Source organism: Carex rostrata, chromosome 33 (genome assembly GCF_964058835.1).
Source record: "Carex rostrata chromosome 33, lpCarRost1.2, whole genome shotgun sequence".
NCBI lineage: Eukaryota > Viridiplantae > Streptophyta > Magnoliopsida > Poales > Cyperaceae > Carex > Carex rostrata.
In genome coordinates this window covers 2,573,403-2,645,491 of record NC_135950.1, presented here as the reverse complement: position 1 = coordinate 2,645,491, position 72,089 = coordinate 2,573,403, and the positions used below count along the sequence as shown (strand labels likewise).

The 72,089-nt window shown below is 33.8% G+C and overlaps 4 protein-coding genes across 4 annotated transcripts; all 4 read left to right on the top strand.

The window, feature by feature from the left end:
• The first annotated feature begins 9,777 nt into the window (after positions 1 to 9,777).
• Positions 9,778 to 12,149, top strand: LOC144548615 (glycerol-3-phosphate acyltransferase RAM2-like). The gene is made up of 4 exons (XM_078297328.1): positions 9,778 to 10,051; positions 10,390 to 10,770; positions 11,041 to 11,573; positions 11,656 to 12,149. The coding sequence occupies exons 1-4, from the start codon at positions 9,809 to 9,811 to the stop codon at positions 11,990 to 11,992; spliced, it is 1,494 nt and encodes a 497-aa protein (XP_078153454.1). The 5' UTR covers positions 9,778 to 9,808; the 3' UTR covers positions 11,993 to 12,149.
• A 15,483-nt stretch (positions 12,150 to 27,632) lies between these two features.
• Positions 27,633 to 30,302, top strand: LOC144548633 (glycerol-3-phosphate acyltransferase RAM2-like). Its single transcript, XM_078297347.1, has 4 exons — positions 27,633 to 27,900; positions 28,489 to 28,869; positions 29,140 to 29,672; positions 29,770 to 30,302. The coding sequence occupies exons 1-4, from the start codon at positions 27,658 to 27,660 to the stop codon at positions 30,104 to 30,106; spliced, it is 1,494 nt and encodes a 497-aa protein (XP_078153473.1). The 5' UTR covers positions 27,633 to 27,657; the 3' UTR covers positions 30,107 to 30,302.
• Positions 30,303 to 34,223: 3,921 nt separating this feature from the next.
• On the top strand, positions 34,224 to 38,924 carry LOC144548290 (zinc finger CCCH domain-containing protein 9-like). Its single transcript, XM_078296974.1, has 6 exons — positions 34,224 to 34,300; positions 35,117 to 35,433; positions 36,591 to 36,984; positions 37,285 to 37,359; positions 38,635 to 38,642; positions 38,819 to 38,924. The coding sequence occupies exons 2-6, from the start codon at positions 35,153 to 35,155 to the stop codon at positions 38,922 to 38,924; spliced, it is 864 nt and encodes a 287-aa protein (XP_078153100.1). The 5' UTR covers positions 34,224 to 34,300; positions 35,117 to 35,152.
• A 21,540-nt stretch (positions 38,925 to 60,464) lies between these two features.
• Positions 60,465 to 66,897, top strand: LOC144548289 (zinc finger CCCH domain-containing protein 9-like). Its single transcript, XM_078296973.1, has 3 exons — positions 60,465 to 60,745; positions 65,975 to 66,377; positions 66,664 to 66,897. The coding sequence occupies exons 1-2, from the start codon at positions 60,465 to 60,467 to the stop codon at positions 66,126 to 66,128; spliced, it is 435 nt and encodes a 144-aa protein (XP_078153099.1). The 3' UTR covers positions 66,129 to 66,377; positions 66,664 to 66,897.
• The last annotated feature ends 5,192 nt before the right edge of the window (positions 66,898 to 72,089 follow it).

Genomic DNA, 72,089 nt, shown 5'->3' with positions numbered 1-72,089 from the left:
TTACATATATACATGTCAATCAATGATTGGATCAGGTTGCTGTTGTGTGTTTGAAGGGGATATTATATGCATGCATGGAGAGAGAGGCATATTACGAGATGACCCTTAAACAAATTTTTAGGTGCCGTAATTTGTTTAGGAGATGCCATCAGTTTTGTTACGAGATGTTGCGCTTAAACAAATAGGCTTGGATTACGATGTGGCGAGGAACATAAAATTTGGTGCATTACGACTTTACGAGATATATAGACTTAGACCCATCGATGTTGATTTGTGCATGCATCGATATAATTAATTAAGGTGCATATATAATTGTCTACTGTTAACAGAAATTTAAAATATTTTGAGGAACAATTTTTTTTTAAAGTTTAAATAGTCGATATGAACCGTTCAATATTATTTATATAAAAAATATTTACAGACTAAATTTTATAATTTTTAAATTTATTCTATTTTATAAATTTGGTAAAAAAAAAATCAATGCTTTGGAATGGTCTAAAAACATTAGATCAAGTTATACAGTTAGTAAAAAAAATCTAAGAAAAGTGTCAAATTTGATTTACAAGTACATTTTCATATGAAGATTATGTTGAACGGTTCAGATCAATTGTTTGTACTTTAAAAATAGAGATATTTGTTTTTCAAGTGCCTGAGGTTTCATTGTATATCAATTTTGAATAAATATTTCCTTAAAAGCTAAATTAATATTAACATTTAGTTAACTTGATTAGAATTATGGCCCATCTCAAAAGCATAAAAAAAGAGATTATAAACCCAACAAGTTAAGCCCATAATAGCCCATGAGAGATAGCCATTTAAAATGTTTTGTACTCTCTCCGGGGAATCGCATAAAAAAAAGAAATAACAATAAATTATTCTTCACTAAAATATCAACTTCTTTATTAGTTAATTCCGTTTTCTATATTTTTTATTTTCTTGGTGTATTACTCAATTTTAATTCGATATTAAAATAAATAGTCGAGCCTGCTGCTATTCTGTCTCAAATAGCAATCCTGCTATGTAAAACCCTACAAAACTTTTGAGAAAATGATTTGAATGGTCGAATCCCTAAGCTAAGCCAATTAGTAATATATGTTTTTTTTTTCTTTCATTAATTATAACTGCAAAGGAATCTGACATTGTGGGCCCAGTGTCCATTCTCAAATGGGCCTCCCTGATCAGCAATGTGACCCCACACTCGCATTTGACATGCTATACAAATAACGGTTTTACCGTCCATACAGAAGAGAAAAAGATGTTAAGGTTATTATATATTACTTTTGACTTTTAGTCAACCTGTTGATCCAAAGGAATACAAACCAAGAGCGGGAAGAGTGGGTTCCACCTGAGACTAACTGTGCGGTACAATTGAGAAATTCGTGCATGGGCAGATCAGTCATAAGAATCGATCGTAAAATACCTGGTTCGTAACCGCACTTGCAAGTTGGCCATATGGTATTTACCATCTACAACTGTTCTTACAACACCACATATCTGATAGTGATAGGAGCTGCTTATATTAGTCTTGGTGTACGTATTCCACCGAGTCTGAGTAAGAATGTGGTGCTTACAATGCACGACAGTCGTTACCCTGCAAAACGGCCCCTCTAAATGCCACTGGCGGGCTCGTCTCTGATGTTTCGTTGATTATAATTGTTCTCGTACACCAAAGCTGATACATTGATGCTTTTGAGCTCTGGTTCACTTGAACCTGGCGTATTGAATAATTTCTGTAGTTGAATTGAGAGAAACCAAATGTTCTTTCTGCGCCAAGTTGTTTCAACACGGGCCTTTTTTTTTTTCCAACCGCCCTCGAAAATCAGAATTAAATGAATATCATTCGGAAAATCGGAATTCAGATTCCGCCACGTTCGCACCGTGGATCTGCGGACGGATTGCCAATTCGTTCGCAGATCCACGGTGCGAACGGGTCGGTGTGCAGATTCACAGTGCGAACGGGTCACTCGAGCAGGTCATGGCGCGAGCGGGTAAAAGCGAGCGTGTCAGTGCGCGGATCCACGGGTCGGTGCGCAGATCCACGGTGCGAACGGGTCACGAGAGTGGGTCAGGGCGCGAGCGGGTCAGTCCGTAGATCCATTCCGCGAACGGGTTGGCGATCCGTCCGCAGATTTACGGTGCGAACGTAGCGGAATCTGAAATCTGATTATTCGGGTGGTATTCATTTAATTCTCATTTTTGAGGGTGGTAGAAAAAAAAAAAACGGCAACACGGGAGTTGATAGCGTGTAGCGGGTATATATTAGAAATAAATTTTTATTCAACACGGGAGTTGATAGGATATAGACTATCAGAAAACTTGAGTCCTAGTAGGCGAGTGGGGACCACATTCTGTTAGAAGTTTTTTGCTTCGAAAAAAATTTCTTCATTAAAAAAAAAAATAACAAACAAAAATACACTGGCGGTCTCCTTCAAAATGAGCATGCTTCCTCCTCACTTCCCTATAAAACCCCTCATTATTTCTTCCCCATTTCTCGCCTCTTTCTCTCTCTGTTTATCTTGCTCTTTCTCCCTCTCTCTATTTCAATCTCTCTCCTCGGAGCCTTCCTACATTCTGTCTAAGGTGAGCAAACAGTGAATCAGGAACTTACATTAGGCTAATCGGATTTCAATCCAAAGTTTTTAAGGTTTCGCAACTTGATCAGGCTGTGCTGTGTTCATCCTTCAATTTTTTTTCGTAATGAAATGAGATTTTGCGTTTGATCCATTGTTCCTCTGAATTAGAGTTTTTCATGATTGATTTAATCAAGTGCATGATCTTTTGATTCTTTTATAGTTGCTTTGATTAACGATTTTACTATCAAAAGGTTGGGATCGTTTTTTAGGCATAAAGATCGATGAAGACAACTGAGAAAGGTGTGAGAATTGAGCTGGCAACTTCTAGCTTATGTACCAGTACTGGTACAGTGGAGCAGGAACGTTGCCATGCTCTGTCAATGAACAAATGTGCGTGTACTGAGATCTTTGAGCCTAGGGTTTCTTTAGAGGAAGGGTGTTGCTTTAACTGTGAGTTGTAAGTTTTTAGAACATTTGCACTGTAGCCTTGTTAATAATCTTTTCATCAAAAAAAAAAAAAAAATCTCAGTTAGGTTATCCCCCCTTCTTCTGAACTCGAGTCAATCAATGAGCTCATAGCTGGGCATTATACATGCTGATCTTGAAACTGAAGTCATTAATGATGATTTTTTTGTGATTTCCAATATACATGCTGATTTTTTATTTTTTTTCCATCCTTTTCAGAGAGAAAACAGAGAAGAAGCTAGAGCAGAATCGACAATGCAGAACGACTTGATCAGCTCAGCCAATGGCGATCCCTTCAAATCCACCATCGAATCACTGCCATACCCCTATCTGGAGCAAACACCGCTCTCCTCTCTCCATCTCCCATCTAACAGTGGGGATCTGTTCTACTCCTACAATTATTCCCCTTTCTCCCCTTCCACTCTCTCGCTTTCCCCATCTCCAGTCCCCACAAATGGTGGCGTTGATCCTGCTGCCACAGAAAATGGCCTCTACATTGCTCGCCTTGCTCTCCAATACCAGGAGATTGTTGACAGGTAACCCTGATATTCTAATTTTTAGTTCTTTCAAGTTGGAATTTAGTAGGTTTGTTAGCAAGGCTAGCTGTAGTGTTCTTTTATGTATTGCCTTAAAGTATTACAACCATGTTGTGTTCATGTTATGATTGATTTACTTATCTTTTGTTCTATTAATGATTTAACTAAAGGCATGCCGATGCATTTGTTACATTACATAAAAAGAGGAATTGATTAATATAATTATTAAGTTTATGCTCCAATTAAAATCTTTGCATTTACTGCTTTTTTCTGTGAGATTACAATTGAATCTGAAAGTATACCGAAATTATATTGTTGAAATAAAAAGGAAAACAAGTTGATGTGGAGTAATTTTACTTACATTATGATTATTCCTCTTTTCTCTATTGTTTCTACATATATTGATTATTGATGGCAGTCAACATATGATAATTTGGTTTGGGTTGCCTTTGAGTTGAAATCAGCTTGATTTCTTGCCAAGTTTCCTTATTGTCTTAACTATATATCATTTTGCCAAATTATGATCTTAAAATTATTTTTGATAGTCAATCATTTCTTTGTTTAATTATGCATGGTTGACTTTGAAAATGGTGAGATTGATTCAAACGTTAATACAATGCTGAAATGAATTGTAAAGGATTTTGGTAATAATTGATATTAAAGGAACTTCTTCTATTTTCAAAATTTCCCTTATCGGATCTGAACTCAAAATTTCTACTCTCAACCAGATCAATTTTTTGTTGTGTGGTACTGGTTTGCAAGACCTTGTAGCAGTGTTATATATTTTGTTGTTATAAAGCATTTTGGTTTTTTGGTAATTGCTGATACAAACTCCATGAACTGAATTGTTAATTATTTTCAAATTTTAGAATGTCTTATCTTATAAATTTCAAACATGTGGTAAATACTTCCTGTCAGAGGGACTTAAGCACTAGTTTGTATAACTGGCTGTGATGGATTCGGCTGAAATCAAAATTGTAAAATGGGAATATAAATGGTTGGGGTCTACGGGAGTAGTTAGAAAATAAACTAAAAGAAGTATAATTGAAATTATATTTTCAAGTAGATGAGAAAGTTTCCTCGAAATAAGGCTTATACACACTTCTGTGCAAATCAGGTACGAGCATTGCCTCTCACTCCTCCAAGAGACAACAGAGGAAGCAGAGACATTGAGGCATGAAAATGCACGCCTTCGTATGGGGAACAGTGATCTGACAAGCATTCTAGCCATGGCCTCCAACAAGCAGGTCAGTTTATTGGCCAATGAATTCAACCGTTTTGGTATTGGTGCAAAGGCGGTACCAGAGACCAGCCCGACAAGCGTGCTGCCGTTACAGCCTTTAAATGAGAACCAGCTGTTGCGCCATGCGGCTGAGAGGCGTTCCATGCTACCCAAGAGTATATCTATTCCAACAAGTGGATATCTGAAGATGAATCGTCCGGTACCTAAAGTACCAGCATGCCAGCTCAATGACCAGACTCGTGGTACCGGTCCCATCACACCTGGATCAGTGAGTACAAAATTGAGGTTTCACCATTTTACTCTATCTGCTTATTTCCCCTTTCTGTTTGCTCTGATATTACCAACTTACGGGTTGCAGTACCGGGTGTGTAACTATATTACCAACTTACGGGTTGCAGTACCGGGTACTGTTTAATGGATATTTTTTGTTTCTATGACTTGTTATAATTTGAAGTTTTGAAACCTTCACACGGTAACAAAAATAAGTTCACCTATTATCTCTCAGCTGGTATATTCAAGTTTGCTCATAGTTAACAATGGGTGTCCTTTCAATTTAGTGCTAATTATGATAATTCTAACAGTTGTTGTATTGTAGCAGCAGAAGGTACTTGGGGGTCTGAGCGGCAACAAGTCTGGTGAGGAGAAAAAAATAGAAGCTCCAGTGAAGGAGGTTGGCGACATGTCTTATGAATTTTTTTTATTTTGAAATTAACACAGAAATTGTTAATTTGAAGGCCATTTGGGTGTATTTTGAGACGATTTTTGGGCCTTTTGAGCAACCCTATGATTTAAGCTTTACAATTCACCGAGCCTATTCCCAAGCCTTTTGGGCCTTTTGGAACTGTTGATACATATTATGATATTATCTGTTTTTATTTTTATTTTTTTTGGGTAATCAGTATGATATTATCGACTTTATTGGGCCTTAATTACTATAAATAGCTGTATATGAAAAAAAGCCTAATCTTTTTGTATAATGTTTGTATGTATAGTATATGAAAGATTTCTGACAAATAGAGCGTCGAAGAAGTTTAGACTTTCGAAAGGAATAGAAAGACTAAGCAATAATGGTAATAAATAATGACCGAATAATATTAATTTTACTTAAGACACTATGAATGCCCAAGCGAGGATTTAAATTACTGTTAGATTAAAGTTATTTTGCTTATTCAATCTCTTACCGAAATTTAGTTGAGACGCTATTTAAACCATACAGGTTTTAAGAAATTGTTATATTTGGAAGGGCAGAAGCTGAATGCCTTTTCATACCAATCCAAATTATTTGGGGATAGTGTTCTCTTTATGTATCTTAAGACAGTATTCTTGCATGTCAGGTGTTTGAGGAAATACTTCTGTAAGGGTGACGATGGAGAAAACCAACTGCGGAGAAACCAATGATGTCATCGACCGGATTACCACCCTGCCTGATGCTGTTTGAGCTCACATCCTCTCCTTCCTTAGTACTAATTAAAGAAGCTGTGGGGACATGCAAAAGATGGGTGAGCATGCACATATATGGACCTTTTCTAAGCAGGCAAAAACTAATTCATATGAATTAAAATTAAAAAAAAAAATCTTTACAAAATTTTATTTGTGAAAAAAATATTTATAATCTACCTGCCATTTATCCTATGCATATGTCTTTTCTTTAAAACAAAATTCATAAACTCGAAGACTTTTTCTTTCTCTGCTTAACTTTTTATTCCATACACGACCTTTTCTAAGCAGGCAAAAACTAATTCATATATATGACTTGATTACCGGCCGTAAATAAATCAGCTATTTTAACATAAGTTAAAGTTAAATTAACCGGTTATTTGAATAGCATATACTGTAAGCATAATACATTCAATATGTTACTTTGACATTATCATATCATACTTTTCTTTTCCATTTAAAGGTGAGGTTTAAGTCTTGAGTCTTCCAACTTAAATATTCATAAAATAAATTTCAGTTAGAATTTGATTTTGGGACTTTTAACATGAAAGACGCAGTCTAGTGTTACCCAAGGATGGAAATATTAAATCTCTCATGCACTATGTTGCATGAATACAGATACGGGTAATGTATCAGATACAAAACTGATACGGCGATATGATAATTTTCAAAAATTAATTAAAGATACGATACATATTATATGAATTGTTTTTTTTATTATTTTAATTATACTACTAATTCAACACTTATATTATATAAATTAAATATCAAAATTCCAACATAATCAATAGGATAACCCAAGTATATATTAAATATTATAGCTATCAGATTCTACCGAAATTTTTAAATATACCATAATCGGAAAAAAGATAAGCCAAAACGCCACGATTTTGCGGAATTTCGAAAAATAGCATGGCCGCATCCTCTAAATGCGGCCACTTTTCTGAGGGCCGCATCCCCTAGATACGGCCACTTTTTTTTTTCTTTTTTCTTCTCCAAAACGGCAGCCGAAATGTTTGACCATATTGCATGAACCTTATAAGCTAACGATTTTATAAACTGTTCCAATAGTTTGTACCCCTTGGAACCACTATATATTATATAGATAAATCATTAGCAATTAATAATTTGGTGGATTTTTTTAAAACAATTAGTTTATAAAAATTTAACATAACAGGTAGTCTTCTAACAAGTAAACGGCAATTTACTATGAAATTTGCGTAAAATGTTAGATGATTTGTTAATTACTTGGTCAAATCCTCCATTCAAGTCTCAAATACATGCATCTTATTAACAAGTAAATTAGCTAAGTTGTGTGTTCTCTTGAGTGTTAGATTTTGCATAGGTTTATTGAAATATTCTCACAAGGTTGATTAATTGTGATTTAAAACATTCTCAGACTAGAGAAGAGTAGATAAGAGTGATAGAATTAGAGAGAGATAACAAATATAATGACTTTCTATAATCTTGGGTGAATATTTATGCACTGTTCTGCTCTTTATATAGAGGATACATCAGTATACAAATACTGGTATATATACGGTATTGTTTTCTGTTACAATCAATGCTAACTACTTTTCTGTTACAACTAAACTATTGCTAACTGTCTAACAACACTGATTATTGCAGGTACATATATAGGAATATTTTTTGTAATTATTCTCATCAAATCGATTTCAAATAACGAATCCGAATCGTTGGAACCCGCCTATCTTACGTGTGATGCGTCTACATGTGAAATTTTTAAACATTCGAATTAGTTTAGTATAAAGTCAATTGGTCAAAATTAGAAGGTTAATAAATTAATTTTAGTGCATTCATTTTTTGAACGTTTTTTGACCGCTTCACATGTAGACGCATCACACGTAAGGTAGGTGGATTTCAACGGTTCGGATTCGTCATTTAAAATCGATTTGATTGGTTTTAGAGTTAAGCTCACCAAACACTTTGGTGAGCTTAAGAGCACCCTAGTTCTACTCATATATATGTATTGTTGCTAGTTAGGATATAATTCACAAGTACTATAAAAATTGAGACAAATTAAAAGTATCTGTTTAACGCACAAAGGTTCTAATATATATATATTGATTAAATTAAAACATTTTTCAAGAAATATAGACAGATGATTAATTTAACCTAATTTGATACATAATCAGTACTAGCTACTAGCTAGTTAAGTTCAGCTATATTGATGACAATCAGATATTTCTAAAGTTTTAAACATATTGTTAAAAAAGAGTAATCTAATATATGCATAGATATATTTCGGTGTTCCATAGTAATTGCAAATTCTATTTAATTATAAGTAAATCTAAATTACAAAACAAGACATAATTATCATTGATTTTGTTATGTATGCAAATTAATGATCAATGTATATATACGCTATTGTTTTCTGTTACAATCAATGCTAACTACTTTTCTCTATTAATTACAACTAAACTATTGCTAACTGTCTAACAACACTGATTATTGCATGTACCTAGGAATATTTTTTGTACTTATTCTAATCACCGATTTTTTTTATTTATATCCAAAATAAAATATAAATTTAAAAAACTAACCAACTAGCTAATGAAATCGCAAAACTATCCAAACCGGTTAACCATTAACCGGACTCAAATCAAATTTCCGGTTATTGGTTTCCCGGACTCATTGAAATAGTCCGGTTAACCATTAACCAGAAATTTGATTTGAGTCCGGTTAATGGTTAACCAGATTTGTGCATTTTCCTCTTTTTTTTTTTTTTTTTTTGAAAACAGAATTTTTATTTTTATTTTTTGTATTAAAATATTAGAAATGTTGAATATATTTCTTTGAAAATAAATGAAATACAATATAATTTGATTTATTAGAAAGACTGCAACTAATAACCCGGATCAATATTTTCAGGCCGGATTTTTCGCGGTTGTAAGAAAAATTAATATATTTCTTTATGTGCTATTGGAAAAAAAATAAAAAATGCTTAGATTCTGAGTTATTGATCCCGGTTCAAAAGTCACTTCTATGTAATCTAGAAAATATTGTAATCCTTCTAGGACATTTAATTTATAAAAAGTTGTATCTATTTTGAGAATTCTTTTTAAAAAACAATCATTAAATTAAAGTTTTTGTTTTTGTTTTTTTTTCAAAAATAGATACAACTTTTTAAAAATTAAATGTCCTAGAAGGATCACAATATTTTCTAGGATATAATTCACAAGTACTATAAAAATTGAGACAAATTAATTAAAATTAAGTTTCTGTATAACACACAAAGGTTCTAATATATTGATTTGATTATTTTTCAAAAAATATAGACAGATGATTAATTTAACCTAATTTGATATTGTATAACATAAAAATAAAAATAAAAATTATATTTCGTTGTCTTTCATAACTAGAATCGGATGGCAGTTATATATACCATTCTCAAAAAAATAAATGGTAACAGGTTAATTTTAATTCTCTCTCTCATATCCTACTTTGCTTATATATACCCACTACACACCTCTACCAATTTTAGCATACTACTTCAAGCACACTTGGACTTAGTAATTAGAACCTAAGAAGATATGGGTCAAATGGTTGACTATGACCGCTTTCCTACCATCGAAAAATGCTCTTCAAATGGTCGAGAAAATCAGACGGTGGTTGTGAACATGGACGGGACGCTGCTCCGTGACCGTAGTTTGTTTCCGTACTTTGCGCTGGTGGCATTCGAGGCTGGTGGTGTCCTTCGTCTCCTCTTTCTGCTTCTTCTATCTCCAATAGCAGGTTTACTGTACTGCTTCGTCTCTGAGGCTTCCGGTATCCGAGTAGGTCATTATATGTCATTTATAATTTTTCTGATGCATTTGTTTCCATAGACTAAACAGAATTCTCATTGTTCCTTCACTTCATCAAGAAAAGTTTTATATATGGTAAAATTTGCTTAAAACATAACTAATTGTAGATTGTTATGTCTATCATCTTATAAGATTTTCTGGATATTGTGTGAACAAAAGAAAGGAAAGGAGGTGCATTATTCTTCCAATATAACATTAAAAAAAAACCATATAATTAATAAGTTTATCTTATTTTGTATGTGTAATTAATTATTTTTCAAGGAAATTGTAATTAAGGTGTATTTCATTCTACAAAATTAAAAAAAAAGGTGCTCATATTTGCTACGGTTGTCGGTATGCAAGTAACTAAAGTGGAGTCTGTAGCACGAGCCGTGCTTCCAAAATTCTACGCCACAGATATCAACCCAGAGACATGGCATGTGTTCTCAGCCTTTGGCCGGCGTTGTGTGATCACAGTGAACCCTAGAATCATGGTGGAGCCCTTCCTAAAGGAGTACTTAGGGGTAGACACTGTCATAGGTACGGAAATTTGTACGTGGCGAGATCGGGCCACTGGACTTGTTTCTAGGTCAGGAGTGCTTGTCGAAAAGAACAAGGCAGATGCACTGAGGAAATCGTTCGGAGAAAAGATGCCGGATATCGGTTTGGGCAGCCGGGAAACAGATTATCCATTCATGAAGCTGTGTCAGGTTTGCCTCCTTGTGTTCTACCTAGCTATACTTGTGTTTCTTGTTTATTATTGTTGATTCTAATTAATTGAACTGTTCTTGTCACCTTTACAAGTCATAACTTGTAAGCACAAACAACATTTATTATATTCTTCATTCTCTCTAACAATAATTGTACATAATTAATTTATTGGTGAAACCACCGTTCCATAGGAAATTCAAGAAAATTCTAGCAAACACACAATTAAATTTGAATAATATTACTTAATTAATTTATAAAAAAATTTACAGGAAGCGTATATAGTCCCTCAGAAGAATGTGGAACCCCTAAATAGGCAACAGCTTCCAAAACCAATAGTTTTCCATGATGGTCGACTTGTTGCGAAGCCGACACACCTAACTGCACTGCTCATCATCCTCTGGATCCCAGTTGGTTTTATCATAGCATGTTTGCGTGTATCTGCCGCTTCACTTCTTCCCATGCCATGGCTTAGCACTGTCTCGGCGGTCCTTGGAGTGCGTGTAACTGTCAAGGGGACCCCGCCGCCACCAGCTCAGCAGTCGACAAACCAATCTGGTGTTCTCTTCGTTTGCTCTCATCGTACATTGCTTGATCCGATATTCTTGTCTGTAGCATTAGGCCGTCCTATAGCTGCTGTCACTTATTCGTTGTCTCGTTTGTCTGAGTTCCTGTCACCAATCAAGACTGTTAGGTTGACACGTGACTGGTCGAAAGATGCAGCTATGATCAAAGAGTTACTTAGAAAGGGGGATCTCGTGATCTGCCCCGAAGGGACTACATGCCGCGAGCCATTTTTGTTGAGGTATGTTTGCAAAAGTCAAGGTACTATTAATTAGAACTCGTTCACATAAATTAATATTTTTTTCCTTGTTTGTTAAAACAAGATTTTCGTCGTTGTTTGCGGAGCTAACTGACGAGATTGTACCAGTGGCAATGGAGAATCACATGACTATCTTCCATGGTACAACCGCAACAGGATGGAAAGGAATGGACCCGTTCTACTTCTTCATGAACCCGAGCCCCATTTATGAAGTCACCTTCTTGAACAAGTTAACAACAGAGTTGACATGCAGCGGTGGCAAGTCGAGCCATGAAGTGGCGAACTACATTCAAAGAATTATTGCCTCCACCTTATCATATGAGTGCACCACCTTAACAAGAAAGGACAAGTACAGAGCTCTTGCAGGGAATGATGGGGCTGTGGCTTCTAAGCCCAATTAAGGTTGCAAAGAGAAATATATATCATGGGTTGCTAAAATTTCTAGCCATGCCGACACAAGTGTTGCAAAGATGTGAAAACTACTGTAACATATTTCAGAATTTTCTTTACTAGTTTGGGTTCTTCAAAACCTTCTCAACATATTGGATTAATAATAGCCTCCACGGATAAATAAATAAACAAATAAAATAGCTGGATTCAGAAGCTATGTGCTTAATTATGTCATTTTATCCATCAGGTCTTCAAATTATTATTATTATTATTACTGTTGTTGTTATTGTTATTGTTATTGTTATAATAATAATAATAATAATAATAATAATAATTATTATTATTATTATTATTATTTTGAAATAAATAAGAAGAGGCACTTACAATATTTGTAAGTTACAATATGTTGTAAGTTCTTGGCAGGAACTAAAATTATAATATATCAAGCCGGTCATTATTAATTGTGAAATTAATTGCTTTCAGTGGTTCAAATATATAAATATATAGACAATGGCAAATATTTACTGCATGTGGGGCTTTGATGTTTTAGATCAGTAAATATGTGTTGACCAATATTAACATATTATTTTTACTCATGGTAATTATTATAGGGTGCAAATATAAGATAATTTATTGGGTCCGAAACAGGACGCGCGTACTCCTGATCCATCGTGTACGGTTAAGATTAAACCGAATTCATCTCTGATCAAGTCGAAAAAATTATGGTATAAAATACTAAAATTATGTTTCTACAAAACTTTTGAGAAAATGATTTGAATGGTGGAATCACTAAGCTAAGCCAATTAGTCCTTTTTTCTTTCATTAGTTCTTACAGCAAAGGAGTCTGACATTGTGGGCCCCAGTGGCCATCCTCAAATGGGCCTCCCTGATCAGCAATGTGACCCACACTCGCAATTGACATGCTATATATTCTCTCTTTTTTGACAAATTACAGTTTTGCCGTAGAGAGAAAAAGATGTTACGGTTATTGTTATTACTTTTGACTTTTATTCAACCTGTTGACCCAAAGGAATACACCTGAGATTTTGTTACCCGGTGAGTGGGTTCCACCTGAGACTAACTGTGCGGTACAATTGAGAAATTCGTGCATGGGCAGATCAGTCATAAGACTCGTAACCTACCTGGTTCGTAACCGCACTTGCAAGTTGGCCTTATGGATATACCATCTACAACTGTTCTTGCAACACCACATATCTGATAGTGTTAGAAGCTGCTTATATTAGTGTTGGTGTACGTATTCCACCGAGTCTAAGAATGTGGTGCTTAAAATGCACGACAGTCGTTACGTACCCTGCAAAACGGCCCCTCGAAATGGTTCTAGTACACCAAAGCTGATACGTCGATGCTTTTGAGCTTTGGTTCACTTGAACCTGGCGTATTGAATTATTTCTGTAGCTGAACTAAGGGAAACCAAATGTTCTTTCTCCGCCAAGTTGTTTCAACACGGGAGTTGAGAGCGTGTAGCGGGTATCTATTTAAAAGAAATTCGTATTCAATATAATAATTGCTTTGTAGATAAGGATATACACGATCAGAAAAACTCCAGTCGTAGTAGGCGAGGAGTGCGTATCCTCTGAGATATCTCAACTTTTGCGTGACCGACGTGTCCGGTGCCTATTCGGGGTGATGTAGGGGGTCAGTATTATGTGTGCTTTGAGATTCGTGCAGAACTTATTTAAACGGTTGAGATTTTCCATAAAGTCACGCAAAGTTTGAGATATCTCAGAGGAAACCAATTCGTAAGCGAGTGGGGACCACATCCTGTTAGAAGTTTTTTGGTTAGAAAATTTTTTTTCATTAAAAAAAATAACAAAGAAAAATACACTGGCGGTCTCCTTCAAAATGAGCATGCTTCCTCCTCACTTCCCTGTAAAAACCCTCATTATTTCTTCCCCATTTCTCGCCTCTCTTTCTCTCTCTCCTCGGAGCCTTGGTACATTCTGTCTAAGGTGAGCGAACAGTGAATCAGGAATTTACATTAGGATAATCAGATTTCAATTCATAGTTTTTAAGGTTTCACAATTTGATCAGGCTGTGCTGTGTTCATCCTTCAATTTGTTTTCGTAATCAAATGAGATTTTGCGCTTGATCCATAGTTCCTCTGAATTAGAGTTTTTGATGATTGATTTAATCAAGTGCATGATCTTTTGATTCTTTTATAGTTGCTTTGATTAACGATTTTACTATCAAAAGGTTGGGATCGTTTTTTAGGCATAAAGATCGATGAAGACAACTGAGAAAGGTGTGAGACTTGAGCTGGCAACTTCTAGCTTATGTACCATTACTGGTACAGTGGAGCAGGAACGTTGCCATGCTCTGTCAATGAACAAATGTGCGTGTACTGAGATCTTTGAGCCTAGGGTTTCTTTAGAGGAAGGGTGTTGCTTTAACTGTGAGTTGTAAGTTTTTAGAACATTTGCACTGTAGCCTTGTTAATAATCTTTTCATCAAAAAAAAAAAAAAAAAAATCTCAGTTAGGTTATCCCCCCTTCTTCTGAACTCGAGTCAATCAATGAGCTCATAGCTGGGCATTATACATGCTGATCTTGAAACTGAAGTCATTAATGATGATTTTTTTGTGATTTCCAATATACATGCTGATTTTTTATTTTTTTTTCCATCCTTTTCAGAGAGAAAACAGAGAAGAAGCTAGAGCAGAATCGACAATGCAGAATGACTTGATCAGCTCAGCCAATGGCGATCCCTTCAAATCCACCATCGAATCACTGCCATACCCCTATCTGGAGCAAACACCGCTCTCCTCTCTCCATCTCCCATCTAACAGTGGGGATCTGTTCTACTCCTACAATTATTCCCCTTTCTCCCCTTCCACTCTCTCGCTTTCCCCATCTCCAGTCCCCACAAATGGTGGCGTTGATCCTGCTGCCACAGAAAATGGCCTCTACATTGCTCGCCTTGCTCTCCAATACCAGGAGATTGTTGACAGGTAACACTGATATTCTAATTTTTAGTTCTTTCAAGTTGGACTTTAGTAGGTTTGTTAGCAAGGCTAGCTGTAGTGTTCTTTTATGTATTGCCTTAAAGTATTACAACCATGTTGTGTTCATGTGATATGATTGAATTATTTATCTTTTGTTCTATTAATGATTTAACTAAAGGCATGTCGATGCATTTGTTACATTACATAAAAGGAGGAATTGATTAATATAATTATTAAGTTTATGCTCCAATTAAAATCTTTGCATTTACTGCTTTTTGGATTGCTACAGTAACTTGTTCTATTTTCAAAATTGTACAGGATTTTGGTAATAATTGATATTAAAGGAACTTCTTCTATTTTCAAAATTTCCCTTATCGGATCTGAACTCAAAATTTCTACTCTCAACCACATCAATATTTTGTTGTGTGGTACTGGTTTGCAAGACCTTGTAGCAGTGTTATATATTTTGTTGTTATAAAACATTTTGGTCTTTTGGTAATTGCTGATACAAACTCCATGAACTGAATTGTGAATTATTTTCGAATTTTCGAATGTCTTATCTTATAAATTTCAAACATGTTGTAAATACTTCCTGTTAGAGGGACTTAAGCACTAGTTTGTATAACTGGCTGTGATGGATTCGGCTGAAATCAAAATTGTAAAATGGGAATATAAATGGTTGGGGTCTATGGGAGTAGTTAGAAAATAAACTAAAAGAAGTATAATTGAAATTATATTTTCAAGTAGATGAGAAAGTTTCCTTGAAATAAGGCTTATACACACTTCTGTGCAAATCAGGTATGAGCATTGCCTCTCACTCCTCCAAGAGACAACAGAGGAAGCAGAGACAGTGAGGCATGAAAATGCACGCCTTCGTATGGTGAACAGTGATCTGACAAGCATTCTAGCCATGGCCTCCAACAAGCAGGTCAGTTTATTGGCCAATGAATTCAACCGTTTTGGTATTGGTGCAAAGGCGGTGCCAGAGACTAGCCCGACAAGCGTGCTGCCGTTACAGCCTTTAAATGAGAACCAGCTGTTGCGCCATGCGGCTGAGAGGCATTCCATGCTGCCCAAGAGTATATCTATTCCATCAAGTGGATATCTGAAGATGAATCGTCCGGTACCTAAAGTACCAGCAAGCCAGCTCAATGACCAGACTCGTGGTACTGGTCCCTCACACCTGGATCAGTGAGTACAAAATTGAGGTTTCACCATTTTACTTTATCTGCTTATTTCCCCTTTCTGTTTGCTCTGATATTACCAACTTACGGGTTGCAGTACCGGGTGTGTAACTATATTACCAACTTACGGGTTGCAGTACCGGGTACTGTTTAATGGATATTTTTTGTTTCTATGACTTGTTATAATTTGAAGTTTTGAAACCTTCACACGGTAACAAAAATAAGTTCACCTATTATCTCTCAGCTGGTATATTCAAGTTTGCTCATAGTTAACAATGGGTGTCCTTTCAATTTAGTGCTAATTATGATAATTCTAACAGTTGTTGTATTGTAGCAGCAGAAGGTACTTGGGGGTCTGAGCGGCAACAAGTCTGGTGAGGAGAAAAAAATAGAAGCTCCAGTGAAGGAGGTTGGCGACATGTCTTATGAATTTTTTTTATTTTGAAATTAACACAGAAATTGTTAATTTGAAGGCCATTTGGGTGTATTTTGAGACAATTTTTGGGCCTTTTGAGCAACCCTATGATTTAAGCTTTACAATTCACCGAGCCTATTCCCAAGCCTTTTGGGCCTTTTGGAACTGTTGATACATATTATGATATTATCTGTTTTTATTTTTATTTTTTTTTGGGTAATCAGTATGATATTATCGACTTTATTGGGCCTTAATTACTATAAATAGCTGTATATGAAAAAAAGCCTAATCTTTTTGTATAATGTTTGTATGTATAGTATATGAAAGATTTCTGACAAATAGAGCGTCGAAGAAGTTTAGACTTTCGAAAGGAATAGAAAGACTAAGCAATAATGGTAATAAATAATGACCGAATAATATTAATTTTACTTAAGACACTATGAATGCCCAAGCGAGGATTTAAATTACTGTTAGATTAAAGTTATTTTGCTTATTCAATCTCTTACCGAAATTTAGTTGAGACGCTATTTAAACCATACAGGTTTTAAGAAATTGTTATATTTGGAAGGGCAGAAGCTGAATGCCTTTTCATACCAATCCAAATTATTTGGGGATAGTGTTCTCTTTATGTATCTTAAGACAGTATTCTTGCATGTCAGGTGTTTGAGGAAATACTTCTGTAAGGGTGACGATGGAGAAAACCAACTGCGGAGAAACCAATGATGTCATCGACCGGATTACCACCCTGCCTGATGCTGTTTGAGCTCACATCCTCTCCTTCCTAAGTACTAAAGAAGCTGTGGGAACATGCAAAAGATGGGTGAGCTTGCACATATATGGACCTTTTCTAAGCAGGCAAAAACTAATTCATATGAATTAAAATTAAAAAAAATTTCTTTACAAAATTTTATTTGTGAAAAAAATATTTATAATCTACCTGCCATTTATCCTATGCATATATATTTTCCTTATAAAAACAAAATTTATAAATTCTAAGACTTTTTCCTTCTCTGCTTAACTTTTTATTCCATACACGACCTTTCTAAGCAGACAAAAACAAATTCATATGACTTGACTACCGGCCGTAAATAAATCAGCTATTTTAACATAAGTTAAAGTTAAATTAACCGGTTATTTGAATAGCATATACTGTAAGCATATTACATTCAATATGTTACTTTGACATTATCATATCATACTTTTCTTTTCCATTTAAAGGTGAGGTTTAAGTCTTGAGTCTTCCAACTTAAATATTCATAAAATAAATTTCAGTTACAATAGTGTAAAAACTGGAATCAGGATCGGCCTATTTGGATCGGTTATATGAGCCAACCGATCCTAAAAGGTATTTGAATCGGTTTTCTTAAAAAAATCGATCTTAAAAACTATTCAGATCGGATTTTATTGTCAACCAATCATGATTTATGAACTATCAGGATCGGTTTTTTGTTAGAACTGATCCTGATACTATCAGGATCAGTTATTCTAAATAACCGATCTTAATAATTCAACTATCAGGGTCGGTTGTTTATAAAACCCGATCCTGATAGTATCAGGATCGGTTCTAACAAAAAACCGATCCTGATAATTGAAATATCTCAAATAAATCTTATTAATTGAAATATATCAGAAAATAGCATCTGGATCGGGTCTATACATAATAACCGATCCAGATAACTTAAATACATCTAACAAATTAAAATATATCAGAAAATAGCATCTGGATCGGTTCTGTACATAATAACCGATCCTGATAGTATCTGGATCGGTTTTATTGCTAAAAACCGATCCTGATACTTTTTTTTTTTTTTTTTGCAGAACCAAGTTTGAAAAAAAATAGTATTAGAATCTGTTATTTCAAATAACCAATTCTAATACTATTTTTTTTTGCAGAACCAACTTTGTGTGGTGCGCTGTATGTAGTCTAAAATGCTCTGTTCGGATTGAAAGCAAATTGGCACAGTGACAGCTTCAAAATTGAGATAGCAAATTTCATTTTATAATTAGTTTTTTTTCAATATTTTAAAATATTTATGTTTGTAATTTTAATATTGAGAAGTATATGTAATTAGGCATTTGTGTTATATGTAATTAGTGTGGTGATTAATAGAATATATATATGGCTGTTGTATATGGCATATGGTTCAATTATAAATTTTTTTTGATGAAAATTAATGTAATTTATATTATTAAAATTTATGTGATAATATAATTAAGAGAAAAGGTTTCTGTCCACTGGGTTTTGTCCACCATCTGTCCACAACCTTATCCAACTTCCATTCTAACTGTCGGTCCCCAACTTTCTTCTAACGAGCTCTCTTTCCGATCTCTCTTTCTCTCTTCTTTCTCTCTTTCTCATCTCTCTTTCTCTCTTTCTGATCTCTCTCTTTCTCTCTTCTTTCTCTCTTTCTCATCTCTTTCTCTCTCCTTTCTCTCTTTCTGATCTCTCTTTCTCTCTTCTTTCTCTCTTTCTCATCTCTCTTTCTCTCTTCTTTCTCTCTTTCTCTCTTCTCTCTTTCTCTCTTCTTTCAATTGAATATCTCTTTCTCTCTTTCTGATCTCTCTTTCCGATCTCTCATTCCCCTTATTCGATCCAGATCTACACGACACCGCCTATGACAAGATGAAGAAGGCGCTGGTGTTGAAGTCCATTAGCGACAAAGGAAGGGATGGGAATAAGACTTCCATCAATAAAGCGGCTACCAGTATCATTGGGAGCACATAGATATCCACATATTCAAGGTTACACTTATTCTTATAATTTTCTGTAGATTTATGATATTTTGACAAATTTCTTTCTGAAATATTACGATTTTGTGATTTTCCAGTTTAGATTTGCGATTTTGATATTTTAAAAATGTGAAGTACATTTTTTGTAGGATTTGTTATTTAAGTTACAGCATTGAATGATGAATTTTACAGTATTGGTGCATATTGAAAGTTTCTGGATGTTTGAAAATTTGAATAACATTTTTTATAAGATTTGTTATTTAAGTTACAGCATTGAATGATGAATTTTACAGTATTGGTGCATATTGAAAGTTTCTGGATGTTTGAAAATTTGAATGACATTTTTTATAAGATTTGTTATTTAAGTTACAGCATTGAATGATGAATTTTACAAGATTGGTGCAAGTGAAATGACACTTTTTCTTTATGTTTTAAAAATTGTTATTATATTATTTTAAGCAATGTCCTAACAGCAAGGTCCTAACACTGATCCTTTTCAAGCAAGGTCCTAACAGCGCCAAACGGGTGGCAGCGACGGAGTACGAGCATACGACAGGTGGGGGTAGAGACTGGATTTGCTCTTGCTACTGGTACTAATACTTACAAGAGGGAAGTTAGGGCTGAAACTGGAGGGTTGCTTTTCGGGGCAAGAAAGGAGGTAGAATTGATCTACACGGCTTTGATTTTGCCGTTAAAGATCAAATCGCGGTCTGAATCCGAATCCGGATTTGATCTACACGTCCTTTGATAGATTTATATATGTCTCAAGGTAATTAAATGCAGTTCTTTTCTCTTTTGATCAAACCGATTTTGAATTTTGATTTTCCTAATTAATGCATAGGTGACAAACGAAGAGGAACAGCAGCCTCAATCATTGATTTCCCTTCATCAATTTGTTGTTTGTTTTACCTTTGCTCTTCACGAATTTTTGAGTTCAATGGGATTGGAGATCTATTTTTAATCGTGTCTGGTAAATTTACTACAAATTTCGAAAGATTTTCAAGTTTGATTACATTGCACAATCGTCTCTGGTAATTTTCAAGTAGTAGCAGCTCAATTGTCTATGGTAATTTTACATGATACATGGAGTAATTTGATACATGAAGTAATTTGATATATTAAGTAATTTTACTAGATATATGAAGTAATTTTACTAGATATATGAAGTAATTTTGCAGGATACATTAAGTAATTTGATATATGAAGTAATTTTACTGGATATATAAGTAATTTTACAGGATATATGAATCAATTTTACCTTACTGGATACATGAAGTAATTTTACAGTATACAGGAAGTAATTTGATATATGAAGTAATTTTACTGGATATATGAAGTAATTTTACTTTACTTGATACATCATTGATTTTGATTTGAATGTTTTTGATAGTTTGTTTTGTAGTTGGTTGAAATGGTTCTGAGTGTCATGCAATTTGAGACACCTGTCAAGGATAAATGGTTCTTCATTAATCCTTATTTGTCTGTAAGTATCTTTTTATTTTTGCTGTTGAAATACTTGAGTACTCTTTAATGCGTTTTATTTTGTATGATACAGGTTTGTATGCATGATTACACTGCATATTCTTTTCAGTTAGGTAAATAACTTGTAAGATTATTTTGTAATTCTTATTTGTTATAAATCGAATTTGTTTCATTGTTTATTTTATTATTATGCAGAATGACATCTCAAAAGAACGTGTTGTTCTTGTGATGAGGCTTCTTATTCATCCGAACAATGAACACATGAGGTTTTTAATGTAAAAGTTATTTGTCCATAGTTTTTTTTGTTGCTATTATGCTATTTTGAATGTTGCAGTGAATATTTTTATCTTGTGTTGAACAGATGTTGTTTGTGGTGAACAGATTTTGTGTGATGATGGATGTATGTATAGATTTAGCAATTTTATAGTATACATGGTATTATTTTATGGTTTATATTTTGCAATTTTACAGTATACATGATTGTTTGCAGGTTGTAGTTTAAACTGAAATGTAGCATTTTTTACATTTTTTACATTTTACAGTATAGACAATTCAATTGAAAATTTACAGTGTTATTTGAAAATTTTACAGTATACAAGATTCAATTTTACAATATACAAGATTCAATTGTAAATTTTACTATGTAGAAGATTCAATTTTACAGTATACAAGATTCAATTGAAAATTTTACTGTATACAAGATTCAATTTTACAGTATACAAGATTCAATTTTACAGTATACAAAATTCAATTTTACAGTATACAAGATTCAACCCAGTGCAGACGCTAATAACTCTAACTGCCAATAACCGCTAATAACTAACTCTAACTGCCAATAACTTCCTATAACTGCAATTTTCGAAAGTACAGTTTGAAAGTACATTTATTTTGTCATATTGTGCAAGTTGGAATCTTTTTCTAACTATCATGAGACCACTTCAAATAGTTGTTCGATGTTTTGTGATTAACTGATATTTTTTATGTGATATATTGTATAATTATACAGCATGTAGAAGTAATTTTACAGTATTCGCGCAAGTCAAAGCTGTGGACAAATGGTGGACAAAAGGCTGTGGACAATTAGACGCTTCCTATAATTAATTATTTGACATTGAAATTTCATTTTGAAGTCATTTTGACTATTGAATTTTTTTATACAATCATGCATGATGCATCAATGACTTGTGCCGTATAATAATATACATAGGACTTGAACCCTTGTTGTGTGGGGTTGTGAAGGAACGAATAGGAATATTAGCATTTGGTCGATCGGAACCGTTAAAATGAAAGAATGTCATATTAATTTCACCATTATAAAATTTGATACAATTCGGGATTCGTGTACTAGTTCATCAAAGCAAAACAATATAGCAACATCGCACGGCCGTAAATAATTTACGTTGGATCAAAACTTACAGTTGTCGGGCCTTCGGGCACTTTTACGTTATTAATGTTCCATGTTATATCTTGATCATTTTAAAAATTATTACATGTCATTTAATTACAGACCCACCGTTGGATGATCATGCAGAAATGAACAGTCTGCATTCCATTTAACAATTTGATGCCATTAATAATAATAAAATTGTACAAAATTGATCATAGTAGAGTTGATTTGGCCATACAAATACAAATAAATAATTTTTATATTTTTCACATTTTTCTTAATATTTATCTGTGTACATGCATTACCAAACAGAAAAGAAAATAAATGGTAGCCGTTTGATGGTTGATAGACCATCAATATGAGTGGGGTTTACCTCAGTGATCTTTGTTATATATAGTATCAGGGTCGGTTTTTTATAAAAAACCGATCTTGATACTATTTTTTTTTCAAAGTTGGTTCTGCAAAAAAAAAAAAAAAAAAAATAGTATCAAGATCGGTTTTTTATAAAAAACCGATCCTGATACTATTTTTTTCAAAGTTGGTTCTGCCAAAAAAAATAGTAGCAGGATTGGTTTTTTATAAAAAACCGATCCTGATACTATTAGGATCGGTTTTTTATAAACAACCGATCCTAATACTATTTACTCCCTATATAACCTGCTTAGGGTTCTTCTTATTTTCATTTCGCGCCTCTCATTTTCAACTTAGCGTCTCTCTCTCTGTGTCTCCGTATCTCCCTCTCAAATCCTCAGTACTCTTTGTGTCTCTCTCTCTCTGTCTCCGTCTCTCCCTCTCCTCCGTGTCTCTCTCTCTTTCTCTCCGTCTCTTCCTCTCAAAGCCGAGCCTCTCGCACCTCCGGCTCAATTGTGTCAGTTTTTAATTTTTTTTATTGTTTCAAAAATTAATTAATGGTGTTTGTATATTGTTTTACAGTCTTGAGGACATCTCGCTCAAGTTACTTAATCATCCGGCCGATCAACTATCACGGTATTAGCTTTATCTAATTTTCTCATTATTATACTTTAAAAACACATTTTTTTTGTATTTTTTATTGTAAAATGTTTTTCCATCTAATTGTTACCTTTGTTTTTATTTTTAGGATCTTTTTTAATCTCAAGTGATGTGATTGCAAAAGAGGTAATTATTGATTTTTTTATTGTTGTGCTTTACATTAATTGTATAAATGTGTGTTAATTGAAGAAATAGCTCAATTAGTCACTTGTATGTTTGTTAATTAATTTTTTTTGGATTTAAATTTCTTGTTATAATATGTAATGCTTCACAAAACTTTGTATGAACATGAATTTTTTGTAATAATTTAAGATGTGTATGATATTTAATTTAGGATGTGTATATGATATTTGATTATTGTTTCTTACTGTGCAAAAAAAAATATTTAGGATGCTGGCCAGCAAAATATATATGGAAGCTGGTCAAATAAATAAAAATATTTTTTTTAGCTTCAATAAAACATCAGGATCGGTTATTTTAAACAACCGATCCAGATTACTACTATTAGGATCGGTTATTTTAAACAACCGATCCAGATTACTACTATTAGGATCGGTTATTTTTTAATAACCGATCCTAAAAGTTTTTTTTTTCAGATCCTCATTACAAAAAAAAAAGTATCAGGATCGGTTTTTTATAAACAACCGATCCTAATACTATTTATTTTCAAAGTTGGTTCTGCAAAAAAAAAAAATAGTATCAGGATCGGTTGTTTATAAAAAACCGATCCTAATACTATTAGGATCGGTTTTTTTTATAAACAATCGATCCTAATACTATTTATTTTCAAAGTTGGTTCTGCAAAAAAAAAATAGTATCAGGATCGGTTTTTTATAAACAACCGATCCTAATACTATTTATTTTCAAAGTTGGTAAAAAAATAGTATTGGTTAACCTAAGGAACCGATCCTAATAGGTATTAATTTGGATCGGTTATTTTAAAGAACCGATTCAGAATATAACTATTAGGATCGGTTCGTTAAGAAAAACTGATCCAGATAACTGCTATTAAGATCGGTTATAATAAACAACCGATCCTAATAGTTGCTATTTGGATCGGTTCTTTAAAAAATAAAAAACCGATCCTGATAGTATCAGTATTGCCTTCATCAGGATCGGTTGTATTCCGATACTGATATGCGTATATAACCGATCCTGATTCCATATTTTCCACTAGTGCTAGAATTTGATTTTGGGACTTTTAACATGAAAGACGCAGTCTAGTGTTACCCAAGGATGGAAATATTAAATCTCTCATGCACTATGTTGCATGAATACAGATACGGGTAATGTATCAGATACAAAACTGATACGGCGATATGACAATTTTCAAAAATTAATTAAAGATACGATACGCATATTATATGAATTGTTTTTTTTATTATTTTAATTATAATACTAATTCAACACTTATATTATATAAATTAAATATCAAAATTCCAACATAATCAATAGCATAACCCAAGTATATATTAAATATTATAGCTATCAGATTCTACCGAAATTTTTAAATATACCATAATCGGAAAAAAGATAAACCAAAACGCAACGATTTTGCGAAATTTCGAAAAATAGCATGGCCGCATCCTCTAAATGCGGTCACTTTTCTGAGGGCCGCATCCCCTAGATACGGCCACTTTTTTTTTCTTTTTTCTCCTCCAAAACGGCAGCCGAAATGTTTGACCATGAACCTTATAAGCTAACGATTTTATAAACTGTTCCAATAGTTTGTACCCCTTGGAACCACTATATATTATATAGATAAATCATTAGCAATTAATTTTTTTTTTGAAAAAGTGGGTTTTTCCCACCGATTTCATTAGAAATCAAATTGTCTTACTATAACCAGGTCCAAAAAACTGGAACTAACACAGCTACAAAAACGAAAACAAACCAGGACACAAACTGAAAGCAGTACCACAAAGCCTCAGTTGAACCAAACCATAACGTACTGGTACACATAACAAACCAGCCAAAAATCAATCACTAAAAGACCAAACAGATACTAAGCATGCAAAACCAAAAATCCAACAGATAATAAGCAAGCTAAACAACCATCAGCTACCATTAGCTCAATCGCCTAATTGGGATCTCTGACCCAAGCATAGGGGTTATATCTTCTATCAAATCCATCTCGATGGTATCCACCTTGATGGTATCCTCCTCTAATGAAACCACCTCTTCCACTAATGGGAATATGTCCTGACAGGGAATGTCATTAGTATTTAATGGCAAAATTAAAGATAGAAGTAATAAAAAATCATCATACAATATTTTACACCAAAAGGTAGCTAAAGAGATAATTTTAGAACCCACCACATGCAAAGATGGAATAGAACCATTTTGAAAACAGATTTTATTTCGCTCAATCCATATACACCATAGTACGACCCCTCTAACAAGCTCTACTAAAGGCTTGTTCTTGAGAGGGATAACTGCATTAATAAACCAAACATCGTCCATTGTAGAACCATTAAAAATAAAGTTATTATGTGCTGAAATCCATCTCCAAATTTGAATGGTGAAAGGGCAATGAACAAAAAGATGGTCAGTAGATTCAAAAGCCCCACAGAAAACACACGAGGTATCCCCATTCCACCCTTTTGAGATAAGATTTTCCTTAGTTAAAATTCTATTCCGTTTTAATAAATAAAGGAAAATCTTAATTTTTAGGGGGATTTTAGAAGACCAGATAGCTGTAAATTCAGTATTAACCAACCCACCATACTCAAGCCAAAGATAATAGGAATGCACAGTGAATGTCCCTTGAGAGGACCATCTCCATAACAGTGAATCTGCTAAGTTAGGATTAGGAGTGCAATCATGTAATAAAGAAGATAATGTATGCCAATCAGTAAGTAACACACCTGTGAGCTGTCTAGTAAAAGAAAGGTGTAAGGAGCCTTGTGAAAAGACTTCAATAACAAGCAAGTCAGGATCAACTGAAATATTAAATAAATTAGGAAATAAACTAGCAAGATTAAGTTCAGAAATCCACCTATCATGCCAAAAATGGATAGTTGATCCATTACCCAATTTCCTAGAAAAGCCAACCTCGACAACAGATGAGCCCTTAAGAATACCCTTCCAAAAGGAAGAACATGTGGAAGAAAATCCAGAAGAACCATATTTAACCAGAATAATAGACTTCCATTTGCCAACGACATGGGGATCCTGAAATCGAACCCATCACTTGGCCAATAAGGCTTGATTAAGTCTTTTTAAATCTAAAAGACCTAAACCGCCTTGACTTTTACTTTTAAAACAATTAATAATTTGGTGGATTTTTTTAAAACAATTAGTTTATAAAAATTTAACATAACAGGTAGTCTTCTAACAAGTAAACGGCAATTTACCATGAAATGCGTAAAATGTTAGATGATTTGTTAATTACTTGGTCAAATCCTCCATTCAAGTCTCAAATACATGCATCTTATTAACAAGTAAATTAGCTATGTTGTGTTATCTTGAGTGTTAGATTTTGCATAGGTTTATTGAAATATTCTTACAAGGTTGATTAATTGTGATTTAAAACATTCTCAGATTAGAGAAGAGTAGATAAGAGTGATATAATTAGAGAGAGATAACAAATATAATGACTTTCTATAATCTTGGGTGAATCTTTACGCACTGTTCTGCTCTTTGTATAGAGGATACATCAGTATACAAATACTGGTATATATACGCTATTGTTTTCTGTTACAATCAATGCTAACTACTTTTCTGTTACAACTAAACTATTGCTAACTGTCTAACAACACTGATTATTGCATGTACCTAGGAATATTTTTTGTACTTATTCTTATCAACAGTACTTAATTAATTAAGACGCGTTGTTCAAATAAATGCTTGTGAGACTGTACAATATTTTGAAGCTCATTAATTAATTGTGACAAAAACCACTTATTCAAGGAAGATGTTTCCGTACGGTATAATGACTATTTCCCTATACCATTTTCATTAAGCTTTCAAGTAAAATTTCATTATTTTTTTTTATTTGTTCCAAACAATTATTAGAAGTATGGTAACATATATGTATTGTTGCTAGGATATAATTCACAAGTACTATAAAAATTGAGACAAATTAATTAAAATTAAGTATCTGTATAACACACAAAGGTTCTAATATATTGATTTGATTATTTTTCAAAAAATATAGACAGATGATTAATTTAACCTAATTTGATACATAAGAAGTAATTCATTCCTATAAAATTTAAAGCCAAAAATCAATAACTATTGTAAATGAATTTGTATCATTGATTTTATATCATCATTTGATATTATATATATAAAATAAAAATAAAAATTATATTTCGTTGTCTTTCATAACTAGAATCGGATGGCAGTTATATATACCATTCTCAAAAAAAATAAATGGTAACAGGTTAATTTTAATTCTCTCTCTCATATCCTACTTTGCTTATATATACCCACACACCTCTACCAATTTTAGCATACTACTCCAAGCACACTTGGACTTAGTAATTAGAACCTAAGAAGATATGGGTCAAATGGTTGACTATGACTGCTTTCCTACCATCGAAAAATGCTCTTCAAATGGTCGAGAAAATCAGACGGTGGTTGCGAACATGAACGAGACGCTGCTCCGTGATCGTAGTTTATTTCCGTACTTTGCGCTGGTGGCATTCGAGGCTGGTGGTGTCCTTCGTCTCCTCTTTCTGCTTCTTCTATCTCCAATAGCAGGTTTACTGTACTGCTTCGTCTCTGAGGCTTCCGGTATCCGAGTAGGTCATTACATGTCATTTATAATTTTTCTGATGCATTTGTTTCCATAGACTAAACAGAATTCTCATTGTTCCTTCACTTCATCAAGAAAAGTTTTATATATGGTAAAATTTGCTTAAAACATAACTAATTGTAGATTGTTATGTCTATCATCTTATAAGATTTTCTGGATATTGTGTGAACAAAAGAAAGGAAAGGAGGTGCATTATTCTTCCAATATAACATTAAAAAAAAACCATATAATTAATAAGTTTATCTGATTACTAGTCTCCTATGATGTGACTACTTTTTGAGACTTTTATTTTGCTTAGTATTCATTTTGTTTCCAGTTTAGCTTTTGATGTAGTACTATCTCTCCTTGTATGCTTTTATGTTTGTTGATGATGACTTGATGTATGACTTTTCATATTTGATTTTGGTACCTATTTTAGGTACCATATCAGGTATGCTTTGATTTCTATGAAATCGGTGGTAATACCACTATTTTTCAAAAAAAATAAGTTTATCTTATTTTGTATGTGTAATTAATTATTTTTCAAGGAAATTGTAATTAAGGTGTATTTCATTCTACAAAATTTTTAAAAAAGGTGCTCATATTTGCTACGGTTGTCGGTATGCGAGTAACTAAAGTGGAGTCTGTAGCACGAGCCGTGCTTCCAAAATTCTACGCCACAGATATCAACCCAGAGACATGGCATGTGTTCTCAGCCTTTGGCCGGCGTTGTGTGATCACAGTGAACCCTAGAATCATGGTGGAGCCCTTCCTAAAGGAGTACTTAGGGGTAGACACTGTCATAGGTACGGAAATTTGTACGTGGCGAGATCGGGCCACTGGACTTGTTTCTAGGTCAGGAGTGCTTGTCGAAAAGAACAAGGCAGATGCACTGAGGAAATCGTTCGGAGAAAAGATGCCGGATATCGGTTTGGGCAGCCGGGAAACAGATTATCCATTCATGAAGCTGTGTCAGGTTTGCCTCCTTGTGTTCTACCTAGCTATACTTGTGTTTCTTGTTTATTATTGTTGATTCTAATTAATTGAACTGTTCTTGTCACCTTTACAAGTCATAACTTGTAAGCACAAACAACATTTATTATATTCTTCATTCTCTCTAACAATAATTGTACATAATTAATTTATTGGTGAAACCACCGTTCCATAGGAAATTCAAGAAAATTCTAGCAAACACACAATTAAATTTGAATAATATTACTTAATTAATTTATAAAAAAATTTACAGGAAGCGTATATAGTCCCTCAGAAGAATGTGGAACCCCTAAATAGGCAACAGCTTCCAAAACCAATAGTTTTCCATGATGGTCGACTTGTTGCGAAGCCGACACACCTAACTGCACTGCTCATCATCCTCTGGATCCCAGTTGGTTTTATCATAGCATGTTTGCGTGTATCTGCCGCTTCACTTCTTCCCATGCCATGGCTTAGCACTGTCTCGGCGGTCCTTGGAGTGCGTGTAACTGTCAAGGGTACCCCGCCGCCACCAGCTCAGCACTCGAAAAACCAATCTGGTGTTCTCTTCGTCTGTTCTCATCGGACATTGCTTGATCCAATATTCTTGTCTGTAGCATTAGGCCGTCCTATAGCTGCTGTCACTTATTCGTTGTCTCGTTTGTCTGAGTTCCTGTCACCAATCAAGACTGTTAGGTTGACACGTGATCGATCGAAAGATGCAGCTATGATCAAGGAGTTGCTTAGAAACGGGGATCTTGTGATCTGCCCTGAAGGGACTACATGCCGCGAACCATTTTTGTTGAGGTAACTTTGCAAAGTCAGGGTTAATTAATAAGGTTGAAATATTAATTACAACTTATTCACATATATTAATAATTTTTTTCTTATTTGTTAAAACAAGATTTTCGTCATTGTTTGCGGAGCTAACTAACGAGATTGTACCAGTGGCAATCGAGAATCGCATGACTATGTTCCATGGTACAACGGCAACAGGATGGAAAGGAATGGACCCGTTCTACTTCTTAATGAACCCGAGCCCCATTTATGAAGGGACCTTCTTGAACAAGTTAACAACAGAGTTGACATGCAGCGGTGGCAAGTCGAGCCATGAAGTGGCGAACTACATTCAAAGAATTATTGCGTCCACCTTATCATATGAGTGCACCACCTTAACAAGAAAGGACAAGTACAGAGCTCTTGCAGGGAATGATGGGGCTTTGGCTTCTAAGCCCAATTAAGGTTGCAAAGAGAAATATATATCATGGGTTGCTAAAATTTCTAGCCATGCCGACACAAGTGTTGCAAAGATGTGAAAACTACTGTAACATATTTCAGAATTTTCTTTACTAGTTTGGGTTCTTCAAAACCTTCTCAACATATTGGACTAATAATAGCCTCCACGGATAAATAAATAAACAAATAAAATAGCTGGATTCAGAAGCTATGTGCTTAATTATGTCATTTTATTATTATTGTTATTATTATTATTGTTATTATTATTGTTATTATTGTCAAAATATTAGAGAGTATAAACACAGCACTCCTAAGAAACTCCCTTCCCTCCCATGTTTTATTTTCATATAAATTTTGTGTTACAAAGAGATAATATTACAGAAGGAAGCCATAGCCTATATAGGAGAAATATCATACCTATAACTTAGAAAAAAATAAACTAGATATTTAGTTGCCTATTCTTGCTCTATGATACAGACTAGATTCTTTCCTTCTATCTTGTATCATTGTAAGTAGTAAATAAATAAAAGATACAATTTAGATTCTTTCCAACATGCCCAACAGATATGGTAACACATCCTCCAACAGATTTGCGCCTCAAATTAGGAACCAGCTGGCTTGAGTTGTTTATTTCACAATTATTGTTATTGTTATTGTTATTTTGGAATAAACAATTGAGACCCATTGCCATTTTTAAACCTTTTGTTAGAATGTAAGGCATAGCTACCAAATTAAGTACCAAGGATTAGGGGGTGTCAATGGGTACGATATGGGTAAGGTGGAAGTATTTTCATACCTATACCCATTAAGAATTGATCTTATGCATACTCTATCTATATCCATTAAGAGTTGGTCTTATCCTACTTTACCTTATCCATACCCGCTAAGATTAGCAGGTAACGAAACAGTAGCGGAACGAATAATACTAATAACTATTCCATCAAATAAACTAAAAAAATTCAGCCTCAAGTGTTTTACAAATTCTATTTTACTAATACAAAGATCACTTGTGATATTTGAAATAGGAAGTCAAATTTTGACGACGGTTGAAGGAGGAAGTTACAGGCCTACAACTACGCAATATTCAAGACTGGTTGAAGTGGAAGGAGGAAGGTGATTGAATTAAAAAGCCAGGTTCACAACAGAGAGAAAATTGAAGAGGGAATGAAAGCCAGACTGTACTTCGGTACAGATTATTTTCATTTTCATAATTGAGGAACAAGTCAACAACGACGAAGAAGGAAAAAAAAATGTATTATCAAGTTCATCATGGATATAACGATGGAAAGAAAAGTAATTAAATATATATTTATATCTATATATAATTTTATTTTATATAATTATCTGTTATCCAACTGGTATGAAATAGTTTTTACCCGTATGCATACCCGTTTAGTTAAAAAAAAACTTTACACATATCCATACCTAATAGACTATTAAATAAATTTTTTTTTTTTACCCATACTCGTCTTATTGAATATAATATGGGTAGAGTAAACAGTTAAAAGGGTCACTGACACCCTACCAAGGATTTACAACACTATCTACAATTTGGTAATGATTGGCATGCCAGATAACATCAATTACAATCTTACTAATTAATTAACTCAAATTATAATCTTCCTCTTTGTTTTTTTTTTTTTTATGAAAACTTATTGGCAGATGCTGCCAGGAACCCAAATTATAATCAAGACGGTCATTATCAATTGTGAATTTAATTGATTTCAGTGGTGCAAATATAGACAATGGCTAATCTTTACTGCATGTGGAGCTTTGATGTTTTAGATCATAAAATATGTGTTGACCAAAATTAATTAACATATTATTTTTACTCATGGTAATAAGGTGCAAGTATAAGAGAATTTATTGGGTCCGAAACAGGACGTACTCCTGATCCATCGTGTACGGTTAAGACTAAACCGAATTCATCTCTGATCGGGTCGAAAAATTATGGTATAAAATACTAAAATTATGTTTCTACAAAATTTTTGAGAAAATTATTTGAATGGTCGAATCCCTAAGCTAAGGCAATTAGTAATATATATATATATATATAGGCTGTGGCTAATTTGCTGCCGGTAGCATTTCTGCCGGCGGTGCTGCCGCCTTTTTTTATTTTGTGATGTCCAAACAACAAATCCAAACCGTTAGATGTTTAATCTATATTATAATCTACTTGGAGACCAAATTTTACATTTTTTTGGAATTTTTTTACTATTTATTAAGCTAGTTTGAAAAACGCTGATTTCAATGCTGCAGAAATTTACTGAAAACAGCGGTTTTGAAACTAGCTTAATAAATAGTAAAAAAATTCCAAAAAATGTAAAATTTGGTCTCCAAGTAGATTATAATATAGATTAAACATCTAACGGGTTGGATTTGTTGTTTGGACATCACAAAATAAAACAAAGGCGGCAGCACCTTCGGCTAAAATGCTGCCGGCAGCAAATTAGCCGGACCCTATATATATAGGAATCTGACATTGTGGGCCCCAGTGGCCATTCTCAAATGGGCCTCCATGATCAGCAATGTGACCCACACTCGCAATTAGGGCTGCAAACGAATTGAACTTACCCTAGTTTGAGTTTGAATTTGAATAAGATTCAAACTGAACTGGTTTGATTTGTTTCAGAACGAACTAATTTCGAACCGAATTAATTGTAAACTACAAAATTTTCAAATCTAAGTCAATTGAATTAGGAACTACAAATTTTTTTGGCATCTCTAGTTATACCGGTAGTTTATGCATTACTTTTCTTCTCACGGAACAAAACTCACACGGTTTCCTTTTACCTTTTATGAATTCACACTGATGAATTATTGGCCAACTTAAGATTTACTTACCTTTTACGTTGCTGGATTGGTTAAAATGTCGGTATGGACCTAGTCAAATGGAACTTATTTCATTATTAATTTATTACGCTGCTAAAACATTTTCCTATTATAAGTTACCATTATGTTAACAATTTTGAGCACTGATATAAGTTTAGTTCCTGCATTATTAAAAAAATTGATGGTTGAATCCATTAGTTGCATTATTTGAGATTCGAACCTAAATAGTTCGTGAACCAATTCCGAACAAATTATACCCAGTTTGAGTTTGATTTAAATAAGATTCGAATCAAATTGATTTAATTTGTTTCAGAACAAACTAATTTCGAATCGAATTAATTATGAACTTTTTTTCGAATCAAACTCAAATCGAATCACCAACTACCAACTTTTTGAGCAGCCCTACTCGCAATTGACATGCTATATATAATCTATTTTGACAAATTACGGTTTCACCGTCCATACAGAAGAGAAAAAGATGTTAAGGTTATTAGTTATTACTTTTGACTTTTAGTCAACCTGTTCATTCAAAGGAATACAAACCAAGAGCGGGAAGAGTGGGTCCCACCTGAGACTAACTGTGCGGTACAATTGAGAAATTAGTGCATGGGCAGATCAGTCATAAGACTCAATCGTAACCTACCTGGTTCGTAACCGCACTTGCAAGTTGGCCATATGGTATTTACCATCTACAACTGTTCTTACAACACCACATATCTGATAGTGATAGGAGCTGCTTATATTAGTCTTGGTGTACGTATTCCACCTAGTCTGAGTAAGAATGTGGTGCTTAAAATGCACGACAGTCGTTACCCTGCAAAACGGCCCCTCTAAATGCCACTGGCGGGCTCGTCTCTGATGTTTCGTTGATTATAATTGTTCTCGTACACCAAAGCTGATACATTGATGCTTTTGAGCTCTGGTTCACTTGAACCTGGCGTATTGAATTATTTCTGTAGTTCAATTGAGGGAAACCAAATGCTCTTTCTGCACCAATTTGTTTCAATACGGGAGTTGAGAGCGTGTAGCGGGTATCTATTGAAAGAAATTCGTATTCAATATAATAATTGCTTTGTAGAGAAGGATATAGACGATCAGAAAAATTTCAGTCCTAGTAGGCGAGTGGGGACCACATTCTGTTAGAAGCTTTTTGCTTCGAAAAAATTTCTTCATTAAAAAAAAAACAAAGAAAAATACACTGGCGGTCTCCTTCAAAATGAGCATGCTTCCTCCTCACTTCCTTATAAAAGCCCTCATTATTTCTTCCCCATTTCTCGCCTCTATTTCTCTCTCTGTTTATCTTGCTCTTTCTCCCTCTCTCTATTTCAATCTCTCTCTCCTCGGAGCATTGATACATTCTGTCTAAGGTGAGCAAACAGTGAATCAGGAACTTACTTTAGGCTAATCAGATTTCAATTCATAGTTTTTAACGTTTTGCAACTTGATCAGGCTGTGCTGTGTTCATCCTTCAATTTGTTTTCGTAATGAAATGAGATTTTGCATTTGATCCATTGTTCTTCTGAATTAGAGTTTTTGATGATTGATTTAATCCTTTTATAGTTGCTTTGATTAACGATTTTACTATCAAAAGGTTGGGATTGTTTTTTAGGCATAAAGATCGATGAAGACAACTGAGAAAGGTGTGAGATTTGAGCTGGTAACTTCTAGCTCATGTACCAGTACTGGTACAGTGGAGCAGGAACGTTACCATGCTCTGTCAATGAACAAATGTGCTTGTACTGAGATCTTTGAGCCTAGGGTTTCTTTAGAGCAAGGGTGTTGCTTTAACTCTGAGTTGTAAGTTATTAGAACATTTGCACTGTAGCCTTTTTAATAATCTTTTCATGAAAAGAAAAAAAATCTCAGTAAGGTTATCCCCCCTTCTTCTGAACTCGAGTCAATCAATGAGCTCATAGCTGGGCATTATACATGCCGATCTTGAAACTGAAGTGATTAGAGATGATTTTTTTGTGATTTCCAATATATTTTCAAGTATTTTCGCAAAATTTGTCTTAGAATGAGCATAACTTGTCTATTTATCTGAGCAAGACTACCTTGAGTTTAGCTGAATGAACTAATTGTTACTGTGTTGAACTTGATTTGCTGTAAGCTTAGTATAGTTGTCTGAGTTACTCTTAAGTGTTTTCCAACAACTTGATTGACTTTTTTTTCATCCTTTTCAGAGAGAAAACAGAGAAGAAGCTAGAGTAAAATTGACAATGCAGAGCGAGTTGATCAGCTCAGTCAATGGCGATCCCTTCAGATCTACCATTGAGTCACTGCCATACCCCTATCTGGAGCAAACACCGCTTTCCTCTCTCCATCTCCCATCTAACAGTGGGGATCTGTTCTACTCCTACAATTCCTCCCCTTTCTCCCCTTCCTCTCTCTCACTTTCCCCATTTCCAGTCCCTACAAATGGTGGCGTTGATCCTGCTGCCACAGAAAATGGCCTCTACATTGCTCGCCTTGCTCTCCAATACCAGGATATCGTTGACAGGTAACCGTGATATTCTAATTTTGAGTTCTTTCAAGTTGGAATTTAGTAGGTTTGTTAGCAAGGCTAGCTGTAGTGTTGTTTTATGTATTGCCTTAAGTATTATAACCATGTTGTGTTCATTGTGCTATGATTGAATTACTTATCTTTCGTTCTATTAATGATTTAACTCAAAGGCATGCATGCCGATTGCATTTGTTATATTACATAAAAAGAGGAATTGATTAATATAATTATTAAGTTTTTGCTCGAATTAAGATCTTTGCATTTACTGCTCTTTTGATTGCTACAGTAACTTGTTCTCCTTATTTCTGTGAGATTACGATTGAAACTGAAAGTATACCCAAATTATACTGTTGAAATAAAAATGAAAACAAGTTGATGTGGAGTAATTTTACTTAGATTATGATTATTCCTCTTTTTCTCTATTGTTTCTATATCGGGTTTAAACCCGATTATTGTTGGCAGTCAACACATGATAATTTGGTTTGGGTTGCCTTTGAGTTGAAGTCAGCTTGATTTCTTGCCGAGTTTCCTTTTTGTCTAAACTATATCATTTTGCCAGATTATGATGTTAAAATTATTTTTGATAGTCAATCATTTCTTTTTTTAATTATGCATGGTTGACTTTGAAAATGGTGAGATTGATTTAAACGTTAATACAATGCTCAAATGAATTATAAAGGAGTTTGGTACTAATTGATATTAAAGGAACTTCTATTTTCAAATTTTCCCTTATCGGATCTGAACTCAAAATTTTTCCCCTCAACCACATCACTTTTTTGTTGTGTGGTACTGGTTTGCAAGACCTTGTATACCAGTGTTATATATTTTGTTTATAAAGCATTTTGGATTTTTGGTAATTGCTGATACAAAGTCCATGAACTGAATTGTCAATTATTTTCAAATTTTATAATGTCTTATCTTTATAAATTTCAAACATGTGGTAAATACTTCTTGTCAGCGGGGCTTAAAGACAAGTTTGTATAACTTGTAGTGATGGATTTGGCTGAAATCAAAATTGTAAAATGGGGAAATAAACGGTTGGGTCTGCGGGAGTAGTTAAAAAATAAACTAAAAATAGTATAATTTAAATTATATTTTCAAGTAGATGAGAAAGTTCCCTTGTAATAAGGCTTATACACTTCTGTGCAAATCAGGTATGAGCGTTGCCTCTCACTCCTCCAAGAGGTGACAGAGGAAGCAGAGACACTAAGGCATGAAAATGCACACCTTCGTATGGTGAACAGTGATCTGACAAACTGTCTAGCCATGGCCTCCAACAAGCAGGTGAGTTTATTGGCCAATGAATTCAACCTTATTGGTATTGGTGCAAAGGCGGTGGCAGAGACCAGCCCAACAAGCGTGCTTCCGTTACAGCCTTTAAATGAGAACCAGCTGTTGCGCCATGCAGCTGAGAGGCGTGCTATTCTGCCCAAGAGTATATCTATTCCATCAAGTGGATATCTGAAGATGAATCGTCCGGTACCTAAAGTACGAGCAAACCAGCTTAATGATCAGACTCGTGGTACCAGCCCCATCATACCTGAATCAGTGAGTACAAAATTGAGGTTTCACCATTTTACCCTTTTCTGATTATTTTCCCTTTCTGTTTTCTCTGATATTACCAACTTACTGGTTGCAGTACCGGGTATATATAGGTACTGTTAATGGATATTTTTTGTTTCTATGACTTGTTATAATTTGAAGTTTTGAAACCTTCAAAAGGTAACAAAATAAGCTCACCTATTATCTCTCAGCTGGTAAATTCAAGTTTGCTCATAGTTAACAATGGGTTTCCAATTTTCAATTTAGTGCTTTGTGATAATTCTAACAGTTGTTGTATTGTAGCAGCAGAAGGTACTTGTGGGTCTGAGCGGCAACAAGTCTGGTGAGGAGAAAAAATTAGAAGCGCCAGTGCTGAAGGAGGTTGTCGACATGTCTTATGAATTTTTTTTATTTTGAAATTAACACAAAAATTATTAATTTGAAGGCCATTTGAGTGTATTTTGAGACAATTTTTGGGCCTTGTGAGCAACCCTATGATTTAAGCTTTACAATTCACCGAACCTACTCGCCAGCCTTTTGGGCCATTTTTGGGCCTTTTGGAACTGTTGATACATATTATGATATTATCTGTTTTTTTTTTGGGTAATTAGTATGATATTATCGACCTTATTGGGCCTTGACTACTATAGATAGCTGTATATGAAAAAAAGCCTAATCTTTTTGTATAATGTTTGTATGTATAGTATATAAAATATTTCTGACAAATAGAGCGTCGAAGAAGTTTAGACTTTCGAAAGGAATAGAAAGACTAAGAAATAATGGTAATAAAAAATGACCGAATAATATTAATTTACTTAAGACACTATATATAAATGTAACAATTGCGCCACTTCCTCTATCAATTCTTGAGGGGTTTTGTTGGTGTCTCTGAAGATACTGACACATCTTTATCTTCAAATGACAAACATTGTTACTAGTAGGGTTGTCCTTGCTTTTTTGTCATTGTCCTGCTGTAGTATGGATTCAATTGGATTTGTTCTCATTTGTGGCGCAATAACCATCATTTTATACATCTGTGCTGCAAATGGGCACTGTCCCATCATGTGGATCGTTGATTCGGCATCACAGCAACACATGATACACATGTTTGTGATGGGCCATTCTTTTTTCCTTTAAGTTATCGATGGTTAGCAGTCTGTAATTAACATAAACCGTTACTAGTCGTTTCTCCTATATAGATGGGCCGTCATTAACAATCTGACTGTTGTACGCTAAAGACAATGTGAGCATCTATGTACCTGATATTATTAGAGTTTCCTAATTTTAATTTTGTGACAGTTTCTCAAATACATCTTATTAACAAGTAAATTAGTTATATATGTTGTGTGTTCTTGAGTTTTAGATTTTGCAAAGGTTTATTAAATATTCTCACAAGGTCGATTAATTGTGATTTGAAACATTCTCAGATTAGAGAAAAGTAGAGAAGAGAGCGAGAATAAGAAAGAGATAACAAATATAATGACTTTCTATTAATCTTGGTTGAATCTTTACACACTGTTCTGCTCTTTATATAGATGATACATCAGTATATAAATACTGGTATATACGCTATTGTTTTCTGTTACAATCAATGCTAACTACTTTTCTGTTACAACTAAACTATTGCTAACTGTCTAACAACACTGATTATTGCAGGTACATAGGTATATTTTTTGTAATTATTCTTATCAACTTTACTAATTAATTAAGATGTTGTTCAAATAAATGCTTGTGAGACTGCAAGATTTTGAAGTTCATTAATTGTGACAAAAATTAACCACTTAATTGCATTATTATTTTTATTTGTGTATCTTAAGGCAGTAATAATCTTGCATGTCAGGTGTTTGAGGAAATGCTTCTGTAAGGGGGTGACGATGGAGAAAACCAACTGTGGAGAAACCAATGATGTCATCGACCGGATTACCACCCTGCCTGATGCTGTTTGAGCTCACATCCTCTCCTTCCTTAGTACTAAAGAAGCTGTGGGGACATGCAAAAGATGGGTGAGCATGCACATGGACCTTTTCTAAGCTGGCAAAAACTAATTCATATGAATTAAAATTAAAAAAAAAATTCTTTACATAATTTTATTTGTGAAAAAAATATTTATAATCTACCTGCCATTTATCTTATGCATATGTCTTTTCTTTAAAACAAAATTTATAAATTCTAAGACTTTTTCCTTCTCTGCTTAACTTTTTATTCCATACACGACCTTTCTAAGCAGACAAAAACTAATTCATATGACTTGACTACCGGCCGTAAATAAATCAGCTATTTTAACACATGTTAAAGTTAAATTAACCGGTTATTTGAATAGCATATAGTGTAAGCATATTACATTAATTCAATATGTTACTTTGACATTATCATATCATACTTTTCTTTTCCATTTAAAGGTGGGGTTTTAAGTCTTGAGTCTTCCAACTTAAATATCCATAAAATAAATTTCAGTTAGATTTCGATTTTGGGACTTTTAACATGAAAGACGCAGTCTAGTGTTACCTAAGGATGGAAATATTAAATCTTTTTTTTTTTTTTTTTAACTCTCATGCACTATGTTTCATGAATACAGATATAGGTAACGTATCGGATACGATACTGATACGGTGAATACGACAATTTAAAAAAAATTAAAGATACGATACGCATATTATATAAATTGTTTTTTTATTATTTTAATTATACTATTAATTCAACACTTATATTATATAAATTAAATATCAAAATTCCAACATAATCAATAGGATAACCCAAGTATATATTAAATATTATAGCTACCAGATTCTATCAACAAATGTGCACTAGTGTAGTGATGAAGGTGTATGGTTCTTCTGCCAAAAATCAATTTTCAACATAAACCGTTACTAGTTGTTTCTAACTCTAATTAAGAATCTAACTCTTGTACGCTCAGGACAATGTGAGAATCTACGTACCTGATATTATTAGAGTTTTCTAATTTTAATTATGTGACAGTTTCTAAGAGATGCGAAATTTCTTGTTTTAGAAACTATGTAGTAAAATTTAATTCTTATTAAAAAAATTATTTATAAACTTCATGTTGGTCAAATGATTGATTAAAATTGTTTCTCTTTTTTAATTTGTTATTGACGTAGATTTAGAAACTCTAAAATTAATTTTAGGAATGTGAGAATTAGAAACTTTAGAGACCTTAATTTTTAAAACGTGGTTAACAGTTATTTATAAACTCATTTGAGTTGTTGGAATGTAGATGCTCTAAACAATCAACAGTCTAGTTTTTATGTTAACAACGATTTGTACAAGATAGTGCTATATAATGATTTCTAAAATCAGTAATCGTATTTGCAACGGTAACGCTTGCAAATGACGTTTTTCGGACTTGTAGCAAGAGTAAACCATTGGAACAAGTCAATTTCTGTCATTGCCAATACTGGAAATTCTAGTAGTGTTTGTTGTTAACGATTTATCCGTACAAATAGAGTCATCTAAACCATGATCCTTATAAGCTAACGATTTTATAAACCGTTCCAATAGTTTCTACTCCTTGGAACCACTATTATATAGATAAATCATTAGCAATTGATGATCGATTTGGTGGATTTTTTGAAACAATTAGTTTATAAAAAATCTAACATATATAACAGCTAGTCTTCTAACAAGTAAACGGCAATTTACTATGAAATTTGCGTAAAATGTTAGTTAAACCAAGTTATCCTGGCTATAGATCTGCTTTTAGTTCTTGAGCTTTACTTGTTCAAATCCTCCATTCAAATCTCAAATGCATCTTATTAACAAGTAATTAAATTAGCTATGTTGTGTGTTCTCTTGAGTGTTAGATTTTGCAAAGGTTTATTAAAATATTCTCTCAAGGTTGATTAATTGTGACTAAAAACATTCTCAGATTAATTAAAGAAGAGTAGAGACGAGATAGAGAATTAGAGAGAGAGAGAGAGAGAACAGATATAATGACTTTCTATTAATCTTGGGTGAATCTTTACACAATGTTCTGCCCTTTATATAGAGGATACATCAGTATACAAATACTGGTACGTACGCTATTCTTTTAGTTACAATCAATGCTAACTACTTTTCTGTTACAACTAAACTATTGCTAACACATAGGACTATTTTTTTGTAATTATTCTTATCAACTGTACTTAATTAATTAAGACGTTGTTCAAATAAATGCTTGTGAGACTGTGGCTGTGCAAGATTTTAAAGTTCATTAATTAATTGTGACAAAAACCACTTATTCAAGGAAGATGTTTCCGTACGTTGTTCTTTAAGCTTTTAAGTAAAATTTCATTATTTCTTTTCCAAACAATTATTAGAAGTAGTGGTAATATATATGTATTATTGCTATAGTACTATAAAAATTGAGACAAATTAATTAAAAGTATCTGTATAACGCACAATGGTTCTAATATATATTGATTTAATATATTTTTTTCAAGAAATATAGACAGATGATTAATTTAACCTAATTTGATACATAAGAACTAATTCGTTTCTATAAAATTAAAAGCCAAAAATCAATACCTCTTGTAAATGAATTTGTATCATTGATTTTATATCATCATTAATTTGATATTGTATAAAATAAAAATAATATTTCGTTGTCTTTCATAACTAGAATCAGATGGCAGTTATATATACCTTTCTCAAAAAATAAAAGGTAATAGGTTAATTTTAATTCTTTCTCTGATATCCTACTTTGCTTATATATACACACACACCTCTACCAATTTTAGCATACTACTCCAAGCACACTTGGACTTAGTAATTAGAACCTAATTAAGAAGATATGGGTGAAATGGCTGACTACGACCGCTTTCCTACCATCGAAAAATGCTCTTCAAATGGTCGAGAAAATCAGACGGTGGTTGCGAACATCGATGGGACGCTGCTCTGTGACCGTAGTTTATTTCCGTACTTTGCGTTTCCTATGGATCTTCGATCGCATCTGATAGTGTTTGAGCTGATTTTCCAATTATTTTTTATTAGTCATGAAGATTATCTCTGAAGAAGGCAGCTGTGAAGATTATGAAAGCCAATGGCAAGTGAGTTTTATGAATTTTCTTATTGTTTGATTTGTTTCATTTTATATGGATCTGATATATAGTGATTGAAATGATTTTTCAATTGTTTATTGCATCATTACTCATGCACACATCCTATAAAATTCTGATTTTGTGGCAATCTCTAATGCAAGATATCTATTACTTTAAATTAACACCGTTAACTATTTGCACTTGGTAGCCACTACCTAGCCTCTAAAATAACACCGTTAACTATTTGACAGAAAATTACCATAATATATACCCACTAAACTTGTTAAGTTTAATGTGCTTTTTTTTTACTTGCTGAAGTTGGAGTATACCTAAAACTGTTATATCCGATGTAGGTGTCAAAGATGGAGAGGGGACTGTGCTCCTTGACGGGTTTAGTTCACGGATAAATAATTCAGCTAACGGGTTTAATATGCGCGAACCCGTTAATTAATGTTGGTAAAATTCAACTAAATAAATACAAATTAAAAAAGTGGCTTTCTAATATGGATGTAAAAAAAAAAATAGTACAGAACAATATGGTACTATGCATAGCACATATTGGTTTGTACTATGGATGTAAAAAAAATAAAAAAAGTGAGGCTATGGTTAAGGTTAATGAATTCGGACCTATAAAATTGAGACCTGATATTGAACAGGTTGTTGGACTTGATGAAGATGGAGTAGATGAGTAGTTTTGTTAATTTTAATTATTTAGATTTTGTGGTATGGTTAATGAATAATGAATAGTTGAATAAAGTATTGGGTTTTGACAAAATGAGGGTCATTCTGAATCTGAAACAAAAATTAATTTGAGGTACATCGCCGGAACAAATATTTTGGGTATTTTGAAGGTCTCTAGATCTAGAAAAGAAAGAAAGAATTTTTATTCTCTAGTTACTTAGTTTTTTATTCAATTATTATTCACTGTCTAGAACTACAAGTGATAAAGTTGCATTTATGAAAATTATAGGTTGAGTGGATATATGACTGCCTGGTGTATTTGTAACGTATCTCATTTATATAATAAGATCGATGTTTTGAATTCAAAATATGTTTTGTTAGGTTTAATTAATCTCAATTGAGTCGACGGCACAACAGCTAGTGGCCAATCTACCAATCATTAAAATTGGGTAAATATGTTAGATGTGAGTGATTAAAATTTTAGATGATAAATATTTAATTATAGAATTTGGAGAAGGAAATACAAAATCTTACAGTTTTTGAGGAAAGTATAAGAACGTATCCCAAAAAAATAAAAATAAGGATTAATTTGAATAATCCACCTGCAACCGTTAACATAATATGCCGGGAGCTTAGTGGATGCACGGAAGGTGTTTGACGAAATGTCTGAGAGAACTCTTATCACATGGTCAGCCATGATTGGAGGGTATATATGTGGATTGTGTTGATATAAATTTTCAGAATATTCGGATAGTTAGAAATTAATTAAAATAAATCAAATTGAAATAGAGTTACCCGGATTCACTTTCCTTAAGCGTATTCCGTCTCATCGTGCAAGATGAAACCACAACTAAGATAATCCGGAGTTAAATTGTTGCTCCTTAGACACGTCATGGAAGCAACTGACGATAACTCCACACAATACCCAGCATATATCATAATTTGATAAAATTGAGATAAAATGGAAAAATGGAGAATAAATGATATAGATTCATTTTTCTGGGGCAAATCAAGAAAGAGATTGTATTTTTTTATATCTTCTCCTTCCTCAAACAGAGAGAAGATGGTACAATATATAATCAAAGAAATGGTGTGAGAGTTTATGAAGTTTAATGACCATAATGAGAATTCAACACACAAACGGAAATGAATCATTATTGAGGAATAAATATGACACTAAATATATATGAAAACTATCCATAATTAAAAAAAATATCATTTTCAGTTTAATCCTCAAATATTTTAATATCACAAATGGAGATTTGAGCAAATATATTGAACTGCAAATTTTGAGTTTTCAAACTAAAGTTCCAACAGATTGTTTGTGACAAAAGGACAAAAAATAAAGTTTTATACTCTCAGGTAATAGAATACTTACGTTTAGATTCTCACCGTTCGATCGCAATACTTGCCTCCTTTTCATGCTCAACATCGGACGGTCTCCATTTGTAACCAAGTATTATGTTACGAGTATTTACAAACTAAGCCCATTTTTTTTGCGGCACTTTTAGTCTTCTGCTTGTGAGGCCTGTTGGGCTTGGAGCGGGAGGTGAGAATATGAGATGGATCGGTCTGGGCTAAACAAATGGGCTTTAGTTTGTCAAATGATTTTGAGTTCGAGCTGCTAAATGGATCGTCTATAAATTTTCCAAACGAAGTCTGTTTACATATACGAAATCTAACTGAAATTTTATTTGATGGATATTTAAGTTGGTAGGCTTAACTAAATCCCACCTTTACATGAAAAGAAAAGTGTAATATGATAATGTCAAAGTAACATATAGAATGTAGAGTATGGCTAATATAATATCAGTGTCATTTTAGTCTATATAACACAAACTTCAAAATCTATCAAATTGAGTTTAAATGGTGAATCCAAACCGTTCAAATTAATTTAATTTATGAGTGATGCGTTTACATGCAAATTTTTTATATTTTCGAGTTATTTTAGTATCAAATCAAGCGGCAAAAAAATTAAAAAATGAATGTATTAAAATTAACTTAAAACTTATACATTTGACCGCTTGACTTGATACCAAATAAACTCAAAAACTTATAAATTTTACATGTAAACGCACAACTAATGAAGTATATCAGTTTGAACGGTTTGGATTCACTATTTGAACTCGATTTGATAGGTTTTGGAGTTAGTGTTATATAGACTGAAATGACACTGATGTTATATTAGCCATACTCTACCTATCAAATCGAGTTTAAATGGTAAATCCAAACCGTTCAAATTAATTTACTTTATGAGTGATGCGTTTACATGCAAACTTTTTATTTCTTTTACTATCTGCTTATACTATCTTACTTTTATTTCTTTTACTCTTCTAACTTCTCTAACTAAATAGCTGGTTAATTTTATTTTATTTTATGTTAAAATAGCTGATTTATTTACCAGTAGTCAAGTCATATGGATAATAAATTTTTTTTTTTCACAATTAAAATTTTGTAAAGGAATTAAAAAACCTCTAACGCGCTAGGGAAACAAAGAAAAAGACACAAAGTTGATTGATGTTTGTGACTCGTTACACGGATAGTAATACGTACTCGCAACAGAGATCCCTCACCAAGTTCAAATTTCCATGCCTCGGTCAATAGTCAATACAATGAGATATAGCGTTTAATAAACCAAGCCCATGCCTCGGAAATAGATATAGATAATTAGTGACTGACAACATTTCGAAGTTCTTCACAAGTAAGGATTATTTTCAATTTTTGATAATTTCTGGAGGATTTCTCATGATGTTATACATCAATCGGTAATATTGGTAAATATTGGGGTTATTGGGTCATCCAGTCATTACACTTTACTTATTTGGGGATTGTGCCGTGATTTTTATTTTTATCCAAAAAAAAAATATATTTTATTATAAATAACCACGATTTAGCAAATTTTTTAAAAATACCAAAACCGCACAGAATATTTGTGGTCCGGATTTAAAATTCCGGACCGTATAGAATATTTGCGTCCCGAAATTTTTGTTTTTTTTATTTAAAATTCTGGACTACATATATTATATATGGTCCGGATTTTTTTTTTTTGAGCCCAATGTCTTGACTTCATAGAACAAGACTGTGAAGTTTCATACAAAATTTCAAAACAAATCGTGAGATATCGGCCCTCAAAAATTACACGAATTGCTGAAGGAGTGTTTCTGAGTCCAACTTTGTACCTCTGGTTAACATATCAAAACACCTTCAAAAATCATGCAAAATTTACCGACATGCAGTCTTGACTTCATAGAACAAGACTGTGAAATTTCAAACAAAATATCAAAACAGATCGTGAAATATCGGCTCTCAAAAATTGTCCGAACTGCTGAAGGAGTGCTTCTGAGTCCAACTTCGCACCTCTGGTTAACATATCAAAACACCTTCAAAAATAATTAAAATTTACCGATATGTATTCTTAACTTCATAGAAGAAGACTGTGAAATTTCATACAAAATCTCAAAACAGATCGTGAGATATCGGCTCTCAAAAATTGCCCGAACTGCTGAAGGAGTGCTTCTGAGTCCAACTTTGCACCTCTGGTTAACATACCAAAACACCTTAAAAAATTATTAAAATTTACCGACATGCAGTCTTGACTTCATAGAACAAGACTGTGAAATTTCATGATTTTTGAAGCTCTTTTGATATGTTAACCAGAGGTGCAAAGTTGGACTCAGAAGCACTTTTTCAGCAGTTCGAGCAATTTTTGAGAGCCGATATCTCACGATCTGTTTTGAGATTTTGTATGAAACTTCAGTCTTGTTCATGAAATCAAGAATGCATGTCGGTAAACTTTCATGATTTTTAAAGTTGTTTTGATATGTTAACCAGAGGTGCGAAGTTGGACTCAGAAGCACTCCTTCAGCAGTTCGGGCAATTTTTGAGAGCCGATATCTCACGATTTGTTTTGAGATTTTGTATGAAACTTCACAGTCTTGTTCCATGAAATCAAGACGTTGGGCTCAAAAAAAAAAATCCGGACCATATATAATATATGAGGTCCAGAATTTTAAATAAAAAAAAAAAAGATTTCAGGCTGCAAATATTCTATACGGTCCGAAATTTTAAATCCGGACTGCAAATATTCTGTGCGGTTTGGACATTTTTAAAAATTTTGCTAAAATGTGGTTATTTATAATAAAATATATTTTTTTTGGGTAAAAATAAAAATCACGGGGGATTGTGTTATCGTTGTGTATCTTAAGGCAGTAATATTCTTGCATGTCAGGTGTTTGAGGAAATGCTTCTGTAAGGGTGACGATGGAGAAAACCAACTGTGGAGAAAGCAATGATGTCATTGACCGGATAACCACCCTACCTAGCCTGTTGCTGTTCGAGCTCACATCCTCTCCTTCCTAAGTACTAAAGAAGCCGTGGGGACCTGTGTGCCGGTTCTAGACATAAACTTAGAAGAGTTCATGGGGCGTACTTATGAAGAGAGGGAGGGAGGCCAAGTTCGAGCAATTTGTTAAAGGTGTGTTGCAAAACAGAGTACCATCAAACTTGTTTGGTATACGGAACACTGTGCTCCTTTCAATTCAGTCCACCTCCCATGCCTAAAAAAATTACATCTCACTCGTGTAATAGTGAATGATGATTTTGTGGATAAGAATTTCTTTGGTTGTTCCATCCTGGAAGAATTGCTTCTACATGATTGTATTTTGAATGTCAATAAGATTGTCGTCTGGAACAGTCCTTGAAGAAGATTTCTACTCCTGTCCTGCTTGAATTTGAGGTCAGGGGCTGTTGCCGACGTATATGTTTATTGTCATTTAACATGCCACCCTTAACATTTTCATGGGAAACTATGCATGGCATCTCTAATTAATGCAAGGATTGAATTTCCTGTTTTGTTTCTTTTGTTCCCTGATGTTGGGTCCAAACTCCGGAACCGAATCGTCTGGGGCAGGAAATTTCTGTCTCCAGAGTCACTGCAGAGTGGGCCCCCATTTAATTCTAAACCCAAAACTATTTTAACCCTAAACCCTTTAACAGTAACCAGCCCCACCCCGCAGTAACTCTTGAGGCAGGAATTTCCTGCACCCCAGGAGGCAGGAGATCTGATTCCCCAAACTCCTCACTGGTCTTTCACATATTACAAGCCAAGATCTTCAATTTCGCGATTCTCTGCTTATGTGGTACTTTGTTATTATTTATTGCGCCATAGCTTTTATGGTCTGAAAATATTATAGTGATGCTATAGCACGCTATTTAGAATCCTGATAATAACTAATCCGCCATAATGGTAAGTTTGTGATCTAATTAGGTTTGGATTGGTTCTTTTGATGTTTTTCTTAAATTGAGTAATTAATTCTATGTATATTCAATTTTTATAATGCATATATTTAAATTACAAAAATAAAAATTGTAGATGTATTCTTAGTTATTTATGTAGGGTGTGTATCAAATATTTTGAATTGATTTGAATGACGTTTTAGTCGTCTTTCGTCAAAACAATTTAGAATTTTTAACGATAGAGTTCTATGACTTCATGATATATAAATGACCAATCAAAACTAAAATCAACTCAAATTTGATACACGCACGTACGCTCTTGTCGTTCTAATTGAACTTAGCTTTGAATATCAAATGACACAACAATTTGCAAAAGTTATTAATTTAGTAATTGATCAATACGTATTGCCACTCTACATAAATATAGTATTTAATTTGCAGCAATTAAATACAATTAATGAATTAACCTAACAAATTATTATTGAATTTGATTAATCAAATAGAAATAATTAATGATTGCAATTAAATACAATTAATGAATTAACTAATCCTATCTCTATCTAATTGTGATTTGTGTTTCTTTGACATTTCCTCGGAGGTGTTAAAGACATTAGTCTTAGAGGAGTGTGATTGATCAAATCATCCAAATGAAAATATGTTGTCCAGGTCTTATTTATTTAGACATTGAATCTAATTGCAAACCAAAGACATTTCAATAAAACATATGACTTACCTAGCACAAGAAGAAATCAGATTAAATATAGTTCAATTATTATTTGATGGTGATCTGAATATTGTTGTAGGCCTGTCAAATGTTTCAATTAAATTATCAATTCCTTAAATAAAAGATTCTAATTAACATCCTAACTTCTTGTTTAGAATTCTCCAATATCTACAAAATATCTGTTGGGATAATTAAAACTCTTCAGAGTGTATATTCATGTGCATTCGAGTTATTTTTTCATTGATAGAACTTTGCAATTATAAAGAATATTATTATTATTATTATTATTATTATTATTATTATTATTATTATGTGTATTCTAACTTTTTTATTGATAAAACATTAAAATAATTAAGTGAAATTTTTGGAACAATTTTGCATTTATAGAAAAAGTTTTTGGTGTCCCTCATTTCTTTTACACTTGAACATGCAATTTATCACCTATATCATTCAATATACATGTGCAATATACTATCCATTTTTTAGTCTTACGCTCAATTATATTTTCAGTTAATCTCAATTTTGTTGCTCCTTTTAAGTATAGCATCATTTTTATGACTTAGATTTTTGTATTTAACACATTGACACGTGTAGAACGTAGAATAAATTGTTGTTTAGTGATAACTTGAAATCATCTCAATTTTAGAAGTTCATCAGTAACATATATATAGAGCTCAAATATCAAAATAAAATTAGTAGATGTGGCCATTATCATGTTCTCCTTGCAAACATGTAATAAATTATGTCATATTTTTCTTATCTAGTTTTGATATATATGGATCAAGAACTTGCATAATTTATGAATAATTGTTTCATATTTTTCTTATAACTATATGTGATATCCTGAATTTGACGAGATGTAGGTAAGAAACACAATAATAAATTAAAATACCATGTTAAATAATGGAAATAAACAAAAAAAAGACCAAATAATATTTACTTAAAACACTATAAATGCCAAATTAGTGGTACTGACTTCATATGAAATTCCTGCTTATATATTAATTTCTATGTATATGTCCTAAAAGGTTCTTACTCCATATCGAACAACTGAAAGGGAAAGAAAATGATGAGTAATTTCATCATATAATAGGAATTATCTTAGGCTAAAAAGTATGATAAAAACAATGCAAAGAGGGTCCAAAGTTCACAAATGAGACGTTATTTTCTTTAGCAAGTGAACTAGCTGTGATTTTTGTTAAACAAAATTGTTACCAGAAAGATGGAGACGCAGACAACTCCATTATTTTTGCCACAATAAAAATAAAAACAACAAAAAGGTCAACCAAAGCGTCTTCTTAAATTGTTTCTTTTACCTACAACTAATAAACAAGTTTGTGCAATTGTATTAATGAAATAATTCACGTCATACTATCCCTCCATGCCATCCCTTTTATTTCTTCTAGGCCTCAATCCGGCACACTATTATGCTCTCCTCTCTCTTTCAATCTCTTATCTCTATCTCATTGAGTAGAAAAGAGAATGAGAGAGAGGGAAGGAAACCGAGCAGAGTAGAACCGACGGGAGCCAAGAGCACGGTATCGTCGGAGCTTGAAGCGTAGAGTCTCTACCCATCTCGATTGGAGCGAGGTGGTGAGTTGATCTGACCGTTGAAGAGTGGCGGTGATTGGTGAAGGTCAAAACATGGCGGTGAGTAGATCCGGCTATCGGAGCACTGTGGTGAGTAGATCCAACCGTCGGATCGCGACAGTGAGTAGATCCGGCCTTCAGAGCGCCGCGGTGAGTAGATCGGACCGTTGAAGTGCGATGGTGAGTGTTGAAGCATAGCGGTGAGTAGATCCGCGCGGCGATTATCGGACGAAAACAAATCCAATCATGGAGAGAGTTAGAGAATGATGTATTAGAGTGTTTAAGAGTGTAAAAAAGTAGTATTAGATAGTGAAAGTAGTTTAGATGAATTAATGAGAATAAAAAAGTTTAAATTTAGGAATTAGAGTCTTTTGACTCGTTATAAATATTTTTTTTTTATCAATGAAGTTATTAGTTGACATTTAAAGTCACTAATTTTTAAAAAAAATTACGTCATACATATTTAATAATACATAAAAAAGTAAATGGATATACAAATTTTCCTATTATTAGAAAAAGAAAAGAAAATGCAAATTTAATTTGAACTCCACTTCCGAAATGAGCTGATCTTCTTCATTCGATCTCCATCACATAATTACTCAATCCCCACCAAAAATGTAAAAATAAAATAAATAAATGAAAAAACAGCTTCTAGATCAAAATTCCAAATTATTACACAGGAGGAAAGGAGAATAGTGTTATATTCCCACAAAGAAATTGGAGCAAATGGAAGAAAAATCCTTGAAAATCTGATAGAGAGAGCTTGATATCTAAAGATTTTTTTTTTTTCATTAAGGATGTAAGCTCCTACTAACTTGTAATAAAAAAAGTTTCTTTAATCTAATACAATTAAGAAAATAAAGATAGAAAGCAAAAAAAAATCTAATACAATAAGAAAATAAGAAAATGAAAATTTAATAGTAAACGGATCGGTGATGGATACCATCTTCAGAAGATCCATGGCAAAACTCACAGGGAAGCTCGAACAATCCCCGACTATGATAGGTTTTGAGAAAGCCAATATCTATTACAAAAAAAATGTGGGACTAAAGAGACGATAACGTAACCAGACCGGTCTTTAAAAGTATCCCAATTAATTCAGTATTTTTCTATGATCTCAGAGCATCTCCAACAGTGATTGTTTATGGATTGCTTATGCTGATGTGTTAATTGTTTCTGTAATTGCTGGGTTGTATGGCTATTGCTTATTTAGCAATTGTTGGAAATAATTGCTTAATAAGAAATTATTTTCTAAAGATGAGTTGGCCAAATGTTTAATTCTTATTGGTCAAATGTTTAATTCTCAATTGTTTGGTTGATTGCACCAATGTAAGGGCATCTCTAACAGTGATTGCTTATGAATTGCTTATGCTGATGTGTCAATTGTTTTTGTAATTGTTGGGTTGTATGGCTATTGCTTATTTATCAATTGTTGGAAATAATTGCTTAATAAGAAATCATTTTCTAAAGATGAGTTGGCCAAATGTTTAATTCTTATTGGCCAAGTGTTTAATTCTCAATTGTTTTGTTGATTGTACTAATGTAGGAGTGGATTGCTTAATTTCTAAAATTTTCATAATTGTTATTTAACAATTAATTTCAATTGCTGGATTGAAGATGCTCTAAGAGTGGATTGCTTAATTTTTAAAATTTTCATAATTACTAATTTAGCAATTAATTTCAATTGCTAGATTGGAGATGCTATTATTCTGTTCCAATCCGGCTCATACTAGAAGTCTAAAAGAATTGGTACAGTTGGTTCATACTAAATCAATAATAGACTATGCATAATTAATTCAAATAGTCACAAGATTTTAGACCTAAAACAAATCAAATTATTTTAATGCAACACTGCACCGTGCATGGTCGAGCAATGCTAGTTGGTCTAGACATCACTACTCAGCATATTAAGTTCATGGTCTTATTGGGTATCATTTACAATTTAGATGCACAGAGAAATATATAACACTTCATATCGCTTATTATTAGTAATTAATTGAAGCTAAAAGTGTCTCCATCTTTCCTGCTCCACTCGTTTCTCTTAAACTACAAGTTGTTTTTTTTTTTTTTTTTTCAAAGAGAGAAACATATATAATTCATGATAAAAAATAATTATTGCCATGTCCAATTAATCAATAGTACTATAATTAACCATAGATCACCTTTATTGATCCCATTCATGCTTATTTATTTTGGTGTATGATTTGGAGACGTTGAGCTAATCTCAGACCTAATTATGTGTACGTATCACCAAATTGTAAATTGAAAAAGCCAGTATTTGTATAAATTGAAATTCACCGAAAAATGTGATATGGGTAGAATTACATAGCACGCTGTATTGTGGATGCATGTGTCAGTGTTGGTCAATAGTATATGTCGAATTTTTTTCTCTATTTTTGCTTATTGTATGTTGATGGTGTCTTGTCGAATTTTTCTTGGTATAATGATGTCTAGCGCGTAGGTTGTTAATTTTTCCGGCTAGACTAGTTGGTTGTGCTTTTTTGCGACACCTATGTTGATAGGCACTGTCTGGTCTATACTTGCTTGTTTATGACTTGGTGCATTCCCATTTTATGTGCTGGCCTTGCTGGTTTGATTCATTTTTTTTTTGTGCTAGTAACTAAATACTGATTAATTGTACTTTGGATGATGATGTTGTACATTTTTTGGAAACATGATTTCTGAGCAAATAAATTGAAAATGGATAGAATAAGCATTATAACGGATGATGTTCTCATTCACGTGCTCTCCTTTCTAAGTACTAGAGATGTTGTCCAGACGTATATTTTGGCCAAAAGATGGAGACAAATTTTGGCATTTGTGCCTGTTATTCGACTAAAACTTGACAAATTATTGACAAATGATGAAAATCTGGAAAATAATGAAAGACTGAAAAACGGTGAGTATAAATTTCAGCAGTTCTTGAATGAAGTCATGGAAAATAGAAAGTGTTCAAAGCTGGGTAAATTTGAATATATATGGTGCATCAACGAGAATAGAAAGTGTTCAAATTAAATTAACATCAATTCCTTACTTAAATAAAAGAGTCTAACATCCTAACTTTTTGTTTAGAATTCTCCAATATCTAAAAAGTATCTTTTGGGATAATTAAAACTCTTGAGTGTGTATATTTATGTGCGTTCAAGCTATTTTTTTCATTGATATAAATATTTAAATAAGAAGAAAAAACTATTGGTAGAACTTTGTATTTATAAAGAATATTATTGTTGTTATGTCTATTCTAGCTTTTTTTTATTGATAAAAACATTAAAATAAGCAAGTGAAACTTTTGGAACATCTTTGTATTTGTAGAAAAAGTTCTTGGTGTTGCTCATTTCTTTTACACTTGAACATGCAATTTATCTCCTTTATCATTCAATGTACATGTGCAATATACTATCACTTTTTAATCTTACGCTCAATTAGATTTTATGTTAATCTCAATTTTGTTGCTCCTTTAGAGTATCACTTTTATGACTTAGATTTGTATTTAAGACATTGACATAGAACGTAGAATAAATTGTTGTTTAGTGATAACTTGATCATCTCAATTTTTAGAAGTTCATCAGTAACATATATATAGAGCTCAAATATCAAAATGAAATTAGTAGATGTGGCCATTATCATGTTCTCTTTGCAAGCATGTAATAAATTATGTCATATTTTTCTTATCTAGTTTTGATATATATGGATCAAGAACTTGCATAATTTATGAATAATTGTTTCATACTTTTCTTATAAATGTATGTGATATCCTGAATTTGACGAGAAGTAGTTAAGAAACACAATAATAAAGTAAAATACCATGTTAAATATAGATGTTGAACTACACAATATAAGCACTACAATTACTACTAAGTGTTAAAGAATTGCATGAGAAACTAAAACAAGCATATCTTTCCATCTACAAATAAGGTTTTACAAACCGCTAAAAAAACAAGCTACTAAAATTAATACAATTACAATTACAATTCACTCCCCTAGTTATGGTAATACAACAAACTACATGAACTAACTCTAAAATGACGTGGCGGGATTATTATTATTATTATTATTATTATGATGATGATGTTGTTGTGGGCACTTTGTCTCTGCCTCGGCCTCTGCTTCGGCCAGAGACAACTCGTTTCCGGTCTTCCCTTGCACAATTTAGTAGGCTATATCACCGAGTAAAAAACACTACAATTATTTATGTCAAAATTTCCAATTGACAAAACAAAAACCCTCGTAACAAAAAGAAAACATACCTTGCTCTCAAGCCTTTTTCTTCCACCTCAAGGTGCCATATTATAATGAAAAAGGAGGCGAAAGGAATTGGGCAGATCTTCTAGCGGAACTTTTCATTCTTATCCTGAAAAAGCTTCTTGACATGTATGAATTTGTCTAATCCCGAGCTGTTTGTAAACCTTGGCGCTTCTCCTCCTCCGTCTCCGACATCCCCCACAATTTCCTTGGATCCTCTGTCTAAGCCCGGGGCCTGATTACAAGTTCTATTCCATCACTCTCAACAAACTATACACCATATGTGCTCCCACCTCTTCGGGCAATAAACCCTATAAAACTGTAGGTGGTTACATGCATAGTAGGAAATATCGGTATCGGGATCGGGATCGGCCCCGGCCGATACCGATCCAGGATCGGCGTATCGGCCGGTATCGGCCGATTGGGATCGGAAAATCGGACTTTTTTGCCAGAAGCTTGTTTTACACTAAAAAAAATAGGAAAAAAATGATAAAAATTAATTTTTCAATAATTTATGTTTAGATAAATGATTACAATCAAATAATCCACTAATACAATATAATACAAGCATTAAAACTATAAACATATTCTTTTACTGCCAGAAACTATGTCGTGCTGGCTGGATCACTTCATCGCCGTCTGTATTATAATAAAAATGGGGATATTGTTGTCCGGAACTAAAAAAAGAAGACATTGTAGATCCAAATGAAGGATTGTTAACATCTTCATATCTATATGCATATGGTGGCTGATTATACCCCCCACTAAACCCTGATGTACTCGACATCTCATCATAAGAACTAACATTTTGACGTCTTGTTAGTTCATTAATATTTTTAAATCGTGTTTCTCTTAGTTCAATTCCTGAGGTAGAGTTCCGTGGTTGTTCTCTATGCTGATTATCAGGTTCATAATCTTCATTTTGACTTTCTACATATGTACTAGGGACGACATCTCCTGAAGGACTGCTGCCATCATTACTTCTTGAACCTTTTTATATGGAGTTCTATTTAATCACGGGTACTAGGCAGCATATATAAATCTTTTACTGCTACGTGGTAGTTGGGTATTGGACCAAAACAGCATAAATCGGACCAAAACAGCATAAATCGGACCAAAAACAGAAAATCCATCAGTATCGGCTCAGTATCGGATCGGACTCGGCCGATACCGATACGTATCGGCCGATCCGGATCGGTATCGGCCGATATTGCCTACTATGGTTACATGTTCACTGGTCAAATTGGTAATGTTGATAGCTTCTCTCTTTTGCATTCCCTTTCCAATAGAGAGGCTCCTCCTCTGTTCTACATGATTGTCATCCATATTCCAGTCAATTTTTCAAATTGACGACTATATATTCACCTCTGAGAAAACAAATATATCATTTCGATGAAAAGTCGGTGATGACAAGTGTGACATTATTGGACCTGGAAACGAGGGTCAATACCGTTGTTATTATTTGAAGGGTTTGCCTTTTAGGATTGAGGACCGTATTTTGGTTACAAAAGTTACGGATATTAGCAGCCATAAAGAGCTCTATGTCATACCACCACCCAAATATGAAAAAAATCTCTGAGATGTCCGTTGCAGGTCCTTACTTTGTTGAGTCTTGTGAAGAGAGATTTTGAGCGTTTTTTATAATCAATCCTATGAAATGACATATTATAAATTATATATTCACCATCTCGACTTTGGCAATAGAAAAGAGAATCCTTGTTGGATGAAGCTTGGCAACATTGGAGATCAAATATTGTTCTTTGATTTTCCTCTTGGTATTCTTAGTGTTTTCTGTCTCAGAGCAAATGATTTTGTTGGGAATTCAATGGGAACTGTGTTTACTTCATAAATAATTATCCATCATCTGGTTCAGGTCACGTTTGAGTCATCAATATGTATGACATAAAGAGTGGTAAAACAATATTTGTCAACACCCCTTTCGATTGGGAAAATCAGATTACATGGTTTATGCCTACTTTAAATCATATCTGACATCGTTTTATTTTAGAGCACGATGCTATCTTTCCATATTAGTCCTCTTATTCAAACTTAAGGATTGCTTAATGTAAGACAATGATGTATAAAGAATATGACTGTGGATGATAAATTAATATTTATGGAATTGTAGTTTTCTTTTGATTAGTAACTTTCAGGTCCAATGCACAGAAATGATTTTGTAAAACTAATATTGATGGCCATTTGGGTCTATTATGAGACAATTTTTGGGCCTTTTGAGCAACTATATGATTCAAGCCTTTTGGGCCATTTGTGGGTCTATTGGAACTGTGGATATCGTTTTTTTTTTATTTTTTTTTTTATTTTTGGTAATTAGTATGATATTATCGACCTTGTTGGGCATTCACTACTATACATAGCTATATATGAAAAAAAAAAGCCTAATCAGTGTCCCAGTATATGTCCCTCCAAGTGGCCACAACAGACACAACTCAGATCCCTCATACTAAAGAATTGGCGTCTGTCACTCTCAATAATCAGCCGGATCAGCTGAGATGGCGATGGACTCCCAATGGAGAATACACAGCCTCTTCAGTGTATAGAATTATGGTGGCAGGTGGAAAATTGCGATGGGAGTTCATGGAGATCTGAACTGCAAGAGCACCTCTCAAAGTAAAATTCTTTACTTACCTTCTGTTGCAGGAAAGGATTTTGACCCAGGATGTTTTGTGCCGAAGGGGTATCCAAACTCCGATAGGGTGTTCATTGTGCAACTCTACACAAATTGAAACGGCGTTACACTTGCTTTACCAGTGCCGTTACGCACAACAGGCATGGGCTGTTTTTCTGACAAGATGGGGGACCCCTATGCTTTCCATTTCGCACTCCATTGCTGATACATGGCGTAATTCCATGAGGTTAGTTGCTCCCTCCAAGAAGAAGGAATGGGTTGTCAGAACAATGGCTTTTTTGTGGTTTTTATGGAAGCAGAGAAATGATGTTCTGTTTAGAGGCACTGTAATTCCGAGTAAGTCTGTGGCTGATAGGGCATGGGAGGAAAGTGAAGTTTGGTTAAGATGGTGTGGAGCTCATAGCAGAGGGAGAGGTTGACTTTTGTAGTTTTCTTTTTGTTTCTGTTGTTATGGATGTAAGCTCTGTATCCTTCCTTTTATCAATAAATAAGAGAGTACATATATGTGTCTACTCTCATCCTATATATAGGGTTATTGTTCTCTGTTATTCAGATTGCATGGTTTGTGTGTATTGCTCACTCTCTCATCGCACCTAGTACTGTTATTATATATGTCCTTCTTTTTCTGTTCTATTTATTTTTAATTTGATTTAAAGTTTCGGATGTTAAACAACTCAAGTCATTAATAGCTATAATTTATGTAGTGATTGAAATAGAAAGAAAACTTGTTTATGTAGTGATTGGCACAACTAATGGAGGCAAAATGGAAACAGAGAGCGGGATGTCGATGGCTGGAGTTAGGTGATAAAAACACGAGATATATTATAGGAACACTAAATCAGGAAGACGGTATAGTTACCAATCGATCCAAACAACCTGTAGTTCGCCTTACTCAATTATTTTAGGGACTCATTGGGCAACCAGTACAAGGGATGGCCTTTGACCTGATCGGTAGGGTAGGTCTGAGGATGGAAGATCAGCTAAGGTGCTTAGATGGAAACATATCAGAGACGGAAGTTAGGATGGTCATAACGCTTCTGCCTAAAAACAAAAACAAAGCAAGTGGACCGGATGGGTTCCCAATTGAATTATATTAAGAGTTCTGGGATATCATCTCGGTGGGTTACATGTCCTTGCTGAATCAGGTTCTTATGGGACGGTCCAACATATCCTATATTAGCAAATTAAGCGGTGATTACACTAATCACAGAGAAAGAGCAGCTGATAACCATTTGTGACTACAGGCCCATTAGCGTCATTAGCACATTCGTCAAAATAATCATTTTTGGGATATATATGTACTTGACAAATATCAAAACATTTGTTTCGAAAGTGTAGTGCAATCAATTGGTTTTCTGATTTTTAAATTTCAAACGATCGAATCAAACCATCAGATGTGATCTCTATATAAAAATATGCTTTGAGACCAAATTTCACATTTTTTATTTTTTATTTTTTTTTTACTATTTATTAAGACAGTTCTAAAAAAGCTGATTTTAATAAATAGTGATAAAATTATGGATCATTAAAAATAATTATTTTAAAACTGTCTTAAAAATAATAAAAGTATCACAAAAAATGTAAAATTTGGTCTCCAACACATTTTAATATAGATTGAATGTTGAACGGTCCGGATTGACTTTTTGGATTTAAAAAATATAAAGACCGAAGTATTTATTCCGTGACTTAAAAACAAACGTTTTGACTTTTGATATTAGTCAACCTGTTGACCCAAAGGAATACAAACCAATTTTAAGAGCGGCTCTACAAATAAAAATTAATTACCACTCTTAGACTTTGTTACCGGTGAGTGGGTTCCACCTGAGACTAACTGTGCGGTACAATTGAGAAATTCGTGCATGGGATCAGTCATAAGACTCGATCGTAACCTACCTGGTTCGTAACCCCACTTGCAACTTGGCCTTATGGTATTTACCATCTACAACTGTTCTTACAACACCACTGGCGGGCTCGTCTCTGATCTTTCGTTCATTATAATGGTTCTAGTACACTAAAGCTGATACGTTGATGCTTTCGAGCTCTGGTTCACTTGAACCTGGTGTATTGAATAATTTCTGTAGTTGAATTGAGGGAAACCAAATGTTCTTTCTGCGCCAATTTGTTTCAACATGGGAGTTGAGAGCGTGTAGTGGGTATCTATTAGAAATAAATTCTTATTCAATATAATAATTACTTTGTAGAGAAGGATATAGACAATCAGAACAACTCGAGTCCTAGTAGGCGAGTGGGGACCACATTCTGTTAGAAGCTTTTTGCTTCGAAAAAATTTCTTCATTAAAAAAAATAACAAAGAAAAATACACTGGCGGTCTCCTTCAAAATGAGCATGCTAAACCCTCATTATTTCTTCCCCATTTCTCGCCTTTCTCTCTCTCTCTCTCTCCCTCTATTTCAATATCTCTCTCCTTGGAGCCTTGATACATTCAGTCTAAGGTGAGCAGAAAGAGAATCAGGAACTTTCATTAGGCAAATCAGATTTTAATTCATAGTTTTTGAGGTTTCGTAACATGATCAGGGAGTGCTGTGTTCATCCTTCAATTTGTTTTCGTAATCAAATGAGAGTGCGTGTTTGATCCATTGTTCGCTCTGAATTATAGTTTTTGATGATTGATTTAATCAAGTGCATGATCTTTTGATCCTTTTATAGTTGCTTTGATTAACGATTTTACTATCAAAAGGATGGGATTGTTTTTTAGGCATAAAGATCGATGAAGACATCTGAGAAAGGTTTGAGACTTGAGCTGGCAAATTCTAGCTTACATACCAGTACTGGTACAGTGGAGCAGGAATGTTACCGTGCTCTGTCAATGAACAAATGTGCGTGTACTGAGATCTTTCAGCCTAGGGTATCTTTAGAGGAAGGGTGTTGCTTTAACTGTTGTGCTGTAAGTTTGTAGAACATTTGCACTGTAGCCTTGTACTGAGATCTTTGAGCCTAGGTATCTCAGTAAGGTTATTCTATCCCCCCTTTTTCTGAACTCGATTCAATCAATGAGCTCATAGCTGGGCATTATACATGATGATCTTGAAACTGAAGTGATTAGAGATGTTATTTTTGTGATTTCCAATATATTTTCAAGTATTTTCGCAAAATTTGTCTTAGAATGAGCATAACTTGTATATTTATCTGAGCAAGAATACCTTGAGTTTAGCTGAATGAACTAATTGTTACTTTGTTGAACTTGATTTACTGTAAGCTTAGTATACTTGTCTGAGTTACTCTTTAAGTATTTTTTGACAACTCGATTAACTTTTATTTTATTCCTTTTACACAGAGAAAACAGAGAAGAAGCTAAAGCAGAGTTATCCCGACAATGCAGAACGAGTTGATCAGCTCATTCAATGGCGATCCCTTCAGATCCACCATCGAATCACTGCCATACCCCAATCTGGAGCAAACACCGCTCTCCTCTCTCCATCTCCCATCTAACAGTGGGGATCTGTTCTACTCCTACAATTCCTCCCCTTTCTCCCCTTCCTCTCTCTCACTTTCCCCATCTCCAGTCCCTCCAAATGGTGGCGTTGATCCTGCTGCCACAGAAAATGGCCTCTACATTGCTCGCCTTGCTCTCCAATACCAGGAGATCGTTGACAGGTAGGTAACCCTGATATTCTAATTTTTAGTTCTTTAAGTTGGAATTTAGTAGCTAGCTAGGTTTGTTAGCAAGGCTAGCTGTAGTACTTGCCTGAATTGAGTATTACAACCCATGTTGTGTGTGTTCATGTGCTATGATTGAATTACTTATCTTGTGTTCTATTAAAGATTTAACTCAAAGGCATGCATGCCAATTGCATTTGTTACATTACATATATAAAAGAGGAATTGATTAATATAATTATCCTATCCCCCTTTCTTCTGAACTCGAGTCAATCAATGAGCTCATAGCTGGGCATGCATTATACATGCTGATCTTGAATTAAGTCTATGCTCCAATTAAGATTCGAACTCAAAATTTTCAGATTTTCCCTTCACGTCACTGTTTTGTTGTGTGGAGTGTGGTACTGGCACTAGTGGAGAACTTGGAATTAGTGTCGGCTGTTTATGGGTATTAGTGTTGGACATTAGGCGACACTAATCGGGCTGATACTAATACTTTGTAAATAGCCGACACTAAAAGTAAGGCATTAGTGTCGGCTATTTATTAAATGGCCGACACTAATACTAACTTTTAGTGTCGGCTATTTATTAAAAAGCCGACACTAATACTTATTAGTGTTGGCCATTTAATAAATAGCCGACACTAATACTTATTAGTGTCGGCTTTTTAATAAATAGCCGACACTAATGTTTTTTTTTTTTTTAAATAAATTTCAAAAATTCACTATAAATCATAGAAAATTCTAAAAATGAAAATTTTTGTTCTGGAATGCTCATATATTTTTGCTGAACTATATATAAAACAAAGATATCAAATAATTCATCATGATTTACAAATAACACTCACTAAATAAAATATCATCCAAATTGCTCATTTATTGTTATCATACAAACCCTAAAACAGAAAATACATAAAAGATACATAAAAGACCCTTTATTGTTATCATACAAACCCTAAAACAGAAAATACATACATAAAAGATACATAAAAGACCCTAAAAACTCTAAAATTATAAAGACTGTACCAAAAGTCCATGAAGGAAGACTCGGATCGTGAATCTGAGCCCCCAGAATGGCGAAACGAATCGTAGATTAGTTTTTGATCCGGTTTTGGGCTGTGGAGTTCCTGTCAAAATTTCAGCCCGATCCGACGGACGGATCAAAAGTTACGCCCCTTTTCGTGAAGCATGCGCAGAAGAAGCGGCTGAGAAGATCAGATCGGAGAGAAGCGCTTTTCGTGAAGCATGCGCAGAAGAAGTGGCTGAGAAGATCAGATCGGAGAGAAGCGTGAAGCGAAGTGAATGTTTAAACCCTAGGCGTGCGTTTGAAAGAGGTGCGCGAGACTTAAAATAAAATTTTTTTAGCTTTAGTGTCGGCTGTTTATAAATAGCCGACACTAATAACTGAGAATTAGTGTCGGCTGTTTATAAATAGCCGACACTAATAACTGAGAATTAGTGTCGGTTGTTTATAAATAGCCGACAAATACATTAGTGTCGGTTGTTTATAAATAGCCGACACTAATACATTAGTGTCGGCTATTTATAAACAACCGACACTAATTCTCAGTTATTAGTGTCGCCTACATCTAAATAGCTGACACTAATATTATTAGTGTCGGTTTTTTGTAAACAGCTGATACTAAAGTATTAGTGTCAGTTTTTTAAGGCGACACTAGTTGTATGTTCTCCACTAGTGTGGTTTGCAAGACCTTGTACCAGTGTTATATATTTTGTTGCTATAAAGCATTTTGGATTTATGGTAATTGATGATACAAACTCCATGAACTGAATTGTGAATTATTTTCAAATTATAGAAGGTCTTATCCAATTGCAATCAAACAAATACACTAATTCTGGCCTGGCCTGGCCTCTGGGAATACTAAAGTAAAGACTAAAGAGATAGTAATCATCTATTTCAAGAACTAAAAAAAAAAACTATAAAAGTTGTTCCATGGTTTCAAACTTGTAATAATCCCAGCGCTATTTCAAGGGCTCATGGGAACCACCATTGTAAAACCATTTCAATCGAAAATCCAAAGGATGCTATAACAAGAGTACATAATTGCATCTTTGCAAGAATTCCAACATTTGGAGCACGCACGACACGGCAAACTGTTTTCATATTCTGAACTAATAGGGAGATGAATAGGACCAACCAGCTTGCCTGGCGGATTAAGTTCCCCCAGCCTTGGCCAGCTGGGATTGCCGGCACTTTATGGAAAGCTATATTGGATATGATGCACCCTCCACCATGACTGGCAACCATAAGATCGTCTCCCAACCCGAAAGATTGAACTAAGCCCACCAATGGCGATTCTTGATTGGCCAGAGCCGAACGTTGCATTCTAGTCATCTCTAGATATTCGAGACGGGCTAACTCGAGGTTTTGCAACTCTTCTTCCATGCGCCTCGCCAGTTGCTGGATCTGCGAGAGGTCATTCACTTGTCCCCTGCAGCTCTGCTTCCCTAGGTGAACTCCAGATGTTCCCCATTTTTTTAACTTAGTTAGACGATGGAATGAATAATGAGGTCAGAGAGAGAGAGACCGAGGTGTTTCGCGAGGTTTTCTTGCTTGATTCTTGTATTTATAGGTTATGGTTATGACTTGTTATGAGATGGAACTTACGGTGTCGGAATAATTTAAAATGTTAAATAAAACAATATAAAATGGATTAATTAAATACATTTTTTAGCTTAATAATTTAAAATTCAGATAATTAGGACAATAATCTCAAATAATCTTGACTGAATAAAATTTAAATGAATGTTATAACTCGAAAAAAAATTGAATGAATTAAACTTAATTTTTAACAATTTTTAAATCATAATTAATTAGGAATGATTCAAAATTTTAGTTTTGTAATTTACTAAAATTTTACAAGGTAAGGAATAAAAATGATGACTCATAATTTACATCCGAATGCTTGTAACAATTTTCATTGAATGGAATAAATTAAACGATATAATAATAGGAAAGAATTAAAGAAGTTTACAATTGAAGTAAAAAAATGAGTCCATGGTCCGTGGGACCCACTTGTCAGATTGAGCCACACGAATTACCACACGGACCCTCCCTCTTTTTCTCCTTTCCTTGCCAGCTGAGAAGAAACGGAGTGCGTATCCTCTGAGATATCTCAACTTTTGCGTGACCGACGTGTCCGGTGCCTATTCGGAGGTAGCGCAGGGGCCAGGTATTATTTGAGCTTCGAGATTCGTGCAGAACGTATTTGAACGGTTCAGAATTTCCAGAAAGTCACGCAAAATATGAGGTATCTCAGAGGATGCGAATTCGAAGAAACGCCCCCTCCCCCTATTTCAATTTTTCCTCTTATTTTTCTATCTCCCTCTCCATCCGTACGCACACAACTCTCTCTCCTGTCGCTTCGGACTTATGCTGCCGACGCCAACTACGCGACTTTATCGCACTCTACGACCCTAGGCGGTACAGCCGCTCCATGCCCCGTTCTCTCGCTCACTCTCTCTCTCTCTCCCGGGTTATCTATAACTCCCTATCTCTCTCTCTAAACTTTCTCTCTTTTGAACTCTCTCAATCACTCTTATCTTTTTCCCTTCACAAAATCCGTGCTCGCACCTGCATGTGAATCTCAAGACCGGTTTAGAAGCGAGGTGGAGAAGGCATCGGCCAATCGTCACCTTTTCGCGTATTGAAAGCATACTCCGGTAAATTGTCAAACCTCTCGATTTTGTTTTGATTGCCTTAATTTATTCGGTGTTGAACTTGTCAAGACATGCGGGTGGAACCCCTCCCTCTTGTGTGCTATGAATTGGTTAATCGATCTACTGCGTAATATTGGCTTGTATGAATTGATTTTGAGTTTGTGTATTTGTACTCTTTTGACATGTTTCTATTCTCTCGTTACAACTTGTGCCCAGTTTGAAGTGCATTGTTGCCAGTTTAAAGTACTACTTAGAGTCTCTTTTGCATGCCTGTCTTATGCTCATATGGTATTTAATTACATTTTACAGGGACCAATTTGCAAATTTCGTAAGGTTGAAGGTCTGGCGTGTTAATTTTCTAAGGTTTCTATAGTAACCCCTTGTTAGAGGGGCTTCCTTTCAATATTATAGTGGAGCAGGAACGTTGCCATGCTCTGTCAATGAACAAATGTGGCAACTTCTACCTCATGTACCAGTACTGGTACAGTGGAGCAGGAACGTTGCCATGCTCTGTCAATGAACAAATGTGCGTGTACTGAGATCTTTGAGCCTAGGGTTTCTTTAGAGGAAGGGTGTTGCTTTAACTCTTGAGTTGTAAGTTTTTAGAACATTTGTACTGTAGCCTTGTTAATAATCTTTTCATAAAAATAAAAATCTCAGTATGGTTGTCCCCCCTTCTTCTGAACTCGATGTGGAGTAATATTACATAGATTATGATTATTCCTCTTTTTCTCTATTGTTTCTATATCGGGTTTAAACCTGATTATTACGTACATAGATTATGATTATTCCTCCTTTTCTCTATTGCTTCTATATCGGGTTTAAACCCGATTATTGTTGGCAGTCAACACATGATAATTTGGTTTGGGTTGCCTTTGAGTTGAAATAAACTTGATTTCTTGCTAAGTTTTTTTGTTGTCTTAACTAATATCATTTTGCCAGATTATTATCTTAAAATTACTTTTGATAGTCAATCATTTATTTTTTTTAATTATGAATGGTTGACTTTGAAAATGGTGAGGCTGATTCAACCGTTAATACAATGCTGAAATGAATTATAAAGGATTTTGGTAATAATTGATATTAAAGGAACTTCTTCTATTTTCAAATTTTCCCTTATCGGATCTGAACTCAAAATGTCTCAACCACATCAAATTTTTGTTGGGTGGTACTGGTTTACAAGACCTTGTACCAGTGTTATATATTTTGTTGTTATAAAGCGCATTTTCGATTCTTGGTAATTGCTGATACAAACTCCATGAACTGAATTGTGAATTATTTTCAAATTCTAAAAGGTCTTATCTTTATAAATTTCAAACATGTGGTAAATACTTCTTGTCAGAGGGGCTTAAGCACAAGTTTGTAACTTTGTATAACTGGCTGTGATGGATTCGGCTGAAATCAAAATTGTAAAATGAGAAAATAAATGGTTGGGTCTACGGGAATAGTTAGAAAATAAACTAAAACAAGTATAATTTAAATTATATTTTCTAGTAGATGAGAAAGTTCCCTTGTAATAAGGCTTATACACTTCTGTGCAAATCAGGTATGAGCATTGCCTCTCACTCCTGCAAGAGGCGGCAGAGGAAGCAGAGACACTGAGGCATGAAAATGCACGCCTTCGTATGGCGAACAGTGATCTGACCAACTGTATGTCTAGCCATGGCCTCCAACAAGCAGGTGAGTTTATTGGCCAATGAATTCAACCATTCTGGTATTGGTGCAAAGGCGGTGCCAGAGACCAGCCCGACAAGCGTGCTGCCTGTTACAGCCTTGAAATGAGAACCAACTGTTGCGCCATGCGGCTGAGAGGCGCGCGTGCCATGTTGCCCAAGAGTATATCTATTCCATCAAATGGATATCTGAAGATGAATCGGCCAGCACCTAAAGTACCAGAAAGCCAGCTCAATGACCAGACTCGTGGTACCAGTCCCATCACACCTGGATCAGTGAGTACAAAATTGAGGTTTCACCATTTTACTTTTTATGCTTATTTCCCCTTTCTGTTTTCTCTGATATTACCAACTTACGGGTTACAGTACCGGAGGTATATAGGTACTGTTTAATGGATATTTTTTGTTTCTATGACTTGTTATAATTTGAAGTTTTGAAACCTTCAAAAGGTAACAAAAATAAGTTCACCTATTATCTCTCAGCTGGTATATTCAAGTTTGCTCATAGTTAACAATGGGTTTCCAATTTTCAATTTAGTGCTAATTGTGATAATTCCAACAGTTGTTGTATTGTAGCAGCAGAAGGTACTTGTGGGTCTGAGCGGCAACAAGTCTGGTGAGGATAAAAAATTAGAAGCGCCAGTGCTTAAGGAGGTTGTCGACATGTCTTATGAATTTTTTTTTATTTTGAAATTAACACAGAAATTATTAATTTGAAGGCCATTTGGGTGTATTTTGAGACAATTTTTGGGCCTTTTGAGCAACCCTACGATTTAAGCTTTACAATTCACCGAAACTACTCCCAAGCCTTTTGAGCCATTTTTCGGCCTTTTGGAGCTGTTGATACATATTATGATATTATCTGTTTTTTTTGGGTAATTAGTATGATATTATCGACCTTATTGGGCCTTGACTACTATACATAGCTGTATATGAAAAAAAGCCTAATCTTTTTGTATAATGTTTGTATGTATGGTATATAAAAGATTTCTGATAATTAGATCTTCGAAGAAGTTTTAGACTTTCGAAAGGAATAGAAAGACTAAGAAATAATGGTAATAAAAAATGACTGAATAATATTAATTTACTTAAGACACTATAAATGCCCAAGCGAGGATTTAAATTATTGCTAATTCAATCTCTTACCGAAATTAAGTTGAGACGCTGTATATTTTAAGTTTTAACCATACAAGTTTTAAGAAATTGTAATATTTGGAAGGGCACAAGCTGAATGCCTTTTCATAATTCATACTATTTAGATTAGGATCAACTTTTCTTTGTACTATTGTAACATACCAATCTAAATTAATTAATACACTACTTTGTCACATAGTTTTTACAATTTATTAAGAAAATTGGGTATAGCGTCTTTTTCTTTTTCTTTTTGAAACTATTTGACAGTGGGAATTGGCTATAGATAAGAGTCAAAGTAAACGATTTATACTATTAAACGGCGCAAGGGGCCTTTCAAGTTTTTGTAGTGTGACAAACTAAGAAAAGAGCAAGTATCTTGAAATTAAATTTAGAACAAATGGTACAATTTTATACTATCCAGAAGACACACTTTTGACAATTTTAATGCCACATAATTAATTAAGCCTACCCAATTCATGCGCTTGTTCACAACTTGGGGATAAAATAATTAACAAAACTCGTGCATAGTTACAATTGAACTATATATAACTCTCCTTATAAGCATTACATGTCCTGGAAAATGAGTAATTATGTTTAGAATTGGTACATAGCACAGAGTAGTCCGTAATACGGATCAATATTTTGTTTTTAAAATTTTAACTGTTGATCTGAAACCGGTCGTTCAACATATATATAATCTCCATATGAATATGTATCTTTAAACTAAAGTTAACATTTTTTAGAATTTTTTTGTAGATCATGAGTAGAAAATAACAACCTAACTATTCTTTTGTAGGAGTCTATTTCTATCACGTATTAATTTATTAGTGCGTATTAAATACAATCATGATGGAAGCATTGACAAAAAAATACTTTTAATAGCTTTTTCTCTAATCTAATTTCTGCCTTTTCCCTTTATATATAGCTATGCTCCTGTAATAGCTTTTTGTTTAATAACTCTCTTGAGCAGCACTAATTAATTGCACAATTGAGTAAACAACACTTTACAATTATTTAATTTATGTTAAATTTTCAATTGACAAAACAAAAACCTCATAACAAAAAGAAAACATACATTGCTATCAAGCCTTTCTCTTCCACCTGAAGGGGCTATATATATAAACAACTTATTTTAGTTAATTAAATAACTGTTTAATTGTCTGGCATCATTTAATGCTTGATCGATCTTCTTGGATCTACACGCGATGCGTACTATCCAAATGCACGACTTAAGAACGCTGAAATCCATTGAGCAATTATAGGATAGCCATGTGCAATGATTTGAAGTTCAACTGCAATAGTAACTAAAATCGTGGTTACCAAGTTAGTTAGATCAAGCAAATTTTCCTTTATTATGATATATGCAATAGATATGGGAAAAGATAAAGATGCTAAGAAGAAGAGGGTTCTTCCAAGAGTTATGCATGCTATCCTCGATGTAGAGTCTATGGAAAGGTCCGGCTGGCTTGCTGTTACCTCACTCATGCAATAAATCAACATAGCACCAGACACAAACACCCGGATTATTGCGGCTGCCGTATAATTTGCATGTTTTTGTTGAATTTTCCTTCCAGTTTGATCAATCTTCGGTTGTTTCATTGCATCCATATATATATATATATTCCTAGCTTACTGATTCCAAAATGATATTAATTTGTAGCTTCAACGTACGTAACACAAGGGTAACTTCAAAAAACATCTTCTATTGGCACTTTATAAGTACCCTGTTTTCTATATAGAGTCAGAGGGAGATATCCTAATTACCTAAGTATGGACCTCCAATCTATAATTAATACCCTATTTTTGTATGCATGCATAAAACAGTTCTTTTGCTTTAAATATATAATAATTTATATATATTTATAATTCCTACCATCGAAAATGATGTACATAATTAAAATATATTTGGATATTATGATTGTTCATAGCGAGGCATGACTACCAATCAACAAATGGATGGATCCAGTACTAGTGGGGATACAGATCTAGAGCAATATTTAGGCGATTTTAGGCGAAGCAAGAGAGAAGAATATATATATATATATATATATATATATGAGGAGGGATCAGATGACACCCTTTTTTGGTGACATCGAATAACATCGTGCATTTTTAAAGTTTTCAAAGTCAAAATAGTCGATCCAAACAGTTCAACTTGATGGATATGTTAAAATGTGATTGCATATCAAATTTTACATTTTTCTAAATTTTTTTACTATTTATTAAGTATTTAACAAAATTGCTATATTCATATCGTTGAATTTTTGTACCCATCTTAATAAATAGTAAAAAAAATCAGAAAAATGTAAAATTTGATCTGCAAGCACATTTTAACATATCCATCAAGTTGAACGGTTTGGATCGACTGTTTGGACTTTAAAAATGCACGGTGTCATCCAATGTCACCAAAAAAGGGTGTCATCCGATCCCTCCTCTATATATATATATATAGAGAGAGAGAGAGAGAGATGGGCTACGGTGAGTTGCGAAGTAAATCGACTATTTTACTTCACGCTTGTATTTTGTGATTTTAAAGTTTAAAACGTCGATCCGAACCGTTCATCTTGTTCTCCATATTGAATGTGCTTGGAGACCAAATTTTACATTTTTCGGAATTTTTTTACTATTTATTAAGCAATTTTGAAAGTCGCTGATCTGATGGTCCAGAAAATTTTACTATTTTTTACTGTTTAGCAAAACAACAATTTTTAAAAATGCTTAATAAATAGTAAACAAATTCCAAAAAATGTAAAATTTGGTCTCCAAGCACATTTCAATATGGATTAAACATCTAACGGTTCGGATCAATCGTTTAGACTTTCAAAATGAAAATACGATGTGAAGTAGAAACGCATTTTACTTCGCAACTCACCGTAGCCCATCTCATATATATATATATATATATATATATATAGAGAGAGAGAGAGAGAGAGAGAGAGAGAGAGAGAGAGAGGATGGATCCAATTATACCATGTTATGGTGACACACCTTGACACCATATTTTTATAAGTCATTTTTGTCATTTTAAAATTCAAATAGTCGATCCGTACCGTTCAATGTGATGTCCATATAGTAAAATGTACTTGGAGACCAAATTATTTAGAATTTTTCAAATTATTGCTTTTCAATGGTCCAAAATTGTCTGAAAACAACAATTTTGTACACATCTTAAGAACCTGCAAAATAATGAATCATAGAAAATATGTGGAACTAAAAAGGTATACAAAAAGAAAGAGAAAACAGATAAGACCATATATCAAGAAGGAGAGATCTAAACCTCCTTCTGTGTCCTAGATTCTATCCGATCTTATTTTATTTGATCTGAACTATTCAATTATCATAATGTTCATTTCACATTAAATATCCTGGAAATAAGGGTAGTTCTGTTTAGAATTGGTACATAGTGCGGAGTAGTCCGTAATACTAATCAATATTTTTATTTTTAAAATTCTATCTGTTGATGTGAACCGTTTAACATAGTCTCAATATGAATATGTATCAGTAAAGTTAACAGATTTTAAACTTTTTTTACTATTTTTTTTAGGTGAGTAGAAAATAACAGCATAACTATTATTTTGTAGGAATTTATTTCTGTCACGTATTAATTTAGTGCGTATTAAATACAATTATGAGAAAAGCATTGGCAGAACAAAAACTTTTTAATGGCTTTTTTCTAATCTAATTTCTGTCGTTTCTGTATATAGCTATGCGCCTCTAATAACTATTAGATTGCCTCTAATAGCTTTTTGTTTAATAACTCTTCTAATAGCTATTTGTATCATAATAACTATTTATATCCACCGAGTAGACAACACTGTACAATTATTTATGTCAAATTTCCAATTGACAAAACAAAAAACCTCGTAACAAAAAGAAAACATACCTTGCTCTCAAGCCTTTTTCTTCCACCTCAAGGTGCCATATGATGATAAAAAAGGAGGCGACAATTGAAATGGAAAGGAATTGGGCAGATCTTTTACCAGAACTTTTCGTTCTCATCCTGAAAAAGCTTCCTGACATGTATGATTTTGTCCGAGCCCGAGCTGTTTGTAAATCTTGGCGTTTCTCTTCCTCCATCTCCGACATCCCCCCACAATTTCCTTGGATCCTCTGTCTAAGAACGGGGCCTAATTTCAAGTTCTATTCCATCGCTCTCAACAAACTATACACCATATGTGCTCCCACCTCTTCGGGTAATAAACCCTTTAAAACTGTAGGTGGTTACATGTTCACTGGCCAAATTGGTAATGTTGATAGCTTCTCTCTTTTCAATCCCCTTTCTAATAGCGAGGTTCCTCTCCCTATTCTACATAATTGTAATCCATATTTATTTCCAGGCAAGTTTTCTTTGTTTAGACTTATGAGTTTTCAAATTGATGACTATATGTTTGCATCTGAGAAAGAAAAATCAGTTCGATGTAAACTCGGTGATGACAAGTGGGACATTATTGGACCTGGATATGAGAGGCGCATGCAATACCGTTGTTATTATTTGAAGGGTTTTCTTTTCAGGATTGACGACCGTACTTTGGTTACAAAAGTTACGGATATTAGCAGTCATAAGGAGCTCTATGTGATACCACCTCCCAATTATGAAAAAATCTCTGAGATGTTCTTTTCAGGTCCTTGCCTTGTTGAGTCTTGTGGAGAGATTTTGAGCCTTTGTTATAATCAATCATATAAAAGGACATATTATAAATTTTATATTCACTGTCTCGAATTTGGCAATAGAAAAGAGAATCCTTGTTGGGTCAAGCTTGACAGCATTGGAGATCGAATATTGTTCTTTGATTTTCCTCTTGGAACACTTCGTGCTTTCTGTCTCAGAGCAAGTGATTTTACTGGGTTCAATGG

Bases quoted from the DNA above. Each gene is read 5' to 3' on its own strand.
- LOC144548615 (XM_078297328.1), top strand. From the start codon at position 9,809: ATGGGTCAAATGGTTGACTATGACCGCTTTCCTACCATCGAAAAATGC. The intron at 10,771-11,040 runs GTTTGCCTCCTT...AAAAATTTACAG, and splicing joins CATTCATGAAGCTGTGTCAG to GAAGCGTATATAGTCCCTCA. The intron at 11,574-11,655 runs GTATGTTTGCAA...TGTTAAAACAAG, and splicing joins CGCGAGCCATTTTTGTTGAG to ATTTTCGTCGTTGTTTGCGG.
- LOC144548633 (XM_078297347.1), top strand. From the start codon at position 27,658: ATGGGTCAAATGGTTGACTATGACTGCTTTCCTACCATCGAAAAATGC. The intron at 27,901-28,488 runs GTAGGTCATTAC...TTTTTAAAAAAG, and splicing joins CTGAGGCTTCCGGTATCCGA to GTGCTCATATTTGCTACGGT. The intron at 29,673-29,769 runs GTAACTTTGCAA...TGTTAAAACAAG, and splicing joins CGCGAACCATTTTTGTTGAG to ATTTTCGTCATTGTTTGCGG.
- LOC144548290 (XM_078296974.1), top strand. From the start codon at position 35,153: ATGCAGAGCGAGTTGATCAGCTCAGTCAATGGCGATCCCTTCAGATCT. The intron at 35,434-36,590 runs GTAACCGTGATA...TGTGCAAATCAG, and splicing joins TACCAGGATATCGTTGACAG to GTATGAGCGTTGCCTCTCAC. The intron at 36,985-37,284 runs GTGAGTACAAAA...GTATTGTAGCAG, and splicing joins GCCCCATCATACCTGAATCA to CAGAAGGTACTTGTGGGTCT.
- LOC144548289 (XM_078296973.1), top strand. From the start codon at position 60,465: ATGCAGAACGAGTTGATCAGCTCATTCAATGGCGATCCCTTCAGATCC. The intron at 60,746-65,974 runs GTAGGTAACCCT...TGTGCAAATCAG, and splicing joins TACCAGGAGATCGTTGACAG to GTATGAGCATTGCCTCTCAC.